This window comes from Chionomys nivalis, chromosome 1, assembly GCF_950005125.1.
Source record: "Chionomys nivalis chromosome 1, mChiNiv1.1, whole genome shotgun sequence".
NCBI classification, from domain to species: domain Eukaryota; kingdom Metazoa; phylum Chordata; class Mammalia; order Rodentia; family Cricetidae; genus Chionomys; species Chionomys nivalis.
In genome coordinates this window covers 19971427-20032374 of record NC_080086.1, presented here as the reverse complement: position 1 = coordinate 20032374, position 60948 = coordinate 19971427, and the positions used below count along the sequence as shown (strand labels likewise).

Genomic DNA, 60948 nt, shown 5'->3' with positions numbered 1-60948 from the left:
AAATGGTGATCCTGCCTCCAGAAATCCTCAGAATGAGACCTATCTCCTCCCATCTTATATTCCTCTCTGGTGCTGGAATTAAAGGAGTGCACCACTACTGCCCTGTTTGTATGGCAAATAATGTGGCTACAGTTATGTACAGATATGTGCCACCACTGCCTTATCAGTATGGCTGATCAGTGCAGCTGTTTTACTCACTGATTTTTGGGCAAGCTTTACTTATTTAATTACAAATAAAATATCACTACAAAACAGACTTTATTAAAATTAAAAATTCTGTTTTGTGATATCTATTTTAAAAACAACAAAAGACAGGCTGTAACTAAAATAACAAACAAACTGTGGTAGTTGAACATATTTGCCCCCATAAGCTCATAGTGAGTGGTACTACTAGGAGGTGTATCTTTGTTGGGGTAGGTTTGGCCTTGTTGGAGGAAGTGTGTCACTGTGGAAGCAGACTTTGTTTGAGGTCTCATATATGCTCACACCTTTTCCTGTTGTCTGCCAGTCAAGATGTAGCTCCTTCTCCACTCTCAGCTCCTTTCCCAGCACTATGTCTGCCTGTTTGCAGCCATGTCCTGCCACAATAATAACAAACTACACCTCTGAAGCTATAAGACACCTAATTAAATGCTTTCTTTATAAAAGTTACTGTGGTCATGATGCCTCTTCCCAGAAATAAAAACCCTAACTAAGAAATAAACAAAATCTTTTGTTTCATGATGGAGGAAGGTCATTGGTTAATTAATAAAGAAACTGCTTGGCCTGATAGGTTAGAACATAGGTGGGTGGAGTAAACAGAACAGAATGCTGGGAGGAAGAGGAAGTGAGGTCAGACACCAAGCCTCTCCTCTCCAGAGCAGATGCTTTGCTGCTCCTCTCCAGGGCAGAGGTGATGAAGCAAGCCGCCAGGTCAGACATGCTGAATCTTTCCCGGTAAGACTGGTGCTACACAGATTACTATATATGGGTTAAGGCAAGATGTGAGAATTAGCTATTAAGAGGCTAGAACTAATGGGCCAAACAGTGTTTAAAAGAATACAATTTGTGTGTTGTTATTTTGGGGCATAAGCTAGCCAGGGGGCCAGGAGCCGGGCTGCGGCAGGAATGCAGCCCGCAGCTCCCTTCTACAGTTTCATATCAGGCTGTTTTTATTCTCAAATATGTAAATCCTTCAGATTAAAAACCCAAGAAAACAATATTCTCAAAATATGTACCCAGTTATTTTATCATAGAAAGTGTATAGATAGTTAAATAATAACATGAAAATAAATACAAGATCATTTGCAATTTAAGAACTTTCAAATTAAAACCACAACTATACATGGTTGTATACCTATAAGAATAGCTAAAAGGCTGGAGACATGACTCAGGAGTTAAGAAAGCTGGCTGTGCTTCCAGAGGACCTGGACTCATTTCCCAGGATCATGAGGATGGCTCACAATCATCTGTAACTCCAATTCTAGAAGATACAGAGCCCCCTTTTGACCTCTTCTGGTGGCAGGCATGCATGTGGTACATAAACATACATGCAAGGAAAGAACTATTACAGATAAAATAAAATCTGAGAATTAAAATTTTCAAGAATTGGTTAAAGTGATGATATTGACCATACTGAGTTATGGTGTGGATGAAAAGGAACTGGTTCATTTCTACACTCCTGGTGGGAATGCAAAGTGCATTAACTTTGGAAAAACATTCAGCAGTTTCTCAAATCACTAACCATACATCTATGTACTGCAGGAACTGAACATCACACTTGTGGGTGCTTATGTGAGAAATCAGATCCTGGGTTTAGACAAAGACTTGCTCATGGACATTCGTAGCAGCTTTATTAGTAAATGAACCCAACCTTAAACAACCCAAATGACATCAACAAGTACAAAGATAAACAATGAACAATATGTACCCATAGTGTAATGCTCAACATTGAAAATGAATAAGAAACTGATGAAAACACTGAGATGGAAATGTATGCCTACCAAAATAATAGCATCAAGTGAAAAAAAAAAGTTGGACCAAAAACACATAACAGGTAATTCCATTCATATAAACTGTACGAGTTATGTGTGTCAGTGCACTCCTTTAATCTTAGCACTTGGGAGTCAGAGGCAGGAGAAACTCTGAGTCAGAGATCAGCCTGGTCTACATAGTGAGTTCCAGGCCAGCCACAGCTACATAGTGAGACCCTGTCATAAAAAATATATATATAAACTCTATGAAATGCAAGCTGAAAACAGATCAGTGTTTGCTTTAGGGAGGAGACATTGGGAAGGGACAAAAGTGACAGATATGTTCATCACCTTGGCTATGGTGATATGATCACCACAGTTTACATTATTTACAAATTCAGTTTAGTGTAAGTTTATTACACAGCAAAGCTGCCAGTAAAAAATTATCCCTGTCTCATCTTCCCAAGGATGCATCTATCACACACACACACACACACACACACACACACACAATTGCTGGCCTAAAACAATGGAACGCTTCCTTTGAAGTGGAAAGGTCTCTGAAGTATGTGGAAAATGGAAGCTTTGAAAATAGAAGCTTCTAAGTCCATCTGTTCCAAAAGAACACTATTTTTGTATCCAACTCATATTGCTCTAAGAACTTGTCCCAAAACTTAGTTTCTTCCATTTTGGTTATGTACGTTTTTGGATCATAGCATAGAGATCAAGGAGAGGTTGTCTACAAAGGATGTGTAATTTAAGAGAAAAAAAGTCTGGTTTTGCTTTGGGGCCACATATTATATCATTCTAAACAATACTATTTTAAAGGGTTAAATTCACAATACTGTTGTTTGATAGAGAAAAGACAAAGAAATAACTTATGCAAGAACTAATCACAGTGACTGGAGAGGTAGTTCAGGCTTAAGAGCACTGGCTGTTCTTCCAGAGGACATGAGTTCAATTCCTAGAACCTACATAATGTCTCACAACCATCTGTAAATGGACAGTATGCTCACTTCTGATCTCCAACGGTATCAGGCACTCATGTGGCACACAGAAATACATGTAGGCAACCCCCTACAAACATAAAATAAAATTTAAAAAATGCAAACATGTAAATGGTTCAGTCTGGAGATGGACCACAGTTACAAAGATCAAGTTGGGGCTTCAACAGGGACACAAGTCCCTGCTTGCAGGGTTGCTTTTCCTCTGTGCTGTTTCTTTGCATGCTGCTTCTCAGACACACTTTCCTCCTGAGCCTTCTGCCTGCACTTTAGCAGGGTCTCTATAATCTGCCTTCCATGCAGCTCCAAAAGTCACTCTGAGGTACAGGAGACTGATTTTTCAGGTCAAGCAGGAGTCATCATTTAAAAGAGGAAAGGAATGAAGGATTGCAGGTTGACTGGGAGGCTTGGAAAGAGCAAAACTGTGGATAAACAATTGGACTCACAACGTTGGAAACAAAGATGTCAAGCAACTGGATCCCCAGTCTCTGCTTCTGGTCCTTGCCTCAGCTGAGGTGAACTGAAGGTAGTAGTTTGCTGACAGCTGTCAGGGGAAATCATGTTTTACATTCAAGTAAGCAAGAATAGCTTAAATTTCATAACAACAGTCCAAGGTCTTCTCCTGTTCTTCCAGGATCTTTAAATTCAGTGCATCGGCAATAGCTTTGCCTGCTTCTGGCAAATGCTGAATGCAGTTAAAATGCAGTTGTCAGCAAAAACAGCTCCCTCTTGAATGTACACACAGGTACCTGATGGATGCGTCTGGGAAGGAATCCCCCTGATCTTAAATCTGCAGGTGGAGAGAAAAGGAAAAAAAAAATGACATTTAGCATCATTGTTTTAGAAACGAATTCTGTCTCAGAGTTTGAAATCAGCAATAATGTGAGAGGAAATGCCAGCAAAGGTCTGAAGAGGAAAATAGCAAATCCTCTTGGGACTTTCATTGATTCCCTACTCTTCATTCTGACAGGAAGAGGATTTATGTGGCATGTAACAGTGGCTTCAATAAAGGACCAGTCAGGAATAGAACACTCACAATGTGCACCAAGAGGAGAAATGGACTTACAGGTGAGGACGCAAAGAAGAGCCATTCTCCCACAGCCAGGGTTCGTTTTGTTTCTTCCGGTGCAATCCCATCCAAAATGGCGATGTGGAATGGGAAGTTGCTTGCGAGATGAAGTTCTGTGGAAAGATACAACTCTGACCTTAGATTCATCAACTAATTATCAAAAAGATCTTCTGCATCCCTTGGTGGTTTAACGACAATGTTTACAGAAGCCTACTGAGATCACACATCCTATATGCCCAAGGCCAAGTATGCAATCAGACAGAAAAACAGCTATTTTCCCTCTCAAACAAGTGTTCCTCCCTGTGGTGGTTAGAATGAAAATGTCCCCAGAGACTCATAGAGAGTGGAAGTGGTGTTTTGTGGGAGTAGGTGTGGCTCTGTTGGAAGAAGTATGTCACAAAGGGTGGACTTTGAGGTTTCAAAAGCTCAAGTCAGGCCCAGTGTTACTCTCTACTTGCTGTCTGTGGATCCAGATGTAGAACTCTCAGCTCCTCTCCAGCACCATATCTGCCTGTGTGTCACCATGCTTCCTGCATGCTGATAATGAATCAAACCTCTGAATGTGAGCCAGCTCCAATTAAATATTTGTCCTTCTAAAAGTTGTCATTTGTTGGGGTCCAGTGCTACAGCCATGATCATGGCATTCATTAAGGGCAATAAAACTCTAAGACACTCTCTCAGGAACCTAAGCCTGATTATCATCGCCACAAATGACTCACCAGATCATCTATGCTATTAATGTGTAGCATCTGAGCATCCAAAGACAGGCAAGTTTCTTGGCTCTTTGTCCAGTAAGATGACTCTGAAGAGAACAGGTAACAGTTTTCTTTATGCCATAACCAGTCTTCTGGGCAAGGACCTAGGAAGTATTAGTAGAACAGATGATTTCTGAGTAAAAGCATTTCTTAAGTTCTTCCTTAGAATGATACCCACATTCTACAAATACCAGAATGGTCAGAATCTTTGTTTCCATCTTGTTAAATCGTTTTTTTCATTTTATTTTTCTTTTATGTGTATGGGTATTTTGCCTGCATACATGTATGTGCAACACATGCATGTAATACTCTCAGAGGCCAGAAAAGGGCATCAAATCCACTAGAACTGGAATAGCAAACATTGATGAGATGCTATTTGGATGCAGAAAAACCAACCTAAGTCCTCTGGAAGACCAGTCAGTGCTCTTAAAAATTGAGCCAACTTTGCAATCCTTATTTCCCTTTATACATTTTTCTTTTATTGAATATATTTTTTCATACAAGGTATTTTGATTATGATTTTCCCTCCTCAAACTTCTCCCACTTCCTCTTTCTGTCTTTTATGTTTATAAAAGAAGAAGAAGGTGCTTCAGAAGAAGAAGTGCTAAAACATGCTGATTTTAGCAAACTGGGTTGACTTCCCATTTAGCATTTCATTTCATTTTGTTGTTGTTGTTGTTGTTTTGCTTTATTCTGTTTTTATTTTTTCAAGGCAGGATTTCTCTGTAGCTTTGGAGCATGTCTTGGAAACTAGCTCTCATAGAACAGGTTGGCCTTGAACTCACAGAAATCTACCTGCCTCTGCCTCCTAAGGCATGCACCACCATCACCCAGCTTTATTTCCTTCCCTTCTTAAGGAATAAATTGGTATGCAAGTTTGGAATTTGATATTTTTTTAAATTTTGTTTGAAATTATGAAAATAAGAGTTGAAGAACTGGATGTTTCTTCAGCCACTCTGTTATTACAAAACTAGACATGCATTTAAAAAACTGTATTTCTCTGAATAACAGAATTAGTTTTGGTTACTTTGTCTTCTTCTTTTATTTGTGTGTTGTCCAATACAGTCACCAATGTGGTTTCTGAAATGAGGTAAGTTTGCAGTCACCTGTTTTTGCATTTAAAGTACACATGTGATTTTGAGAGCTTCATCAGATTCATGCATCAGAACAGACTAGCCTGTTGAGAACCTTATAGCATCATGTTAAATTAATATTTCACATGCTTGGGCTAAGTAAAATATTTCACTACAATAAATTCTGTTTCTTTTTCTTTCTTTAAACATGTTCATGCTAAAAAATTTACTGTCGCATAGAAACTCACATTCTTTTGGACAAGTTTGATTCAGGTAGAATGTTGTATTGATATAAAATGAGCATTCTCAATGTCAGTAAATAAGATGTTCTCAGCAGCAAATCTGATAGGGAGTCCAGCAAACCCACCTCTGGGAAAAGGCAGTAGGCAAAGACGTTATCAACATCTGTGTATTGACAGCTTTTGGGTCATCAGCATGGTCATCACCAGCCTACTGTGGTGGTAACACATAAGAAACTGCCTTTTGCTCTATAGTGTGACAAAAACAGGGAAAAGTTCTTGATGTAGGTGGGTCATCTGTCTATCTGTTGCTTTCATTGGTTAATTAATAAAGAAACTGCTTGGCCTTTGATAGGACAGCAAGTTAGATAGGCGGAGTAGACAGAACAGAATGCTGGAAAGAAGGGAAGTGAGGCAGATGCTATAGCTCTCCTCTCCAAGATGGACGCAGGTTAAGATCCTTCCCGGTAAGCCACCGTCTCGTGGTGCTACACTCATTAATAGAAATGGGTTAATCAAGAGTGAGAGTTAGGCAGTAAGAGGCTAGAGTTAATGGGCCATGCCATGTTTCAAAGAATACAGTTTTCGTGTAATTATTTTGGTAAAGCTAGCTGTCCAGGAGCCGGGCGGTAGGAAGCAGCCCGCCACTCCACACAAGTCCTTACAAAAGTTAAATTATAATTGCAATTTTCATTGTAACACAAATACACCTGATAAATTTATACAAGAAAGTTTTACCAGAAAGGCAAATGTAGACCTAATATAGTATGTCTTGCCTGCAACTCCAGCACACAGGAGACTAAGGCAGGAGGAATTCCTAGAGTTCAAGGCCAATCTGGTCTAAATAATAAGTATTAGGCCAATCTGGGCTACAGAGTGAGAACCTATATAGCACAACAAAAAAGGTGTACATAAGGGATAGAATAGAATGTTTCTGGAAAAATGAAAGCAGAAAATAAAATAGAAAAGGCATGTTTGAGTGTAAAGCAGAATGTGAAACTTCCTTCATAGTTTGTCTAACCCCATCACAGTATGTAAATGTAAGTAAATCAGGTTTTTGTGGATTAAAGAAAAGGTCTAGACAACTTGCCTATATTATAACAAAATGAGAAAGTCATGCCTCTCTATGTGGTATTAAAATCAACTATATTTCTTTGTGTGTGTGTGTGTGTGTGTAACATCATATTGCATCTACCATTACATATAAAGTTTAATAAACACAGATATTATTTATCAAGTGCACAAACTGCTGGAAGTCCTTCAAATATGTAAACTTATTTAAGCTTTGCAAAACTCAGAGACTGACTCCACTAATGTCTTCATTTGAAGGTCAAGAAATCAGGGATTTGAAACTGATGTTGACTATGTATTTAGTATTTGTGATAGAGCTCTTCATTACCCTTGGTTGTCAAATTGTCTGGATCTGAAATGAACTAAAAGCCAACCTGCCTGTGAGGGATTTTCTTGATCAGATTACCTGAAGTGGGACCTCCCCTAAATATGGGTGACCCTTTCCTGTGTCAGCACAGAGAAGGAGAAAGAAGAACATTATCCTTTGTGCCCATGTGCATTTATTCTGCAGGCAAGTTCATTGATTACATGGTGGCATTCATTCCCTGGTATTATAACAAGATGTTTCTAGCCTCAAAAATGGAGTAAAGCTCAGTCACTTGTAGAAAGAATTCTAATCAATCTTAGTAATAAAAACCCAGAGTCAGATATTAGGGGGTGATAATTGAAAAATCAGAGAAACAGAGCAGGCAGACACTAGTTCTTACCTCTATGAAATCCTTAGACTAAATGGATACCTCCTGTATCTACAAGTCCTCAGACTGAACACCTTGAGCTCCTGTCTCCTCTGCCTTATATTTCTTTCTGCCCGCCATATGACTCCTGTCTCCACCTTGAAGTGGGATTCCCTTCTGTATGTTATGAATATATTTTAATGCCAATGGTTAATAAAGAAACTGTTTTGGCCTGTAGTAGGGCAGAATATATGTAGGTGAGAAATCTCAACTGAATGCAGGGAGAAAGAAGGTGGAGTCAGAAAGATACCTTGTACCTATTGAAGGAGAAAGACACCAGAATCTTACCAGTAAGCCACAACATTGTGACAATACACAGATGAATAGAAATGGGTTAATTTAAGGTACAAAAGCTATTTAGGAATATGACTGAGCTGTTGACCAAACAGTGTTGCAATTAATATCATTTCTATATGATTATTCAGGTCTGGGCAGCCAGGAAACATAAGAGCAGTTTCCATTCACATAATCACACCCCAACATCTGGCTAGAATATCCACATAAAGGCAAAAAAAAATTTTTTTAAAGTGGGGGAGCTTCTAGATCCACAAAAATTGGAGTCAATTGGAGCTTCTTGGTAGCTGAAGGTTTTAAACAGACTCAGTTTGTTCTTGGGGAGCAGAGGAACAGCTCCTTTAAGAGAAGGCTTCCTGGCAGCTTTAGCAGCAAGAACTGTGTGGCTCCTTTAAGAAACAGCTTCCTGGATCCTGTTTGTGACACAAATGGCTCTGGATCTTTCTGGAGGTTTTGTTAAGGAGCACTTGAATGGGGATTGTGGGAAGCATGCTGCAAGTTATTTGGTGGATGCATGAGCCAACTACTTCCCAGAGTTGGGGTGGTAAACATGGCTCCCAGGGTTGGTGGCAAATGGATCTCTGCCATACTGGAAAGCTGAGCAGAGTAGAACCAACAGCCAAAGCAGCTGCTCTTGTCCTAGACATGCTTTCTTTACAGTTTACAACAACGATCAAAAAAGGATTACAGATATGCAATGAAGATAGATTCAGACAGAAATAAAGCTCTGGAAGGGTCATAGCGTCCTCAGAAAATGTACGTAGGCTTAAGAAAAATAAAAAGGAAATGGGTATAGGCACCTATAGAAAGAAACAGTTTTGAATAATGAAACAAAGCTTTTAAAGAGACAGTAAAAATAATATAAAACAAGCCACATGAAAATGGAATCACACAGAAAGTCTTGACTACATACATTATCGTGCCTTCTTTGAATTTTTTGACTGTTAGCTAACTGCTGAGAGATACTTGGTTATGGTGGCTGCAAATCTAAACCAACACAAAGGTATCTTGACTTCAAAAATTGAGTCTAAGGATATGTTACTTTGGAAAAGTGGTTCTACTTTTGTTTCCACAGAAGATGAGAACCTATGGAATCCTTCCAGGCTAATGTGGTTTGTATAGTTTTCTTCAGTTATGATAAAAGATAAATTAGATATAAAACATTAGACTCACAAAAATACTGTATCTGTAATTCTTGCTTGATACCTGATTTGTTATACATAATTTTATTATGTTAAAATTAAAACCTTCCTTTGTATTTAGGCAGTAAAGGGGAGTTGGTGTGGGAGTCCTCTTTGTATGCTTTGAATATATTTTATTAGCATTGGTTAATAAACAAGCTGCTTTGGACTATAGCAGGGCAGAATATAGGTAGGTGGGAAGCCTAAACTGAATGCAGGGAGAAAGAAGGCAGAGTCAGGCAGATGCTGAAGAAGAAAGATGCCAGAACCTTACTCGTAAGCCAAAGTCTTGTCAATACACAGATTAACAGAAATTGGTTAATTTAAGATATAAGAACTAGCTAGGAATATTACTGTTGGTCAAACAGTGTAATTAATATAGTTTCGGTGTGATTATTTTGATCTGTACAGCTAGAAAACATAAGCAAGGTCTCCATTTACACTACCTCCCTTGTGGTGTTGGGATTAAAGTTATGTGGCTCCCAAATACTGATATTAAAGGTATAAGCCACCACTGTCTGGCTCTGTTTCTCTTTGGCACTCAAACAATTTAATGCAGCCCAGGGTGGCCTTGAAGTCACAGAGATCCATCTGCCTGTTCTCTATGGGTAACTAGTGGCTCACCCTGCACCGTGATCTTCAGGCAAGCTTTATTTATTTTGCACGAACAAAATATCACCACGATGAATACTCCAGACCTTCACTGCCAGACAGTGACAGTTAAAACATCCAGCCTCACAGACCAAACAGCTGCCACATTCTCCACCTACCCAGTGAGCGATAACCATTATTCGTTCCCCAGACATATTATGCAAACCATTCTAAAAAAAATCCGTTCTTAGTAAATACTCATCCTGATGGTCCTGTTCCTCTTGAGAACCTATTACAACAGCAGTAGCCCACACCCTTTCAAACTTCTCTGAGGATGAACTAATTGAGGAAATAGTCTGCTGTGAGCCCAGAGTTTGGGGACCTAAGTGGAATCTGCCATTTTATCAATCTATTTGCATTTGCATAGTTGCTAAAAAAAAAAAAAGCACCAATTCTGCTGCTAAATGTGGAGATCTATCTTTTTGAAGACTCTGCTTCTCCTTATCTTCTAAGCAAATCATTCTATTGATCTGTTTGTAAGACAGAAAGAAGCTGCCTCAAATGTGAGAAAAGTAACATCGCTTTTTTCACTTGGGATTTCAGCCCTACAGTATTTTCTTTCTTTTTTTTCTGAGACTGAGAAAGTTTATTGCAAGGAATTAGACACTTTCAAGAGACTCTCCTTAAAGTAACATGATTAATTAGACATTCTTCTGGAATCTTTACTAATTGGTCATATCTAACATTTCAAAAAATGGAACAAAAGGCCTAAAATAAATGCCAGAAAAAGGCATGTGAGTTCTGTGTCTGATTCATTGTTCATGACTGGCATCTCTAGGAAAAGATTCTTCGTTGTCCATATACAGATTGAATTCCATACAGTTTAAAGTTGATAAATGCAAAACTGTTTCATGGCAGAGTCTGTTGTTTGGGATTTTGACTGTCTGAATATGTATACACTCCCTTCTTTGATATTTAAGCCTCCTTCCCTTAAACCTGGTTTGAAGAGTTGCATCTCTTATTTTATTGAAAGGTCCTTCCCTAGAAAGTTTAAATATATATTTGACACTTGTCAATGGCCAGCTTGTTTAAAACTTTCTGCTTATTTTTGCCAAGTTAAATAATTCCTTTCATACTAAAAGGACAGAAAGGATTCATTGGTTTGTTTGATATCTTCACATAGTCCTGGTGGGAACTCATGATGTACATAGTGCTGGTCTTGAACTCAGAAATCTGCTGCCTCTCTCTCCCCAATGTTAGGATTAAAGGCATGTTCCACCATGCTTGACCTGAAAATGAACAGGTGGCTATCATTTATATTATTATATAATCTTTACTTAACAAAACTGCACAATTGAGGTTTTAGTCACATAAGCAAAAAAGTGGGGAAATGTGTTTTTGAATGGCACTTAAGTTCTAATCCTGAAAAGAGCATCCTCATTCATGCACTTCCCAAGAAAGGGTGTCTAACTCTGCACACCTAACTCTGTATTTAGAAACACATACCTTGCTTGATTACAGAGTGCAAACAACTCAATAATGTAGAAAGCTCCTGTACTAGTACAAAACTTGTCAGCATAATCTGTTCATTGTCTGCTTCCTAGATTCTGAATCCTTTTAGACAGATGGAGCCATCTCCCTTCCTGTATAAACTCACTTTCCAGACCTCTTAATTTTGCTCAACCTGAAGTACCTACCTAAACCTTCCAAGTCAACTGACCTCCATGGGTTGTACTTAAACAGATGTAGTGCTCATTTAAGAAATGGTGTACCAGAATGAAGGTAACATGAGAGCTGGTATAAAGAATTGCAATGACAGGAAGACTCTCAAGGACAGGGAAGCCAATGATAAGATGCACTTGGATGGAAATAATAACATATCTGTGGCAAAGGCAATGACAGGGCAGGATGGCACACAAATCTCAAAGCTAAAATTGAAAAGAAAAAAGGAAGAAAAGGAGGGCTCCGTCAAATTAGATGTTTACAAGACTTAACACAGACTAGAGTAGAAATGGCAGTGGCAGAGAGCTTGTGTAGGGCATTCTGAAGGCATGGCCTATGCGTAGGGCACTAGCTTGTGAAACCCATTTAGGACTGAGCAGAACATCCACCACCACCTCTCCTCACTGCCTCTTTCCTGTACCTGAAAAGTTTTCAGCTCTCTGCAGGGCTTCTTGGAGGTTCACGTTCTGTCGCAGAAGTTCTTCCTGCTCTTTGGATTTCTCCTGCAGCTCCCAGGTAAGGGTGTCTATAGTTTCCTTGAGTTTCTTCTCTGAAGCATTTGCTGCTTGCTGCTGGGCTAAGATCTGTCCCTTCAGGATATGTTCTTGGTGAGTAAGGTTTGCTTGGTATTGCTTTAAGAGGTCAGATACCTGGAGTACTAAACCACAGAGAATTAAAACTCAGCCTCTCCTCTCTAGTACAAATGCTGCTACTGAATTCCCAGAACATTAAAACACAGACTTAAATAACATATCTTGACAGCATGTGAGTGTTGACAGAAATGCTTCATGAATTTGAGCAGCAATGGCGAAATAAATGTACTTAAAAGGCTGCTGCAGCATAGGGCTCAAAAGAAAATCCACAGTGTCATCACATACTAGATATTTTTATCTGAGGGATTAGAGAAAAAGGCAGTCACAAGGCTCTTGATGGTTGCTTTCAGACCTTTCCTTTATTCTTCTTTTGCACCTCTATTATTTGTTTTCTTGGTGATTTCCTTCTCTCCCTCTTGAAACTTTCCTTCTAACTCTTTTTTCTTGATGTTTCCTTTCTAGTTCCTTTTAACTCTACCATTCTTGATGTTGCATTTCTAACTCTCAATCTTGATATCTTCCTTCTAGCCCATTTTAGCTCTATCTTTATTCTTTTTCTTATAACTTAAATATCACAACAAAATCTTACAAACTGTAATATAAATATAAATTTTATATTATATATAAAAATTATCATGTGCTTGCATTATTTTTTCAAGTAAATGAATACAAGTAAAAATAACATGTTTTCAGAATCCCTTACAAGAGTAAACATTTTATATATAACAGATGGAAAGCAAATTATCCAAGAATCCACTTACAATCATATTCAGTCAACTTCCCATAGATTACCATTTAGGCAAGCAAGATATTCTCAGTCAGGTCCTTACTGGCAGGCTGCAGTTTTGCAGTTAAAAAGAAAGGACCAGTTACTTTATTACTTATCTTGAAAGGTAATCTTACAAGGTAACTTAAAGGAATCGCAAACCTAAACTTTTATATATGAAAAAGAATCAGGTAGTTCTACTTTAAGTCTTTGGGGGATATACACGAACTCATCTTTAGTTTCTTATATCAGGAGATTGAGGGCAAAAATGAGCACAAAGAAATAATCATATCCTTTGGTTACCAAGCAAACCCAGCAAAGAAAATGCAACAACTAGCAACAATTGAAAGTTGCTTTGTGTTGTTGAACCTATTATTCAGCTATGTGTCCTTGTGAACTTCAGATTGTCTTCTGGTTTGTTAGTTTGTTTTCATCTCAAAGCTACTACCAAAACCTTTGATCTATTCTGAAGTTATTTTAAGGTTTTGTTTCAACTCATGATACACACCAAAACCTGTAAATACATCATTCAGTATTAAGAGACTTAGAGACAGTCTGGCTCCTGAAGACTCAACTGTTTTCCTTAATCATTAACCTGAGCTGCAATCTATCAGCTCCATAGGTGAATTTCATAGTCTCTAGCTGTGTGACAATTCCTTGTATCTATTTTTAATCACCAGAACTCTGTATAAACGAATACTACTATTATCAATTAGACAGTATAATTTAGGAAGGAATTATCTTCATAATGATCCACAGGTTAAAAAACAGCAATAGAATAGGGTGTTTCCATGAGATAAACATACTACATTATAGGCAGTGGACATCTCGCCACACCCATTAGCACATACCAGATAACAGAGGAAGATGGCAGGGGCAAATATGTAAAATAACAGCAAAAGAAAAGACACTCTGTGGTCTATGATCTCAGGACCTTGCCTATCCAAGCTTCACCATCAAGGATGCTCCTCCTGGTGCGTTAACATCCTGAAGTCAATTGCCACCCACTGCTTCTCTGACATGGCCACCAGCATGACACCAGTCAAAAGTCAGTTTTTCTAAAACTTTCTGATGATTTTTGCAAAGTTAAATTTCCCCTTTAATACTGAAAGGATTTATTTGTCTATTTATTTGTTTAATCTCTCTATGTATTCCTGGCTGGAACTCATTATGTAGACAATGCTGGTCTTGATCTACCTAACTCCGTCTCCCCAATGTTAGGATTAAAGGCATGTTCCACCATGCTGGGCCTGAAAAGACTTACAAACTGAGTAACTTTACATCAAACCACACATTATCTTTATTGTTAAAATCTATCCTCCTCTCAATATTTTTGTCTATACAAAATAAAGTGGCTATCCATATATTACTATATAAACTGCACAACTGAACTGTTAGGCAGAGAAGCAAAAAGGTGGGGAAATGTGCTTTTGAATAGTGTTTAAGTTCTAATCCTGAAAAGAGCATCCTCATTTGTGCGCTCCCCAAGAAAGGGTTATATGACTCTGCACACCTAACTCCGTAGTTAGAAGCACATACCTTGCTTGATTACAGAGTGCAAACAACTCAATAATGTAGAAAGTTTCTGTACTAGCACAAAACTTGACAGCATAATCTGTTCATTGTCTGCCTACATGGTCTGTTCCTTAGATTCCAAATCCCTTTAGACAGATGGAGTCATCTCAATTCCTATACAAACTCACTTTCTAGACCTTTTATTTTTCTCAACCTGAAGTACCTACCTAAACCTTCCAAGTCAACTGACCTCCATGGGTTGCACTTTGACAGATGTAGTGCCCTTTTAAGAAACAGTGTCTCAGAAGGGAGCAAACACAGGAGCTGTGATAAGGAATTGCAATGACAGGAAGACTCTCAAGGACAGGGAAGCAAGCGGTTAAGATGCATTTGGATGGAAGTAATAACACATCTGTGGCAAAGGCAATGACAGGGCAGGGTGGCACACAAATCTCAAAGCTAAAATTGAAAAGAAAAAAGGAAGAAAAGGAGGGCTCCGTCAAATTAGATGTTTACAAGACTTAACACAGACTAGAGTAGAAATGGCAGTGGCAGAGAGCTTGTGTAGGGCATTTGAAGGCATGGCCTATACGTGGGGTGCTAGCTGTGTGAAACCTATTTAAGACTGAGCAGAACATCCACCACCACCTCTCCTCACTGCCTCTTTCCTGTACCTGAAAAGTTTTCAGCTCTCTGCAGGGCTTCTTGGAGGTTCACGTTCTGTCGCAGAAGTTCTTCCTGCTCTTTGGATTTCTCCTGCAGCTCCCAGGTAAGGGTGTCTATAGTTTCCTTGAGTTTCTTCTCTGAAGCATTTGCTGCTTGCTGCTGGGCTAAGATCTGTCCCTCCAGGGTATGTTCTTGGTGGGTAAGGTTTGCTTGGTATTGCTTTAAGAGGTCAGATACCTGGAGTACTAAACCACAGAGAATTAAAACTCAGCCTCTCCTCTCTTGTACAAATGCTGTCAACACAGACTCAAATAATCTCTCTTCTCAACATGTGAGTGTTGACAGAAATGCTTTATAAATCAGAACAGCAATGGAAGAACAACTGTACTTGAAAGGCTGTGGGGCAATTACCGAAATTTATTCGGAATTTATGAACCTAGAAGTTATTCAATTATGTTTTTGTAATTGCATATCTATTGCAATTTTCATTATAACCATGCAGATATTTTTTTATAAAAAATTCAACAGCTTTATTTTTGTTGAGATTTATACACAAAATAAATGTAATGGTGGGAGTGGTAATAAGGTGCAGGTGGTGGCAAAGGGATGTGGCAAAGGGGTGACAGGTAGGGTTATAACTCAATGGGGGAGGGCTTAGTCAGCATGCTAAAGCCCCTGGGTTCTATGTTTAGTTTGGAGGAAAAAATAAAGGCAAAGGATGAGGATGGGCTCTGCAGATCCCACCCCTACTTGAGGAGCTATTGGCAATTGGTTGCTGCTGGAAAAGGAGTCAGTTTTCTTCATGAATGTTGATCCTGTGAGACTCCCTATGCTCCAGCAGATGGCCCTATACCCATGCCCAGACAGGCAGCAGTAAGTGGTTCAAAAATTAAAAGCAGAACACATGAAATTCAGAGGAAAAGGAGGGTTGTGGGAGAAGAATGGGGATGTGCGTGATCAAAATGGATTATATATATGAGTACGAAATTATCAAACAATAAGGAAGTAAAATAAAAATTTTTAAAGTAATGACAAGGAAAGAAATAAAAAGGAAGACCCTAAAAGGTATGCTCATGGAAGGCCCCAGGAAGGGGAAATAGTTAAGATCTCCTGGGTAAACTGGGAGGGGGAGGGGGATAGAAACATGAGGGATCGAGATGGCTGAGTTGGGGGAGAGATGGAGATGGGGAACAACGAAAGAGATAACTTGATAGTTGGAGGCATTATGGGGCTTGGGAGAAACCTGATGCTAGGGAAATCTCAAGAATCCACAAGGGTGACCCCAGCTAAGACTCCTAGCAACAGTGGAGAAGGTGCCTGGACTGGCTTTCCCCTATACTTAGATTGGTGACTACCCTAAGTGTCATTATAGAAGCTACATCCAGTAACTTATGGAAGCAGATGCAGTATCCACAGCCGAGCACTGGACTGAGCTTCTGGAGTTCAGCTGAAGAGAGGGAGGAGGGATCACATGAGCAATGGGAGTCAAGATCTTGATGGAGAACCACAGAGACAGCTGCCTACCTGAGATGCTGGGAGTTCACAGATGCTGGACTCACATCTGGGAAATTGCATGGGTCTGAACTAGGCCTTCTGAATGTGGATGGCAGTTATTTGTTTGATCTGTTTGGGGGTGGGGTTTGTGCTGGCAATAGGACCAGGACTTATCCTGGATGCCTAAACTGGATTTTTGAATCCTATTTCCTATGGTGGGATACCTTGCTCAGCTTTGATGCAGGAGGGAGGAGCATGGTCCTGCCTCAATTTGGTATGCCAAACTTCATTGACTCCCCAAGGGAGGCCTTACCCCCTCTGAGGAGTGGATGCTGTGTGGGATGGGGGATGTGGAAAGTCATAGAAGAGGAGGAAAGGGGAAATGGGGTTGGCGTGTAAAATGAAAAAAAAAATACTTTAAAAGAAAGTAAGTTAAAAAAAGTAGTATAATGAAACAGATATAATATTGGCAATCTATAGTAGTCACCTCCCCCCAGACTCTAATGCACAGGAGGAAATGTCATTAGCAATTTATTCGCTTATTTCCTCTTTAGCTCCTCCCACTCTGTATACCACATACTTCCTAATTTTATTTAGGAACTCTGACATTTGCTTTCATTTTTAAGGCAACAACCCATGAAATATTTGTGAATTTCTGTACGGTATCATTGAGAGTAAATTTCATTTGAGCCATAGGACAGTTTGGGGTTGTGGAGACGAAATGAATGTTGTGTAACCAGGCAGAAATGAACTCTGTTTTGGGAACTCAGCTCAGTTCTAGTGCAACTTGCTGTTGACCCTCTGCTTCAAGGCGTAATCTGAGTCTGCTGGGTAGTGATGGACACCTCACTTCAGATTGCTGCCATCGAGTGGGATCCCCTGCACCTCATTAGGAGAGGCCTCAGGCGCCCCCAGACAATTTAAAACAAACAAGCAAACAGAAACAAAACAAAAAATTGCCCAGACTTAGACACATAGGAAACAAGTGGTGGTTCTGGGACCTTATATTCTGAATCTGACTGGCAGAGTGACTCAGTCCTGAAACCTTCAGGCTAATGCAGAGAAGACCTTATCTTTCCTTCTTGGCCACTCTGGTCTTTTTTCTCGTGCCTTCTTTTTCCCTCTCAGTATCTCCAATTTCCTACACGTTATAAATTCAAAATACTTTTTGCTGTTAGTGTTTTACTTACTTTAAGGGGGCAATAACAATTTTTAACATTTAATCAGATAGGTCCAAACAAAGCTAAATGGGTTTTCTTTTCCTCTTGGCTTGCTCAGATAACAATATGTATCATAACCTTCAAGTTATTATCAAATTATTCTAGAATGCAAATAAGCTCATCCAAGAAATTATGAAGCAAAACAAAAACACTCTACTGTGAATAATCTCCATTCCATGCTCCTCTCTGGTGGAGGGAAGAACACAATATATACATTAAACTCTTGGCTTCTTCTCAAAGCATTTTGCCCAAAATAAGTCTAAATCTAGACACACTTATAGTTATTACCAGATGTGTTCATCAACCCCATCCCCCACCTCCAGTTCCTTATTTTAACACTTACATTGCATCCACTGTATAATAAGGGTCACTGATAACCCCAGGCAAACGATGATGAGAACCATAGCAGCAGGGCACCACCATGGGGACAAAAGAAAAAGCAAACCTGCAGGGAAGGAGAACCAGAAAATTGAAAACAGCAATGGCAGAGAGATCATCAAGCTGGGCTCTGGATCTTGTCTTGCTCTGTGCTCTGCACGTCTTAGCCCCCTCCCTACCCTCACAGGGCCTACATATGTGCAGGTGAAACAATGGATGGTTAGGGAACTGAAGCAAATGACTCATGGACTGACATGGGAAAAAAATAACAGCTGGAGTTCAGTGGGACATCCAACACCAAATACTTGATTCTAAAGCTTTAACTTCATCTGTTCTATGCACAGTGCCCTTGGAAGAACTCTCAGTGCAGCCTAACTCCATCTACGGTGCAGAAAGCCTGACTTTTGCATACACATGGACACAGGTATTCCTAAGTAACATCTGACCTTTACACACACGTGTGTATGGGTACTCTTAAGTAATATAGTGCAAACTGCTGTCAGACGTCAAGCAAAATATTTTAATCAGTCCCCTGAGATTTCCTCAAGAAATTTTATGCCTGATATCACACCATTCAATTTTCATTCTAACAAAACTGCCTCTTGAAGCTAGAGTTATTTACCAAAGGAAACTAGGGACAAAGCCTTGGTATGCACTTGACTGATAGCAATAGCTTGCCTTGTGCTTAGGTTAAATGTGCCAAACCCCCTACATTAAGTAGAAAAATAAAACCGAGTGCTCAGTATGGCAGGGGATCATTGGATGTTTCCTCCATGAAGTGTAGGAGTCAGCTAAAAACGTTATTCCAGCTGGGATTCTGATAATGGTGGTGGCTGACGTGAAGTAAGCTCAGGTATCTAGGCCTATTATCTCCAGAGAAAAAGTCACCTTATTTATGAAAACAAGCCATGCAGCTCTGACGTAAGACATAACTCTGACATGAGAATGTACAGTTATGTATCCCAGTATTGCATAACCACAGGAATTACAGACACAAGAAAAAAACATCACACACAGTGTATTAGGCTTCCTCCCCTGTAAGACAAACAGAACACTGATAATGTTCTCCTTTCTATGTAAAGAAGAAACCAGAAGCTTCAATCACTAGATTGAGAGCACACATGCAATAAAACTTAGAAGGTAGATTTTTGGGTTTTATGTTGTTCTTGCTTGAGACAATGTTTACTTTGTAGTCCACATTGTCTTGGAACTCACTAAGTAGACCAGGATAGTCTCAGGCTGGTGAATTTTCTTGCCTCAGCCTCCCTAGTGCAGTACCAGATCTGACTCCAAACACAGGCCTTTAATCTAATACTGATAAGCCACAGGCTTGGTATATTGCATTACCAAGATTTCAGTATAAACGTGGTAAATGTTCAAGTCAATCAAGGGTGAAATATATTCACAGAGTTATCATGTTTTAATAATCTCTGTTAGACTCTATAGATGCTTTTTTTTTTTAAAGATAGAAATTGTTACTGGAGGAAACACAGTTTATTCTCTGCCTCAACAATTTCTGTCTCTGTACTTGTGGTGAGCTGGGAGACAATAGAAGAGAGTAATAGCTTTTACAAATGGTTACCTAATCCTGGCATCTGGCACAATGTAGCTGTGTGTAACAACTCCTTTATCTTTCACACACTCCAGTACTCATTCAACATTGTATACTCACGGCTCAAATGAAAACACTAATCCCGTGAGCCACCCATGTGAAAAGAAGACACATGTTTCTTTTATCTACAAGATACCTTCACCCCATCTCAGCAGCAGAAATTTTCGTGGTCTAATTCATCTGACTTATGGATTTTAGTCAGAAAACAACCCTTAGTCAATCAATAAAGAAACAAACAAATACTTCCTCATTGAATTCAGTGCCTAATGCATACAGTTCAAGTAGGTCACTAATCTAACCAGGGACCTTAAAGAATTAGTCATATTTATCGCAATAGTCAGTTATTGCACAAATAATGAATGAATGGTTGAACAAATCACTGACTGACATTATCTCCTGAATCTACTATTAAACACTTGCAATTCTTCACAAGAAGCTAGTTTAACTGTTGTTCAGTCTACCACTAACCTCCAGTACTGTCTTCACTCTGAGCTAGTTCAGCCACTCGTATATTAAATCACACCATACTCACCCTTATTCTATCCATGGAAAGATTCCAGTCTTGTTTACAGACACAGTCTATCTTTCTTCCACTTCTTATGTTTTGTACCCACACCAACCCCCACGTACACACGCACACACACACACATGCTTTCTCTGTGTAGTCTTGGCTGTCCTGGAACTCACTCTGTAGACCAGGCTGGCCTGCTCCTGTCTCCAGCCTCCAGACTGCTGGGATTAAAGGTGTGCACCACCACTTCCCAGCCTCTTTTCTCTTCACTTTATAAAATAATAGGCATTTTTCTGTAGTTGTCTATGTAATTGAGCTTATCAATTAAACCTAAGTGGTTCAATTTACTATTTTGGCCAAACATAAACTACAAGTTTTCAAAGCAATGATAGACAACCAAGTCTAATGTGTACTCAGCCATACTGAATATACTGAATCGCTTTAGATAATTCATAAAGCACTTCAGATTTTTACAGTACTTTAACAACACATATAAAAATACTGTGTGCTCTGAATGAAAGCATTCCCTATAGTTTTTCTTTATATGGTTCCACAAAAAATAAGTGACTTCATTAATCCTGATTCTGGGTTCGCTCTCTGTAGAGGGAGATAAAATCGGCAGCACTCTTGAAGCCTTCAGGATAATGAGAAGTCACTAAAGTAAAGAGATAACAGCTTACAATGAAGATGTAGCAAAGGCAAGTTATTAGCTTGAGTTCTACTTGTTGTTCTTCTAAATAAGTGGTATTAGCCTCTTGTATTTCCTGATATTCTAATGTTTTTGCTTTTTAAAGTCATTATCCTGTACATTTAATTTGAATTTCTAAGCTGAGCTGGCATTCTGTCTCTGTAAGCACCCACCCACCCCTGGTACCTTTACCCTTCTTATGACATGACTTCTGGTCAGGCTGCTCGTTCACAGACTTCATCTTGCCATCAAAAGTCATTTCCAAATTCATGCCAAAAATGAGAAGCTGAAGCAGTCAAGAACCTCAACCAACTGCCAGTGAGTGAGCTTCTGTTGCAGTTTAAGTAGCTGTTCTTATCTAGCAGGGGATGACTCAACCGTCGCAGGAGGAAGGGGAGACTTTGCTTCATATTGGAAAGTTGGCTAACACGAATTCTTAGGTTGTGTCTGTTGTGGGTGGGGAGAATGGTAATTCCAGTCCTGTTTCGTGACCTTTCCCTAAGAAACAGACAGCAGGCAAAAATGCAGTGTCCACGACAATTATAGGAAAGACAGTGTAGACTTATCAGATAAGCTTCTTTGAAGCTGAAAGAAGCACATGCTTCAAGCCAGGTTTGTAGAAAGAAATGTGACTTAATTTTCCACATTTATCTGTTTGCTGATTCACTCAAGCAGATTGTCGCTGTATGCTACCTTTTTATAAGTAGTACATTTTACTTTTCGTTGGTTTGATTGGCAATTAGAAATGTTATATAAATCATGGAAGATTCCCATGTCTAGCCATAGTACCATGGGTATAAGGCTCAGTAGGGGCAGTCTTGACCACGGTGACTCTCAACAATAGCATGAGCTCTTTGGTACTAAATAGAGTAAGGTTTTATATCTTCTCCTGAATCTGTCATCTTGGAAAAATATTTATATTGAATTTATGTATTTGTCTGTGATTTGAGGATAATGTATATTTTGATAGTGTTTCAATAGCCAGCTGTAGTGGCATAAGCCTTTAATTCCAGCACTTAGTATGGGAGGTATAGAACCAAGTGGATTTACACAAGTTTAAGGCCAACCTGGTTTAAAATACTGAGTTCTAGGATAGCAAAGTCATTATAGTGAGTCTTGTCTCAAAAAAAAAAAAAGGAATTATAATGTTTCAATAGGAACTCAAAAGACATTGTGAGAAATGTAGGTGGGACATAAAACTCAGAAATAATAGGTAAAACTACTATTAATCCTTATATCCAGGATAGTTACATTGACCATAATAAAATATGTTTTAGTCTGACTAATACTTCCTGGGATTTTAACCCCTATACCTGTCTATAGAGGGAATCTTCACTTGTTTTCTCATCATGAAATGATATATCTCTTTGAAATAATTTATATTTTTAACATGTGTGTGTGTGTGTGCACATTTGCTTGTATGCATGCACAACACAGGTATACAGGTATATATGGAGGTCAGAGGACAACACAGGTATTGATAGGCCCTGCTCGCCCACTGATTAAGCAAAGGTCTCTTATTTGCTGATGCATGCTCTAGGCTAGCTGATCTGAAAGATTCCATGATCCTCTCCTATCTCTGCCCTCCATCTCACAGTAGGAGTATTGAGATTACAGACAGGGGAGTCTGTAATGGGCATTAACTGAGTTCTGGAGATCCTATCTTAAGTCCAGTCCTTGTGTGAGCCTTTGTAAAAAGGAATCTCTTACCTGCTAAACACGTTTTCTGGAGTTTGTGTGTATACAATTCTACAGTAGCTAAATTTTTGTTTTAAACCACTTAGAGAAAAAGTGGAGTGGGGAAAGGGATAAAAGGAGAATGGGTAAGGTGTCTAGGAAGTTACACAGGAAAAACCATCAATCCTGAGAGTGTATATGATTCTGTAGCCTTCCTCCATGCCAAGCGTTTTGTTTTCCCTCTTCCTGTGTAGGATATCCAGCACAAGCTGAGGATAGCTTTTCTGCCCTTTAAAGTTTTCTTCTGTCACACAGTTCACAAAGCAGTCGACAGAGCCAACACAACCTTATCCAAGATCTGCATTTGAAAAACAAAAAACAATGCCTCCCTTACCTACTCCCTACCCCTGTTTCCTAGCTGAGGAGTGAATGCCAGGAATTGACTGTATTCCTCAATTTCCAAAGTGGCCTTTTCAGTTTCACTTTCACTAAGATTCAGTAGAATCTCGGGAAATTTCTTATAGTGATGAATTAATAATCCCTGAAATGGCAGTACGATTAGAAGGACGCTTTGTTATTCCCACAGTGACTCATTTATCTCAGACGCTATCAATACCGAAGAATATAAACTACACAATGACTGATATTTTAGCTACTGAAGATGTAGTGCTTAAGGTCGCGCTAAGTCCAGTCACATTGTCGTATAGCTGTCGTCACCACCCACTGCACAATGTTCCCTTCTTTTCTCGCTGAAAGTGTTCTCACAGTTCTCACAGTGATGGTTCATTCTACTTCCTGCCTTGTCTGGATCACTTGATACCTAGATAAAATGTTTGGGAATAGAGGTTTATACTGTATACCTATTTCCTCTAAATTGAAACATTTCTTTGTGGATGAGGGAATGGTGGGATGGATTCTTTGGTCCGTCCTTGTTTCCCTATCTGTGGTCAACAGATTTTGTTCACATCTTGCCATAAAAAAAAAAAAAAAATCACACAACAGATCAATCAATCAATCAGTAGAGATAGATGGCCTATTTATATTTTGAAAGAGATTCATTCAAAATATGAAGGCCAAAAGAACAGAAGCAACTATCCTCCTCCGTGTAATGAAACATTTTTTTTTATATGACCTTTGGACTTCGGTTTCAGCACCTGCTCTTTCTGGTCTTTGAACTGGAATTAGACCCTCCCTTGATTCTTCTGTCTCCTCATTTTTTTAGGCAGCTCTGCAGGTTTTGACTAGACAACCCCTACAGTCACATGAAACAATCTCATCTTAGAAACTTCTGTCTTCATATCCACACATTCCATCAATTCTTCTTCTCTGAAACATTCTATTGACCACTCACTCCCCCCTCCTCCTTGAAATCAACCCTGTATTTTCTGTCCCTTGAATTTTTTTTTTTTTTTTTTTTTTTTTTTTTTTTTGGTTTTTCGAGACAGGGTTTCTCTGTGGTTTTGGAGCCTGTCCTGGAACTAGCTCGTGTAGACCAGGCTGGTCTTGAACTCACAGACATCCGCCTGCCTCTGCCTCCCAACTGCTGGGATTAAAGGCATGCGCCACCACTGCCAGGCTGTCCCTTGAATTTTGATACTGTACTTTGTGCCAGATTTCTAATTCCTGAACAAACTATCTGAGGTAATGAATACACAAAGAGGAAGGCTTTATATTGGCTTTTGGTTTTAGAAACATCATCAATCAATAGTCAGTTACCTACAATGGTTTTGAACCTGTGGTGAGACAGAAAATCAGCATGAAAAGATGCTCAGCTTGTGGAGCTAGGAAAGTAGGCAGTTTCATTCAAGGACCTGTTCTAGAACCTCTTTTTGGTCCCACAATTTCCTAACAGTGGGCACAGACTGGCAACCAGTCCTTCAACACTTGAGCCTTTGGAGGACATTCAATCCCTATTACCTCATGTTAGTAAAAGAATCTGCTGGTTTTCTTTTCATGTTTGAGTTAGTTTGCTGAAAATTGTGTCTTCAATTTTCATCCATATTACAGCACAGCTTAGAATCCCCTTTCTTTATGTAGAATACTGTATTTTATGTTTTCACTTGTTAATGTGTTTATCTTGTTTTCTCTCTCTCTCTCTCTCTCTCTCTCTCTGTGTGTGTGTGTTTGTGTGTGTGTGTGTGTGTCTTGCTCTTGATACAGGGTCTCACTATGTAGTCCTGGTTCAAACTCACAGAGACCCTCTTGTCTCTGCCTCCCAAGTCCTAGAATTAAGGTGATGCCACACCACCATACTCGGCCTTTTCTCTTGTTCCCAAACATCTGCAGAGATAAGTTTCCAAGAAACTGTAAAGACTTAAACGAATACAGGATGCTGCATGACCCCTACCTCCTGGTGTCACAGCTTCTCTTTAAGGATGTATTCTCAGTGCTATAACTTAAAATGTAGCAAAGGTCAAAGAATGCAGGTGGTCATGCAGAAGGAATTACTTCAGGCACATGATGAGTGTGCTGAAACCTCTCTTCTCCTGTGTCTGTCTCCACACTCATCATTAGAATGTAAAGAAATGTTTCTTAGTTGTCTAAAGTTCTTTGTCCATAAGTGGGGTCCTGTAAGACTTCCCACTTTCATGTCTTCCCACTTTCCTTGTTGAGGTCTAGTTTAGGCACTGTGTTTTCAAGGTTCCATGAGTGATACTAATGTTGAGAGAGGGAGAAATAAACTTCTCTATGGATGAGCTCCCTCACTGATTATCCAACACCAAGTGGTCAGTCCTGAAATCAGTCAACCATGTTCACACAAGTAATACTAAATGGAATGAGCAGGAAATTATGTAATTATATTTCAACTAAATTTTTTTAAAGTATGATTACATTAATCCCATAGCCACTAAGAAATACATTCTGCCTAAGAGAGCTTGCAAGTGGGCCCTCTGCTATGACAGCCTTCTGACAAGAATGCTGTTAACCAGACACTTTGATGTCAGCCTTCTAGAATTCCAAGCAATAGACTCAGCTAAACTGTATACAGACTTCTTGCCCTGTTGGGAATGCAACTCATAGTGTGTGTGTGTGTGTGTGTGTGTGTGTGTGTATTGTCTTATACTGTTGCTCACACGATTTTTAGTAATGAGCTTCACGACATCTTAACCAGACATCCTAATTTTTCTGTCTTGTTTAACTTCTCTAAGTTTAGCACAAATCTCTGAGTTGGATCACCAAAACTACGCTAAGAGGGAGTGGTGGCACATGCTTGTAATCCCAGCACTGGGAAGATAAAGACAAGATCAGAAGCCAAGGTCACTCTTAGCTACATAAAAAGTTTGAGGTCAGACATGAATCTCTGTCTCAAGGGTAGAAACACTTTCAGTTTAATCCTGTCACTAATTTTCAGTGCCTCTGAGGTTGGAATTCAGTATCTATGCTGTGATCTTGGCTCCTAAAGCAGAGACATTTCCTAGTGAAACAGCCAGGAGTTTTAGAATGAAACTGACTTCTGTCTCCTCTATTCTTGAAATCATGTTTGTGGGCCAAACCACTGCTCAGCCGTATGCATCTTGATGTTAGTGTCTCTAAGTACCCATAGTCCTGGCCTCTGTTTAACTGAGACATAGAAAGAAAGGAGAGCATGGAGGGTGCACCTAACAGCCAAGGTCAAAGGAGAATAATCAAAGGAACCACAGGTTAGTAATTATTTGGCTACACTTGTTAGAGTGGTTGTATAACAATTCCCTGAAGCACAGGTGAAGAGGTCTGTGTATGGGTACCTCCCACTGGCCCTGGTCCCAGCTCTTTATAACATGAGTATAAGGTAATGATTCACAAGCTTAATGGGATGGGGAAATGTAGGTTGGTAATAAGAATATTTCCATCTTCCCTAGCTCCATGCCCACCCCCATCCTTATGCCATGGAGACCTTCAGTTTTCTTCTCTGACTGGTCTTTCCTTTACCATTGTTTCCCACTTAAAGGATGTGATTTTAATGTGTCACAGGGCATGACACATTAAAATAAATGAATTAGGTTTTATCTCCTTGGGGGATAGGAAAAAAATGGTACCAGTAATTCTGAAAAAGAAAAACAAGGCAGTCATTAACAGAAGCCTGTTTTGTTCAGGCCTGTTAAGAAGCTTGGGGGCAAGAAAGATGATTACAATCATGTGGTCAGAAATTGCCATGGGGAGAAAGTCAAAGTAATTGGGAAACCTGTTTATTCAGGTGAAGGCTGGTATGGGTAGACATAATGGTAGGGTTAACCATGGGAACTGTTCAAGGAAAGGAATAGTGCAATCTAGAGAGGGCTGGTAGAAAAATGGGATAGGAATGGTGGACATTAATGATCCAGCATACTGGAAAGAACCATCGCATATAAAATAGAGCTAAATTAAAAACAACTTAACTAATACCAAATGCTTGCTACCAGAGCTGTAGTATGCATCATAAACATTCATTTTTTTTTTTTAGTTTATCTTTATGAGTATTTTGCCTTTGTGTATATATACTCACTGCATACTTGCCTGGTCCCCAAGAAGGAAAGAAAGTGTCAGAGCCTTCTGGAACTGGAGCCACTCCAGTTCATGAGCTACTATGTGGGTGCTGAGAACTAAATTACTTTTTGTATCAAATCAAACTGAGTTGACAGAGAATGGAAGGCCTTGTCCATAATCCAACAGCTAACAAGGGGTTAAAGAAGCAGCTGCCTCAACCCCCTGAGCTATGCTTTTAGCCATGGTTGTTTATGCATTTTCCCAGAAGAAGAGGAAAAGGGAGGGATCCGTGGGGTTTTTCCACTACATGGTGTCTGAACAGAAATATTCTACGCAAGAGGCTTCCTTGTCCCGGATTGTCCTTTCTCTATTAAACAAAAGCAAATGCAAGTCTAATGAACAGCCATCGTGCTCCCTACTGTATGACTAGGAGCGGTAGGGCCAGGCCTAGTAAAAGGTTGTAACTAATGCCTCACTCTCCGGTCCCTACAAAAGTCCTTCCATCTCACAGAAACTTCCGTGGAAATCTGGAACACACTTTTCACTCAATAGCCTATGTTTTAAAAATAGACAAATAGACTTGGGAAGACCAACGTTGTACCAGGGAGTTCCCTTGCTGTTTGCTTTCCTTAGCTGTGAAAAGGAAACTGTTTAAATTCTACATTCCTGTATCACATAGTCACAGCTTGATCATAGGGTTTGTGAGGCTCAGAGTGTGAAGGAGCCCACCCCCGCAGCCTCTCCTCATCAGGATGCCACCCTGCAGCCCCCCCTCATTAATTAGAAAACAGTTGAGATGTGGTTTTGTTCAGTCTTTTGAAATGGACATATCACTGTAAATTAATCCTGAATATTCTTACCTAGCACTTTGCACTACCTAAGAATTCCTGCTTAAACGTCAGGCATTCATGTGATATTCACTGTTTCTATACAAGAATTTTCTTTATAACCATTTTCTATCTTTTCCATCGTGGTGCACTAATTTTTAAATATGACTTTAAGTTTTATTTTATTGTGGATAATATGTTTTTGAGATAGAGGTCTTACTGTTTCCTAGGAAAGCCTCATGTTACTGAACTAGACTCAAATGATCCCCTTGCCTCAGCCTCCTGAGTAGATGAAACCACAGATTTTACATACTGTGCCTGGTTTTCAAGTGGCAATATCACAGTACTGCTTTGAGAGGGGTGGGTATCATGAAAAACAGAAACAGAGGGGGGTTTTCTTGGAAATCACTTTTATAAACAATGCCTGTGTGTCCAGTTTGTTTAAATGGGATTGAAACTGATGTAGAGTGGGGACTGGGAAGATTGATAGCACCGGAGAGTCTAGTTTTAAAACCCATTTCCTACTCTAACGATGGGACGGCTTTCTGGCTCATTTGGAATCCCTCAGTCCTGCTGAGTGGTTGCAATAAATGACCCAGAACTAGCAGGGTTGATGATCAACATAGTGAGGGAGTTTTCAAGGATCAAGAAGGGAAATGCCAATCACACGGAGAGGGAGATTGGCAGCATGACTTTCAGACTTTAGCGGTCATCCAGGAGCCAAGTTTGTAACCAGTTCCCTGATGAACACAAGAACGCATCTGGTCACTCGCAATCTGCCTTTGACCTATTTCAAACCTAAGTTTCTCATTATGGACTGGAAAAAAGTCTAATTCAGAGGACAAATGTATCCTTCGATGCCTTTCTGTTAGGGGCAAAAGGGGAAAGATTAAATACATAGAAAGGCTTGATAACCAAAAGGAAAGGAAGAAGAAACAAATGGGGACACCATGTGAAGAAAAATAGAGAAAGCAGAGGAAACTAAAAGGGAAAAGGAGGGCGAAATCCTGGAATTTGAAGGCAAGAGGAATAGAGGGAGAGGGGTATTGATTTATTGCTGAGAAAAGTTCTCTCTTTAGGAATTCCGAACCACGAAGATCCACATGGCACTGAGCATGGATAGGATACAGCAGATGCACCCAGCATGATGCTTCTGGACCAGGTGTTCAGCCTAATGGCAGTCCGCACCCGCGTGGTGATGACCTCTGTCCTGGTTTACTTCATCCAGGTGAGTTCAGCTGTGAAAAGGTGAGAAGAACCTTTCTTTTGCTTATTTATTATTATTATTATTATGATGATGATGATGATGATGATGATGATGATGATGTATACTGACTCTGGGAGGAGATGGATGGGATAATAAACAGATGTAGTGAGGAAAGAGTATCACACATTGGTCCCTTAGTACTGAGGAGTCTTGTTTGTGTGTGTGTGTGTGTGTGTGTGTGTGTGTGTGTGAGAGAGAGAGAGAGAGAGAGAGAGAGAGAGAGAGAGAGAATGAGCAATGTCCATGGAAAGAGCAACAGAAGTTAGGACGGTCAGAGACAGTACATGCTGTTAGATCCTGCCTTAACAAAGCTGGTGAGATTCAAACTCAGGTCCTCTTGCTTAAACATCAAGCTCTTACCCATTGAACCATCTCATTAGCCCCAGAGGACTCTTTAATACTATTTTAATATTTTAAACACTTTATTTTATCCCAATGGTGAAAGCGAAGCCCGTGAGTCATCCATTCGCTGAGAAAAGGCTAGATAGATGGAGTTTCTGGACAAACACCAGAGCCATGTTCACACAGTCTAGTAGGGACAGAAACAGCGCAGAAACTAAGCTAGATCACATTCCTATGCAGGAAGCAGCCTGTCTACTTGACTTCCCACACAACTTAACTGATATATGAAAGTACATTTTTTTTCTTGTATGTTCTCTTGGCTTCCTCTTTTTCTTCTCATCGTTCCCCTTCTTTCTTTGTAACATCTTGTCCCTCTGTTGCTCTTCTTGTGTGATGAGTTACTGATATATTAAAGACTGTTTCCAAGTTTCAACTGGGCAAGGACAAGAAAGACAATCACAATGACCCAGGGGATATGTCAGGAGATTTCTAGGGTGACAAACTGAAATAGAGGGCTGTCCATCATTCCCAAAGGTGGTGATGCTCAGCCACTATCCAAACCACATATAAGATCCCTGCCCTCGCAAGGAGCTTGTGACTTGTGAGAAGTAGCCATAGGCAAATGAATGAACAATGTCACAAACTATTGCAGACCAACCCTATGGCAATGTCCTTGTCTTTACAACTAGGTCTGAGAGAGCACAGGCCTAAGAGATGATTGTCAGGCTGCTGAAGGCTGCAGACGTGACCATTTTCCTGTCTGTGATTATTTCCTTCCCACAGCTTTCTGGAGCCAGATGTGCGGAGAATTGTGTCAACGCTGAACAGTAAGTGTCTGAGAGTTCAAGCTGGAAGCAAGGAAAGACAGACAAAGCACTACCACCCAAACATAGGCTAAAACGTCAGTACATAGCTCTGACTTCCCCTTCTACTTAAGTGGGCACCACCCACCCGCACAGACGTGTATGTCATCCAAAGTGCTCAGAATAACCCAGCCAATAGCACTTTTTTGTGAGACTGTCTTCCCATCAGCGTAGCACAAGTAGTTTAGATACACGTAGTCAAGGAGACCTGCAAATGGCTTCCTTAGCTGTGCTTTCCAGTGATTCATCAGGGCAGACTGGGTTCAACAGCCAGTCACTGCCTTATCTCAGGGTGATTCCCATAGTAGCAGATCCACTTCAAATCCTTAGCTTCAAATGAGGCCAGATGTAACAATTCTTTTCATCTAAGGAAAAACACACATTTGCTGTAGAACCGTTTCCCTGAAGCCAACTCTCCCAGATGTGAAGCATAAGGATCACTGTGATGACTTGACGTGTGTATATTTGTTATTGGCTATGAGACATTTGAGGATTTGGACGTCTGCCACTATGTGGAGTCTAACACAGAAGTGAAAGGTTTGAACAAATAATGAGTGTGAGGAGCAAGATGATACACTATTCCAGGGGAAACACAAGCTGCATTTTCTATGGAACTGTGGCCAAAAATGGAATGCAAGAATAGATCTCAATACACATTTAGTAGACAGTGTTTCTTTAAATTATTATTTTAATGACAAAACTGCTCCATCTTTAAAGATACACATGGTCCTCTGACTCTCGATTTTAGTCTCTCCCACGCTGTCCTCCTTGTCATCCCTGCAGAGAAAGTTTACAACCGCCCAAGCTAGTTAGCTCTCTTTGTGTGAATCTGGCCTGTGCCTTGTCTCCCTTCCTGTTTCATCTCAGTGCATGTGCCCATCTGACCTTAGATGTGAAAGGGTAGGCCCTTCATAGGGGTAGGATGTTGCAAGAACTTGTGAAATATAAATTACAAATATGACTTCTTTCATGCCTTCAACTGACATTTTCCTGGTGTGTACATTTCATTGGCCGCACGTTTATATGAATTTAATGTTCCTGTCTGTTTTCCAAGTTACTTCTTAAAAATGTGTATGCCAAATTCTTTCTTGACAATTTCTAACAGAGCTGCTCACGGTAGCCATGTGGACATTTTCTATTCCCTTTCCTTTATGTAAGTTTAGAAAGAATTAGGTTTCATCATGCCATTTTTCAAACAAAATTTGTTATAATTTTTTCTCTTCTTTTCCTTTCTCAGCCTCCTTAATTCTTTTCATAGCCACTCTTTTTAATGCAGTATTTAGGAACCAGAAAATGATTTGCACAGCAATGCCACTTTTTTTTTTTTTTTTTTTTACAAAACTCTATTCAACTAGTTACATTGAACTTTTTAAAAAGTTTGTCTTAGCTGAGCATGGTGGCACATACTTTTAATCCCAGCAATGGGGAGGGAAAGGCAGGAGGATCTCTATGAATTCCAGGTCAGTCTGATCTACAAAGTGAGTTTCAGATCACCCAAAGCTACAAAGTGAATCATTCCGAAGAAGAAGAAGAAGAAGAAGAAGAAGAAGAAGAAGAAGAAGGAGGAGGAGGAGGAGGAGGAGGAGGAGGAGGAGGAGGAGGAGGAGGAGGAGGAGGAGGAGGAGGAAGAGGAGGAGGAGGAGGAAGAAGAAGAAGAAGAAGAAGAAGAAGAAGAAGAAGAAGAAGAAGAAGAAGAAGAAGAAGAAGAAGAAAATTGTCTTGATGTTTTTGATTATAACATAGTATTAAATGTAACAACATGATTATTTCAGATCACATTATTGGTTTTTAATATAATAAACTTCTTTCTCCACAGTTGTTTGTCCACTGACTGGGTGCATCTCTGGTATATATGGTAAGTATGAGCTATATAATACCCTCAAAGAGACTTCCTTTTTTGGGTGCATTATTTTTTTCAGTTTTTTATATGCTAACTATTAGTACAAATAAAAGTGTAGCTGTATTTCACAGTATAGTTTTCTTAGTTCATCTCTAACCTATGTCAGAATACACCATGGTTTCCTATTTCAATATACTCTCTTCATCAACATTGAGGGGTTATAGTGTCTTTCCCCCAGCATGCACTTAATAAATACTTTTGCACAGTGAAGTGAGAAGCAGCTACTTCAAACTATCTTCAGTTCTGTTTGCCCTCATGACTGCCAGTCTTGCTGAAAATTAATGACTGATATATGCAAAATGAAATCAGAAGATTAAAGCCATATAAAAGATGAATAGCAATCAAGATCATACATTAAGGGGTAGTTATGTCAGAGCCAGGAAAGAAGCCCATCACAGCTTGGACTTAACAGGTGGACTCTTGCAGGTTGCTGGTGGTAGTTGGTATATTGCTTCTCCTGTGCGGCCTGACCTCGGTATGCTTCCGCTGCTGTCTAAGCCGTCCGGAAAATGGGGAAGATGGGGCTCCACCACCCTATGAAGTGACCGTCATTGCTTTTGACCATGACAGCACTCTCCAGAGTACCATCACATGTGAGTGCACTCAACTTAGATAACCAAGAAAGGGGACTCAGGTTCAAAGAAGTACTAAAGGTATGGAGGTGTAGGGAGAACTGCCAGCTAGCATTGTGTGTTTGGGAATTCAGAGTAATTTTAATTGCCAGAAACACATTGTGTGACCTGGGCTATCACTGATGTCTGTATTCTCAAGTTTTTTGTCTGATAATAAATTGATGAACAAAGTAAAATGTTAGAGTCAAGGTTCACCTTCCTTCATTTATTGTTCCCTCCCTTCCTCCCTCTCTTGTCCTCTGCTTGCCTTCCTTCCTTCCTTCCTTCCTTCCTTCCTTCCTTCCTTCCTTCCTTCCTTCCTTCCTTCCTTCCTTCTTTCCTTCCTTCCTCTCTCTCTCCTTCTCTTCTCTTCCCTCCCTCCCTCCCTCCCTCCCTCCCTCCCTTCTCTCCCTCCCTCTGTCTCTGTCTCTCTCTCTCTCCTCTTCCTCTCTTTCTTTCCAAGTAGAGTCTCATATAACCAAGACTGACTTCTGATTCTCCTACTTTTCCCCCTCTCCTCAGGAATGTTGACATTCAAGTGTGTACCATCACCTAGCTGCATTCTCTTTCTTTGCTTTTCTTATATTTCTTTGTGAAGCTGGGAGTAGAAGCCAGGACACACAGACTGGAAAAGTATGTTACTTATGTGAACTCCCAGACTCTTAGATTGTTTTTATTTCAAGAAATACAACTGGTAAATTGACCAGGTTACCCTTGAATTCAACTGTAGGTCAGGCAGGTCTTAAGATATAATCTTCCTGACTCAGCCTCTCAAACGGTTGTGATTACAGACCACATTACTTGGTCTGTTCTTTATGAAATTATTCTTCCTTAAAAGTGAAGAGCTAAGTCAAGATAGAACGACAGAGGATAAAACACTGTGGCACTTATCGTAAAAGCAACATAACCTGTAACTCAAAATTGACAAATATGACAGGAATAAGTATTTGAAAGAGGTTTTTGTGCCCTGTGGTGGTGACTCACACCTTTAATTACAGCACTTGGGAGACCTCTGAGTTCTAGACCAACCTGGTCTACAGAACTAGTTCCAGAACAGCCAAGACTTCACAAAGAAGCCCTGTCTCAAAAAAAAAAAAAAGAAAAGAAAAAAAAAAAAAAGAAAAGGAAAGGAAAAAGAAAAAATAAACAAATTAAAAATTGAGATTGTAATATTGGGAGGCTAGTACAAAGGGATCTAAATCTGAAGGTGGAGCTGGGTGGAACTCAAGAGAATAGTGCTGCCTAGCTTGTGTGAGGGTGAGGCCTTGTTTCCTAGCATAACAAAACAGCCAAAACCTGTAAAAAGGAATGAATAATAAAAATGCAACTCAGATTATTCAGATAGTGGGAAAGCAGGCTCTCCTGCAGGGTATAAAGTTAGTCATAAAGAATCTTTCAAGGATTTTTGTAATCTTTGTCCAATGTTGTGACAATGAGTTTGGAAATAGGTTAAAGACAAAGAAAAGCTAGGTCTGATGTAAATCCCCCGTGTCTAAGGACATTACCTTTGTACGTCATCATCTCTATATAGATTGTTTTCTTCCCTCACAGCACTTCAGTCTGTGTTTGGCCCTGCAGCTCGGAGAATACTGACAGTGACTCATGCACACAGCTCCCTGGGCCAGCTGCCCCCCTCCCTTGACACACTCCCAGGCTACGAGGAAGCTCTTGGCATGAGCCGCTTCACAGTGGCAAGGTGCGGGCCGAAAGCTCCTGACTTACCCTCAGTGCCAGAGGAAAAGCAGCTGCCTCCCCCAGGGAAGAACTCTCCTCAGCTGGAACTCCCATCATACTGATGGGCACATTGATGCTATTCCTAATATCTAAGACATCCTGGAGTTGAGAAAGATCCCCAGATATATAGAATGCCTTCTTTTGTACCACCCAGAAAGGTTCAGGATACCATCTAGACATTGTTCTGTCCACAAGATAGGTTCCCACTCTTTATTTACAACAATATGTTTTTTTGAGACACAATTTTCTAATTGGAATTCTAACTCCTTATCTAGCTATGTAGATTACTACCAAAGCAGGGGAACATTAAGGTATCTTGAAATCTTTCAACTATGGCATTCATGTACAGTTCCTTTAACCAAATGATACTGCAAATTGCTCTTGTCTCTGCTTGACTGCAGTAATGCTGAAGAAAAACACAATGCAGGCACAGTCATTGATATCAGTGCACCAAACACACGCATCTTTCCTTCTAGGGAATGACCACCATTATACTGAACAACAATGGTCACCTGGACTTTGTAGATTGCAAGGCTGGGGGTGCTAATAAGAGGAGAGACTATAGAATAGCCTGTGCCACATGTCAAAACCTTTCTATCACTTTGGTCCTATACACAAGTGTGACACATGATATAGAGAACAGAAATGGTCCTAGAAACTCTTCAGAGCCTTGTCCTGCAAACATATGCATGCACACGCACATGCGCGTGTACACACACACACAGAGAGAGAGAGAGAGGCTTGCACTTCCTTTTAGACTAAGAAAAAAGCCTTGCTTTGCTTCTTTACTTCCTGTTTTAAGATTTATGTCTAGAGCGACTCCTACTGGGCATTACTGCCATCTAGTGGAGCTATAGCCAAGAATGCATTTCCTCCATTGAGTTCCTCTGCACCTCTCCAATGCTCAAAACACTTAAATGCTACCCTAAGCCTCGAACCTTCCACGGTACCACCCTGATGAGTGAATAGTGCCAAGCAATGTTGGCCACATTCTACCTTTTAAAATACTGTCATCACAATCAAAAAAGTGAGATGTACCCTGGAAAAAACTACCTAGGAAAGTTCCTGAAATCTTGGAAGATGGATTTTTCTCATCTATAAATTCGACAACATTGTGCACAACCAAGAACACAAATACCCAAGGCATGATTTGTAAAGTATGTGTGCATTAGTTACTTCTTACTATTCTTTCTGCTGTCATTTGCTCTTCAGCAGCCTGCAGTGACTCCATTGAGTTTTACGTTCTGGTTTGTCCTTTTGCTTATCTGCTATGTTATTGTAAAGTCATACCTAAAGTGATTTTATTTTATCAATAAACATGCATTATTGAGATAAACAGCCAAAAATCTAAGTTATTCTTTGTAACATGCTCTGCAGAGGGGTATTTGAAAAACCTGCCTGTTTTGTAGTGATGAGCTGGGGTTCTCTGGAGGAGAAGATCAGACCCAGGGAAGCATTGATTAGTGCTGCACCTCATTAAATACATTCTTGCAATGGTCACTGAAGCCTGGAGGGGCATCGTATATGAGTGTAACCTGTTAGTGATCGGAACTCCTCAATCACTAATCAGAGTGCCTGGGGAAGCTGTTGACATGTGTAACTTGTGAGTAGCACCAAAGGGGACCTTCTTTTACCAAAACCACCACCAAGCCACCCAGTCATCATACATTCCACAAAATATTCACTTTCTTTCCTTTTTTTTCATCTTTTCTTTTGAGATGGTACTTTCTTGTGTAATCTAGGGTAGTCTCAAAGTTCCTATGCAGGCCAATTTCCTGCTGAACTCTGCCTCTTAAGAGCCAGGATTAAGTGCTAGGATTACAGAAGTATACCACTATGTTCCACTCAATATCCTTGGTTTTTCATTTTTCAATATGATACAGATTTAAACACATTAAGAGGCTGACTGACGTTAAAATTTCTTCAGTTCATTTTTCTGTTCAACGTAAGGCATATGCCAATCACCTCAGTCATTTTCATCAGTGTTTCAAGTTCTTAATTTCTTTTAATTGGTTTCATGCCAATTTTAAAAATTTAAGTCTTGGTTCAATGAAATTACATGATTTCTTCCCAACGCTTACATTGCTGAACAATGCTGGAAAAAGATCTTACAGCCCCACTCATCAAAACAAAGTTCACAGTCTTAAATACCTCCTGGGCCATCTAGCATTAATGCCATTTTTTATGGTAACTTCTGTATTTCTCTTGATACATATTCAAATATCATTGTCTCTCGTATTTCCCATGCTCCACAATCAATCTACTAATTCTAGGCAGGCTCTTGGCTTGGTTCAGAAGGAAATAAAAACCTTTGGGTAACTTTCTATCCTGCAGCCCCATCAACATCTTTTTTTTTCATTCCCATTGATAATGTTGTGCTTTCTCCTCCATAGAAAGACTACTACTATGGTGTTTTGCATTGCAAAACAAGCAAAATACAGCAGGATCTTTCAAAACAAGAAGTGTTATTTAAGGAATACCATGCCAAGAATAGCAAAAAGCCTGCCAGGGAAGAAGAATGTGTACAACAAAAACTTTGATTCTCATCTCTCAAATTTTTTTTTAATTTTATTTTGAGAAATGGTCTCATAAAGTTGACCAGAATAACCTTGAATTTATTCTGTAGGTCAGGCAGGCTTTATACATAAGATCCTCTGGCTTCAACCTCTCAAACATCTGGGCTTACAGATCTGAGCAACCACACCCAGTTTACACTATATTATTTTATATCCTTAAATAAATTGATGATTCGTAGTTTCCTTCAGGTCTTTGGTGACTGTGATGAGACTTTCTTGAAGGCCTGAACACAAGAACCTGAGTTAAAAGGCTGAAGCTGGAGTTAATGTCAGCAGGTGATGAGAGCCTCATGAAGACATCAGAAAAGGAAGAGGCTTGTTCACTAGCCCACACTGGAAGGTGTTGCCCACATTCAAAGTGGGTCTTCCTCAGCCATACAGTCACTGTCCCACTCATTAGGCCTGTTTGAATCACCCCCCACCACAGACACAGCTCTACCCATGTCTCAATCCAGTCAAACTGGTAACTAAGACGAACCATAATAGTCTGTAAAATAGTTTGTTTTGTTTGAAACTAAAATCACCAAATCTTCAAGAGGAATAGAGTGAATTAAAACTGCTTTGTTGTGACAAAGGTGGGAATGCAGAGAAATGCAGGATTTGAGTTGTACTGGGAACAGGATCATCACATCACAGCAAGCCGATTAGTTGGAACCATGTGCAAGGTGACAATTCCCCAGCCTCACTGTCTTCCTTCATTTTGCTCTTGCTTTCTTTTTTTTTAACATAGTATTTTTATTATTATTTGGGAATTTCTCATAAAGCACTCTGATCACTCTTTCTTTCTTTCTTTCTTTCTTTTTTTTCTTTTTTTTTTTTTACTTATTTATTTATTTTTATTCTTTTTTAATTAAAATTTCCACCTGCTCCCCATTTCCCATTTCCCTCCCCTCCTCCCAAATATTGCCCTCCCCCCACTTCCCTCCCCCTATCCCCACTCCTCTTCTCCTCCCCCCACTCCATTCCCCCTCCCTCTCCATACTGAAGAGCAGTCCAAATTCCCTGCCCTGCGGGAAGACCAAGGTCCTTCTATCTACGTCCAGAAAGGTGAGCGTCCAAACAGGCTAAGCTCCCACAAAGCCAGTTCATGTATTAGGATCGAAACCTAGTGCCATTGTCCTTGGCTTCTCATCAGTCTTCATTGACCGCCATGCTCAGAGAGTCCGGAATCGACCCATGCTTATTCAGTCCCAGACCAGCTGGCCTTGGTGGGCTCCCAATAAATCAGTTCCACTGTCACAGTGGGTGGGTGCATCCCTCGTGGTCCTGATTTTTTGCTCATGTTCTCCCTCCTTCTGCTCCTCATTTGGACCTTAAGAGCTCAGACCGTTGCTCCAAATTGAGACTCTGTCTCTACCTCGATCCATCGCCAGATGAAGGTTCTAAGGTGATATGCAAGATATTCATCAGTATAGGATAGGGTCATTTCAGGTTCCCTCTCCTTAGTTGCCCAAGGTACCAGCTGGGGACATATTCCTGGACACCTGCGAACCCCTCAAGAGTCAAGTCTCTTGCCAACCCTAAGATGGCTCCCTTAGATAGGATATATACTTCGCTGCTCCCGTATCCATCCTTCCTATATCCCAACCATCCCAATCCTCCGAGCTCCTCCCATCCTCCCCTTCTCATATTTCTCATCCCATTTCCCCTTTGCCCCATGCCACCTCACCCGCAAGTTCCCAGTTTTTGCCCTGGAATCTTGTCTACTTCCCCCTCTCCATGCGGATGACTATATGATTTTCTTTGGGTTCACTTTCTTATTTAGCTTCTATAGGATCACACATTATATGCTTAATGTCTTTTATTTTATGGCTAGAAACCGATTATGAGTGAGTACATCCCATGTTCCTCTTTTTGAGTCTGGGATACCTCACTCAGGATAGTGTTTTCTATTTCCATCCATTTGCACGCTTTCTTTCTTTCTTTCTTTCTTTCTTTCTTTCTTTCTTTCTTTCTTTCTTTGTTTTTTGTTTGTTTTTGCTTTTCAAGACAGGGTTTCTCTGTAGCTTTGGAGCCTCTCCTGGAACTAGCTATTTTTTTTTTTTGATTTTTCGAGACAGGGTTTCTCCGTAGCTTTTGGTTCCTGTCCTGGAACTAGCTCTTGTAGACCAGGCTGGCCTCAAACTCACAGAGATCCGCCTGCCTCTGCCTCCCGAGTGCTGGGATTAAAGGCGTGTGCCACCACCACCCAGCCACATTTGCTTTCTTTGCAGCTTCTTCCATGTAGGGTATTTATGTCATAGTGAAAGGGAGGCAGGAAGCATTGAATTGTAGAAGAGAAAGGGCATATTTTGTGGATTAGTGCTAAGCAATTTGAACATTGAAATTTTTCTTTTCTTTTTAATTTGTTTTTTGTTTGTTTTTTGTTTTTCGAAGCAGGGTTTCTCTCTATAGTTTTGGAGCAAGTCCTAGAACTCACTCTGTAGAGTGGGCTGGCCTTGAACTCACAGAGATTTGCCTGGCTCTGCCTCACGAGTGCTGGGATTAAAGGCGTGTGCCACTATTGACCTGCTGGACTTGAACTTGATGTTAATGAGGAACTAGTTAATATCTTTTTGTCAGGGGAGCTCCATGACATGATCACCGTTTTACAAAGAAACTGTAATGCACCTTTGAATCCTTGCGTGAAGTTTGAGGAAAGAGGATTTTCATTCTATCAGGCAGCATAAAATCCAAGATAAAAATGATGAGAGGGTGAAAAAGAATATGGGGTGTGTGTAAAATGATGGTAATTATCTCTCTTTTTTAACTACATTCTTAGCCATGCTCAAGATGTAATCCATCAGGAAACAAAGACATTGGCTGATTGTTCTCAGACTGCCCTCTAATTTGAATCAGTGAAGATTCACTGGCTTTGCTTTCCCAACCCACACAAACACATCCCAGATTTACTCTGCATCCTCTACTGCTCACTCTGGAGTTTCTTGAGGTGACCACAGTGATTTTTCTTCCTTTCACATTGATCCAAATTACAGCTCCTCCAAACGGTCTGAACTGAATCTAGTGTGATGCTTGATTGTGAAAGAGAGTCCCTATCTACACAGTCGGACAAAGTGACCTGACAGTGCAAGGCTCCTCTTGTTACTAGAGTCATCAGTAGGTGAGAACCCAGGCTCTGAAGGCTATAATATTTGCCATTCATAAGCCAATTCCCACCCCAAGTCCACCTTCCAGGTACTAACATGTGGTTTAGGTTTAAATAAAGGGCCAGAGGTATTCAATTTGGAACCTAAGTAATCAGGGCCTACTTTAGTTGTTGTTGTTTTTTCTTTGTTTGTTTGTTTTTGTTTTTTTGTTTGTTTGTTTTTTCGAGACAGGGTTTCTCTGTAGTTTTGGTGCCCGTCCCGGAACTAGCTCTTGTAGACCAGGCTGGCCTAGAACTCCCAGAGATCCGCCTGCCTCCGCCTCCCGAGTGCTGGGATTAAAGGCGTGCGCCACCACCACCAGGCAATTGCCTACCTTTAATAACCAGATTCCTGTCTTTCCTATGTGGTGGTCTGGTATGTTTTCAGAAGACCAGTTCCCCTTCTGGCTGGAGCTAGGCTTCTTTAACCTTTTCCTCTCCCATAATGAGGTTCCAGGAAACTGTCCAATTTTGGGGGGTACATGGTCAATAGTTTGGCTATCAAAGAGGAGTACACAGTGCTTGCTTAGAATAGCTTAATTCCTACAAGGAGGTTTGCATTTATGTATCGGGATTCCTAAAACAAGTATATAATCTTTCCCATGAGGACAACAGACTATGCTTTGTGAAGAGTGAGAGTAGGAGAGGTGAATTGGGCTGTAGGGAGTAGCTCTCTATGGAGAGGGAGCAAACAGAACCACAAGTTACTCTGCTGTGGCCTGCTGCTGGCCCAGATCTAGGCTAGGAACTGTACTGTTGATTTTTACTTAGTTTATCATATGCGTGTGGCTGGCTCTATGGTCTTTATTAGAGGATCAACTTCATTGATACAACAGTTGTAGATCAGACTTTGAAAAGAGAGCAAACAATGCATTGTTTAGCAAAGTCTGGAGATCATGAGTTTTGCTTTACCATTCTTTGGTTAAAATACAATCAGTTAGAAGGTAATAAAAAAGCCAGAATAGGGAATCTGTCCTTGAGCAAACAGAATGGGAAAATAGCTTCATTGACTTATGGGTTGTTCCTGAAGTATCAAGTGTTAACTCTGAAAAATATTTGACTTGCTCTGTCTGAGTAATGTTGGCCACCATCCTTCCATTGGCATACACACCTTAGACAACCCAGAATTACACCACTTCCTACCCCAGAATTCCTCACAATTTTAAAGTTTGGAAAGAGTACCAGGAAATGAGTATCTGAATTTCAAAATGAGAAGTAATAAAAATTTAAATACCAAATGGGCAATAGAAGGACAGTTTCTGTGACAAGTAAAGGCTAAAAGAAAATTAATAATAATAAATAGATAACAGAAAGAAAATCTGAATTACAGAAAATAATAAAAATTCTGAGAATGATGTAAGTAGAATGAATCCTGGAAGAGAAGCTGGAAATGTTTTAAGATATTAAATATAGCCATAAATTAATGGCCTTTCTCTACATTTTAGTTTCTGGGTGTTAACCTTTGAATGTGAATACTGTCCCTATTCCTTCCTGCTTAATGGCTCTGGCATTCCAGGAATCCAGACTTCTCAGGATTTTCACTTTACACACAAAGTATCTCAACCAGAGTCTTCCTTACACTTGACTGCTGGTCCTCTCTCCATAATGACTGTGTAAGTAGTAAAGCTGAATTATCCTTTCCTCCAGACAGCAATAAATAATACAGGTCCAATTTGAAGGACACAAATTTTATATCAAGACAAATAATTTCAGCCGGGCGGTGGTGGCGCACGCCTTTAACCCCAGCACTTGGGAGGCAGAGGCAGGCGGATCTCTGGGAGTTCGAGACCAGCCTGGTCTACATGAGCTAGTTCCAGGACAGGCTCCAAAACCACAGAGAAATCCTGTCTTGAAAAAAACCAAAAAGAAAAAAAAAAGACAAATAATTTCTATCAGAACAGTCTAGTGGAGAGCAGAGAAATATCGTCAGTGGTTAAAATTCTGAAACCAGGTTCTGAGTGTTAAAATTCAGACTCTATCCTTTAATCTCAGTCCCAGTGTTGGGATAGACACTTGATCATTCGAGGCTCTCATTACTTCATTGATGATTAAATAGTGACACAAGGCGTATGCCTGCATCTCGTTACCACAGGAACATAAATCAAATCAAATTTACAGTAGTGCATGAGTATTAACATATCCATAATTAGTCACTGTGTTATCTTATAGACACCTCCTCCATTGGCTTACATTTTATTTCCTTTATCTGATGACTTCTTCTTTCTTGATTGGTTTCTGTACACTGGCACCATTTCCTGAAAATGTGTACATGAGAAATAAATGCTTGTATTGTCCCCCACATCACCAGTGTCCTGACCTACATCCACCCTTAAAGACTAGTTTGGCTTGATGCAAAATTCTAGGAATAAAATGGTTTCCTTTAGATTTTAAAGGTACAGTAAGATTTAGATGAATTATGGACTCTACCATTTGCTTTGCTCTGTCTAAGACACTTTCTGTTTTTTTGTTTTGTTTTGTTTTTGTTTTTGTTTTTTTTTTTTTTTTTTTGCTTTTCGAGACAGGGTTTCTCTGTGGTTTTGGAACCTGTCCTGGAACTAGCTCTTGTAGACCAGGCTGGTCTTGAACTCACAGAGATCTGCCTGCCTCTGCCTCCCAAGTGCTGGGATTAAAGGCGTGCGCCACCACCGCCCGGCACTAAGACACTTTCTATGTGATATGAGAGTTGGTGCTAATAGCTTTCTGTGGCTTGGAAGTTTCATAGCATAAACCCTTGACCAAACTCTCTGATTCCCAGACATGTGTAGCACCCATTCTTTGTGTTACCCTTATAGCTTATAGCTTTCTGTGCTTATAGCTTTCTGTGGCTTGGAAGTTTCATAGCATAAACCCTTGACCAAACTCTCTGATTCCCAGACATGTGTAATACCCATTCTTTGTGTTACCCTCTTGGTATAGTTCGTGCGCCACTGTACAGTACGCAAGCCAGGCAAGGGCCTGGTGATTGAAAGAATACACAAGAGACCTGGGTCATTCAAAAGGAGATCAGGTGAACACAGTTTATTCAACCTTGGGGAAATCCTTAAATACCTAGCTGCAGCACAAGGAATCCCCTCCCCCCCCCAGGCAGGTGGAAAATTGCCACATCCAAGATGGAGTAAACAATGCCCTACAGCTAATCACCAGGCGGGGCAGAGGGAGCACAAGAACAAACAGGATGTTTTAGCTGGCTGAGCAGAAATTGTCCTCAAGATGAACCCCAGGAGCAGGGGTAGACCCAGACCCTACAGACTTGAGGCAAGGAAGGGGTGGTGGAGCAGGAAGGGAGATCTTGTCATCTTGATGGTGGAGAGGGACTCTCAGTAGAATACTTGTCTTTTTCCTTGGACGGGGGAAGGCTGCTGCCTCAGCCACAACTGTGTTTCTCTTTTCTTGTACCCCAGCACTTTTCAACAGAAGAGCACCAAATGGCAACTCCCCAAATAGTTTAAAAGAACCCCCAAAATACTCAAAAGGATCGAAAGGGAAGCAGGGAAGCAAAGCCTGGAGTGCTCCTTGAAGTGCCTGAAGTGATCAAGGTGGGACTACCAAGGATCACACTTGGCTGAAAATCCTAAACACAGTCCCAAGTTGCTTTTTAGTTTCACCAAATGGAGATAAAAAGTAGTGGAAGCTGACTTGGAAGATGAAAATGGTTCTGGAGGGAATTACTCCAACAACTGCTGAGAACGAACGAGTCCATCTTTCTTCTCTACCTGGAGTCAGCTCATTTTGAGTGACAGTTAACCCAAAATTGTGTCTTGTTCCTTCAAACATGGAGTCATAGCCTCTGTCCCAATTTTGGTCTGGCCACCCATCCTCAAAATTCAATAAAGAGAGTCAAATTAGTACTGGAAATCAGAGAAAGGAGACATTGGGAAGAGGGACAAAGAGCTCCAATGAATCCCTCAAGTTCGCATTCAGGATCAAAGTACAAACAGAGGGCCAAGATATGTATATCTAATGGACCCCAGTTGAAGTGTGGTCCCTCACACCACCACCGTTATCTGGTTTCAGTCTCATCCTGGAAGGTCACGCGACAAGTTGCTAGAACTGTTTGAAATCTCTCTGCCTTACAAATTCCTCTTCTAGTTGGTGGCTTTTCTTGCACTCAGCATGAGTTTCCTGGGCAAACCTCCATTTTGAGAATTCATTATTTCAATAGTCTCATAGATTGAGAAGCATGTCTCTCTTCATTTCTGCCAGGAGCTTTCCAGTGTGTTCTCAGGTGATCTCTGGTTGCTCTGAGGAGATGAAGGCAGAGGGGTGCTGCCTCCTGGGGTATTCAAACCATTAAAGGAAGAGAATGAAAAAAAAAAAAAAAGCCGGGCGGTGGTGGCGCATGCCTTTAATCCCAGCACTTGGGAGGCAGAGGCAGGTGGATCTCTGTGAGTTCGAGACCAGCCTGGTCTACAGAGCTAGTTCCAGGACAGGCTCCAAAACCACAGAGAAACCCTGTCTCGAAAAACCAAAAAAAAAAAAAAAAAAAAAAAAAAAAAAGGAAGAGAATGTTGGTTTGGTTAGTCAGGGTACCAGTCTGGTCTGACTGAGACTTTTACTATGACTGGAGATTGTCTAAACCTGTGAGGGACAGCTTTTCCAAAAGGGGTGCTACCTGAAACCAGGACCCTGAATGCTGTTAAGACTCTCTCAAACTATCTGTCTACCTTATCTGAGTGTCAAGTTTGTCTTTCTTATCTAGTGTCTACCTGAGACTACCTGAATGTTGGCCATTTGGTATCATCCCTCCAAATCCATTTACTGATTAATTCCCCGACCTGACCCCATTCCTGCCATTCACCAAAATAATGGTACTGAGAGGTGAGGCCTTCGGGAGATGATCGAGTCATGAGGGCAAAGACCTTATAATAGGGATTGGTGCCCTTGTGAAAGAGGCCTCACAGAAACCTCAGCCTTTCTTTGCGCCCCACCTCCTAAATTTCAGGATGTTCTTCAGCTTTTGAAGACAACATTACCAGTGTGAACTAAGTACACAGGGACCTGTGAGGATAGGCAATCTTGGAGAAAATTCTGAAGTTTGTTGTGGAAGAGCAGAGAATTGAACTTCTAAGGACTTAGACTTTCTTCATAAGACTGCAGGCTGATAGCTGGATAAGGCAAAACGTGTAACACAGGGAAAACTCATCTTTAACACACGTATTTTGGCATTTGAGTCTGTCTTTGCACCACCCACAAGTGATGAAAACAAGATTGAAAGCCATTAGGAGTGAGTGTGGGTGACAATCATGACTTTAAAGCAGGTCCGTGAGTTGTTAATATCTCCGCTCTACTGGGATACTTTCCTGAATCTAAGCAGAACCCTGTGTAAAACGAGAAAGCCATTACCTCATGGTGCTAAACACATCAGGGAGATAACAGAAAGCTCACTGTGCCTAGGAAGGAGACATTAGGGGCAAGAAAGGTTCCTGGCATGGAAATCAACAAGTCTCAGCCATATGATCTTCAGCATTTGATTTGTAGGTAACCATTTGCTTAAAACTTAAAGAAATAAAGCTTCTTTTTAAAAGTCTTTGACAAGTACATTTTCTGATGATTGGCATTAACTTATGTCTAGTTACATCTAGGTTCTACTTTTTTTTTTTTTTTTTTTTTGATTTTTTGAGACAGGGTTTCTCTGTGGTTTTGGAGCCTGTCCTGGAACTAGCTCTTATAGACCAGGCTGGTCTTGAACTCACAGAGATCCGCCTGCCTCTGCCTCCCGAGTGCTGGGATTAAAGGCATGCACCACCACCACCCGGCTACATCTAGGTTCTAATTTTGTTTTTTATTCGTAGGCATATATGATAATAGAAATGATCATAAATGAAGAAATAAAGCTTAACTTTATATTCAGCTTCAAGTTGCAATGTGTGACTGAGAAGGATTATGAAATGCATTCGATGAGAGGCATACAACTCTGGGTATGAACTCTGTGCACTGTCAACTAATTGTGGAGGTACCAGCAATGTTTAAGATGTAGCATGATGAACCACATGTTCACATTCAGCGGTGAAATCCAATTTACTTTTAAATAGAAAGAAAACAATTGGAGCAGTGGGCACGATGGTATTGCTTGTCTGAAATCCTCTACATGACTGAATATGCATAAAAAAGTTAAAAAAGTTTCAATCTCATAAATATAAAAGCCAGAACAGTACAAGAAGCCTTTGGAGTGGCTACCTGAGAAAAATGTGGTCTTTTTAACCCCATGTTTTGTCTGGCTGAAGAAAGGATTTTTAAACAATTTTTATCTGTTTAATTGTTAATTTTTTAATGTATGTCTATACAACATTTTAAAGAGTCTTCTGAGAATAAATAGTAAAATTGTAGAAATAGATACATTTTGTTTTTCTCAAGTGATTTTTGTTGTATTTGTGTGGGTGCTCTGCCTACTTGAATGTATATGCACCATGAGCATGCAGTGCACAGCAGATGCCAGAAAAGGGCATAAGATCCCTGGAACTAGAGTTACAGAGAGTCTTGAGCTGTCTTGGGGTTGCTGGAAATCAAACCCTGGTCCTGTACAAGACCAGCCAGTGATCTTAACCACTGAGCCATCTCTCCTGCTCCCAATGTATTTTGTATTCTAATGTAAACTACTAACATTCAGAAAACCCTTAGATGATTAACCAATACTTAGCCTTTTATTTTTCATACACTGCAGACATTGTCACTAGACCGAAGAAACTGCCCTTCAATTAATTGAGATTGTACATCTATTAAAAAACAGTGAAGGTCACTCAGAAAATGACAATATTACTATTTTAATCCCTAGGCTCATCTCAACTGGTTGGAAAGTTTTCTTCTGAAAGACTTAATTGTATTTGAGTCAAACATAAAATGATTAACTGGGTATTAAACTATTTTCAATTGGAAAAACACCTGAAAATTATTAATATAAACATAACAATGTGGTGCATTAACTCATCGGTCTTTATATGTAGTGACAATTCAAAAGATTCCTGGGAGAAAAACCAGAAGTGGGCTATGCATTTCATTTTCTTGATTGGGTAGTTAAATTTAGCTCAATTTATTTTGTGGGCTTTTGAAGGCCAAGTCACTGAGAGTAATTTGAAAGGGGGAAAAAAGTCAGGCCACCAGTGCTGCTTGCCTGGTACCATTTAGAAGTCATTTTATTTGAACAACACAAAGCATCCCTGACCTCTTTCTTTACCATTTCTAATGCTCCCCAAATATACGTTTGGAGAGTCACTACCAGTAGGATCAGAAGGCTGACCCAGCATCCAAAGATTCCTGGTGTGCCAGAGGGGCCTGGGCAGTCTGATCCTCTCTGTAAGCCTCAGGGTCTTCCACTAGAGATTTTGGTTCCCATGAGCTCTTTCCATTAGGACAACTGTCCTGCAGTTTATACTCCCTCCCCCCAGGAAACTACTGTTGGGGAGACCACAGTCACCTAAACTGCTTGACCTCTGTATTTTCAAGAACCCAGGACCAGACTTATGGGTGAACAGGATAAAGTGAATGGATTCAGCTCTCCTTTGAACGTGCATGAAGCCCGGTGCTCGTCGCGGCGTAGCTTGTAACCTTGATGACATCATGCGCTTCACCCTGATGGGTTCTTCAAATCCCTGAGTCACGCTCTGTTTATGTTGTCTCAGTACCAGTTCCAGCACAGATACAAACGAAAGGACGCCAGAGTGAAGAGGAGGAGCTGGGGTGGTGAACCCAGGCCAGCCACGGGTGCCAGGCAAAGGTCAAAATGCAAGCACAGGACGTTTCTTTCTGGGCTACAGATCTCGTGACGCCTGGCGCTTTTGCTCCACCAGACTACTGATACCTCATTGCTCTGGAAACAGCTGGATTTTCTTCCTGTGTGTTTGTTTTGGGCACCAAGCAAGAAACATGAAGGGGAGGGATGAAGACATTTGTTAGAGAATTCTTTGGGTTAAAAAATATTTTCTATATAAAATAAGAAAAATAAAAACAGGAAATGTATTTTTGATTTTTGTTAGAGTGATTTAGAAAAATTTAGGCGTGAAAGACACACATACAAATAATCAAGGTTTCTGTCCACCCCTATCGAGCAAATCCTTTGCGCCGGGGGCGGGATAGAGGCGGGGCTCCGTGATGTCACAACACCGCCCTGGTGTTTTTGTGTTCCCAGATCTTGGAAAAGCCTCTCAATTTCTTTACCTGGTGGTCCTTTACCTTCCTCCCGGGAGATATCCAGACGTTTAGTCACGTAGTGCGGCGACGGGCGCGTGGTTGCTGACGCGTGTGGAGCGATTGTGATAAGGTTGACATTGACCAGGGGTGGCCAGACGCGAGACACAGTCACCGGCGCGCGGAGCAGGCCCCGTCCGGGGAGCCCCCAAACCTGCGTTCCATCATGAAGTTCCAGTATAAGGAAGACCATCCCTTCGAGTATCGGAAAAAGGAAGGTGAAAAGATTAGGAAGAAATACCCGGATCGGGTGCCGGTGAGTGGGGGCGGGTAGGGGCGGGCGAGCTGGGGAATTGGGGAGCTGGTTGCTTGGGAGCTGTAGGTTAGCCGGGCGCTGGCCTGTGACAGAAGGGTAGCCTGGTACTAGCGGGTGGCCCTGGCACAGGAGGGTCCCCGGAATTACATAATCAATCCTAAGAGGCCTATGCACACCTTTGGCATCTCAAAAGCGCAACCTGCGAGTGGGTGACTCAGCAGAATTCAGCTCTCTTGGAGGTGGGGAATGTGCAGGTGGCGCGGCCTCTGTGTGCGGGAGTCACTGCTTGGGGGCCTCAGATTGGATGGGTTTGTAGAGAACATGCGCAACCCTGGAGTGTCAGGTGCGGTGAACCTTGTGCCCATCCATGTCTGCCTTTCGTGGTTCTCCATGAATCCGAGTTTCATCCTCATTTCCTTGAGCGTAGGAGGTAAAACTTGAGAAGTCAGTAGATTCTGCCCTGCCTTTTCCTAGAATTAGGAGGCGGGGAGCTCCCACCAGGCGGGCCTTGCAAACAAGGTCACGCTCTCTGCGCCACAGTCAGCTTGCCTCATCATCATTGCTGTCTTCCTGGCCACGCGATGCTAAAGAAGGTCTTGCCTTGGACTGCTGATGGGTTGGGTCCTTGGGCCTCAAGAGCAAGGACTGAGAACCATTTCCGCCACGACTTATACCTCGATTTAAACAGCCAAAACCTAGTTCACGCAGTAAGGAGAAAAATATTAAGGGAGCCCTCAGCATCCGGGTGTTTTTCCCTTTACTCCCTCCCCCGCCCACTTGCCTGCTTTTGAAGGCTGCGCAGCAGAATTGGAAGCCGAGGGCGACATTACTGTTAGATATGGTGGATGGAGGAGCAGGGGACTTTAAAATCGTTCTCTATTTTTGCAAAGGCAATGATGTTAGAATTGCATCGCTCATAACTTTATTTTTTTATTTTTTTGGATTTTTGAGACAGGGTTTCTCTGTGGCTTTGGAACCTGTCCTGGAACTAGTTCTGTAGACCAGGCTGGTCTCGAACTCACAGAGATCTGCCTGCCTCTGCCTCCCGAGTGCTGGGATTAAAGGCGTGCACCACCATCGCCCGGCCTCTCGTAACTTTAAAGGGTAAAAGAGCTGGATTTGCCTATTAATTTTTCTTGATGCATAAGTACTTTTGGGGCGTTTCTTGCTCAGTCCGACTCAGCTATGGCGACTAGAAGAAACGTAGGCCCAACTGGAAAAAAGCCCTCAACCCCATTTCCTGTTAGGAAGGGGGGAAGTTAAATATTTCACCATTCTCCAGGAATTGCACACAACGGTCTTAAGGGAAAAGCTGGAAACACACTAGCCCTGTCTCCGTAGTACGCAGCCCTTCACATCTTATTTCTGTGGAAGACTGCTTTCCAATTTTCTCTGAATTCGTCAGCCCCACCCCCTTTGAATTTTAAAATGACACGTGGACCACATAGCAGGCAGCACTCTGAATGCCTTGTCTGCATATTCACTGGCTCACCTCACACAACTAAAATCCCTGTTCTACAGATGTAGCCTGAAGCACAGGGAAGTGAAGTCACCACCCAGAGGTGTGACATTCCTGGTCCTTGACCTTCAGGTTGCCGCCTTTTCTTCCCAGTTCGAGTTACCAGAATTGAGTGTCTTCTACCTCACGTGGTTGACCCCTGGAAGTAGGTTAAGTCTTGCTGCCATCTGGAGTTCAGCTGGTAGACCAGTGAATGTCTTAAGCGAATGTCTACGCCCCATTATTCAGAACTTTAACAGAAATACAGGCTGTGAAGTGTACCCGTCTCCAAATTCATTTGAAGCTCCTCTATTTCCTCTAACCAGGAGCCTTTCTCATTCGGTTGGTTACAGCACTCACCCAGAATATTTTAGTTCCTTATTCTCCTGCTTATGACTTGATGTTGAATGTTTTATTTCAGTGATAATTTATAAGCCAAGAAAAGGTCAATCAGATCTCATGGATCCTCAACCTGAGAGATTCTCAACCTATGGCTCTGAAATTGGTTGTGACAGAAGAACTCTGCTAAATGCCAGAGATTTGGTTTAGGGTGGAGGAGGCGCAGCACTGGGGATGGAGCCCTTTGCTTGGTGGCCTATCACTGGGTATACCCTTCGCCTCAGAGATGTGGGTTTTAGTTTTGTTTTTTTGTTTTGGTTTTTTGAGACAGGGTTTCTCTGTGGCTTTGGAGCCTGTCGTGGAACTAGCTCTGTAGACCAGGCTGGTCTCGAACTCACAGAGATCCGCCTGCCTCCCGAGTGCTGGGATTAAAGGCATGCGCCACCATCGCCCGGCTAAGAGATGTGGTTTTGTTTCAGGGTTGTAACCAGAGTTCCTGTACCTTGGGCACAGAACTCAATCTTACTATGTTCAGGTGTTTACGAAAAGCCATTAAGTTTCTAAGGCAGTCTGACTCACAACTTAAGCTTGGCCTCAGAAGACGTGGGCCTTGGGAGAGGGGGTCATGGGATCTCAAAATAACAGAGTGCTAGGGACCTGCAATAGCAGGAACTGCTGGACACAGTATTTTTAAACATTTGTAAACAACCTGTGGTAGAGCACCTGCCACAGATGAAAAAAACAGTTTTCCTCTCTTGGTGGGAGCTGCCAGGTTTCAGAGTCCCTGTGGTAAATACCAGGGCTCCCCCTGCTTTCTGTGCTCTGTCTTATGTAGCCTGCCTTCTTTCCTTCCTTGTGTTTGGTCCATTTCTAGTCTCCTTGCCAAGCTCTTTTCTATTTAATTTGAAGCTTGAAGCTTTGGATTCACCTGTCTACCCAGGCATTTACATGTACTTACTTGTCTCGTCTTTTCTGGGGTGGGGGTACAGCTTGTGCAGAAGCCTAGAGGGGTCACAGATATCCTGAAGGTCACACAGCATTTAGGGATACTCGTCCAATGTCTATTTCTGCTTCTTGGCTTTTTGGTATTTCCTATTTCTCACATTTAAGATGAGTTTTTCAAAATAAAAAAATCCAGTGTTAATATTCTTGCAATATATTTTCTGTTTTCTAAGTAAATACATAACCATCTAAGATTTTATGTGTCTTTTTCTTCATTACAAAATGCATAATCTTTAAAAATGTTATAAAAATATTTAATGTAGATATTGAAAAATCCCTTAAACTCCTAACATAGTTAATAACGCTGAATTGTACAGTGCAATGCCCTCATAAAGTGTCCCACATTATTAAAAAAATTCATAGTACTTTTCACTTAGCAGTGAACATTTTTTTGCAAAGATTAAAACCTGAGACAAGTTGCCTGTGTGTGTTAGCTATCACTGTAGCAATGTCGGAGACAGTCAACTTCTAGAAGGTAAGAAGGCAACTGGTTTCAGAGTCTGTCTGTGCTCACTTGGCCCCGTTCTTTGGGCCGGTGGTGAGTCAGCCTATCATGGTGGAAGCACAGAGGACTCAATAACCTAAACCTCCCATGAGGTCCCACCCCTCAAAATTTCCACTACTTGTGCACAGCCAAGGAAGGAGCACTTCTTTAACACGGGGCCTTTGGCAGGCAGTGAAGATCGAAGCTGTAATCTTGTGTGTCTATAAAATGCGTTTCCCCCCTCTGTGTGCGTGTGTGTAAGGGTGTGCACACGTGAGGGGGCATGTGCATGATTGTATGCAGATATGCGTGCGTGTGGAGGAGGCCAGAGGTTGATGTCTCATACAGTTCTTGGTTGCTCTTCACTTTACTCACTCTGAACCCAAGCCTCCCACTTCAGCCAGACAGGTTGGCCCAGGATCTCCATCTCTGCCTTCCCAGCACTGGGATTGGCAGTGGCCCCTGCAGATCCTCCTGGCATTCACAGGGACTTGAGGGATCTGAAATCAGTCATCAGATATACTGCTTTTATCACCATGTCATCTCCCCAGTCCATAAGTGGTATTTTAGGGGGAAAAAAGCAAAACCAAAAAGCAAATAGATCATTAGACTATCCTAGAAACAGAGAACAACTGTTTGATTCTTTAATAAAATGCCATAAGGTAAATGTCTTTTACTGTTCTTTATAAATAATTTGTAGTTGTGTAAGGTCAAGGAACATTGGAAGCAAGGACTGAAAAAATTACACTGAGCCTAGATAGTGTGGACAAATTTAAGGTGTGGAAAGAAAAAGACAATAACTAGGTTCTGCAGTTCTAATCCCTTCTCCTGTTCTCCTTTTAGGTCATCGTGGAAAAGGCTCCCAAAGCCAGGGTCCCTGATCTGGATAAGAGGAAGTACCTTGTGCCCTCTGACCTCACCGGTAATAGTTTTTCCCTTTTCTGACCTTCCATTCCAGGCAAAGCTTTCTTGATCTTTATTTCAAGTCCAAGTTAGTTTATTTTAAGTCCAAGTTATTGACCAAAAGAGTTGGGACCATTCTTCAGGGAGCGGACCTGTGCAGACAAGCACACTCTGTTCTTCTGTTTCTAGCTGTTTGGCATTTCCCAATGCCTTACTCACGTGTCTTATTCCTGAAGACACAGCAAAGGAATACTGTGGAGTAAAGGAGCAAGTCTGTAATTTACATAACATTAAACATCAGCGTGATCCTGAGGTCGATTTGTTCCAAAGCCAGCCCAGTGTCTTGGATGGGTCACATTTTAGAGATTCCTATCTAAATGCTTTATCTCTTAAATGTAGGTCTGTTTGTGAGATAAAAAACTGCAGACCCTAGCATATCTTCTATTTTGAATTACAGGTATTTAGACTTTACCTTGTTCTTAATGAAATACCTGGTGCTTTCAGGATTCTTTTGCCCTGGACTTCATGCATTTGTCCAATAGCCTTCCGGAAACTTTACATTGTTTTCAGGAAAAGGCTAACCATTGGATACACTCATCACCCTGACACTTGCCTCATCGTGCTGGGATATCCAGAGTCCAGGGACCTCTTTGTATTGTTAGCTCTCAGGGTGGGAATGGAACTAGAAAGGCATCAGGGGTCCATGTTAGACAGGAATGCTTCAGTCTGCATTATACTCCCTCACAGCCGTCATTAGGCTGGGCTGGTATGCTGACTGTGTCTGAGGCTGAATGAGGGGGAAGGGAAGCCGTCCCACTGGTGTTTCAGGGGGTGTACAAGCCTCAGTTTCTATTTCGCCACTAAGGATCTTAGATAGTATTTGGGTCTGAAAAGCTTGTATTTAGCCTAAAGGGGGATAGATACAGTAGATTTTGGTTTTCATGATTTTCTCTTTGCTTAGTCCTTTTTCTTTTTTTGCCCTGCTCTCTGTTTCCTTCATGTAGTTGGCCAGTTCTACTTCTTAATCCGGAAGAGGATCCACCTGAGACCTGAGGACGCCTTATTCTTCTTTGTCAACAACACTATCCCTCCCACGAGTGCTACCATGGGCCAGCTGTATGAGGTAATGGTTTTGGTCACAATACCGAGCAGCCCGGCCTCCCCTAGCTCTGGTTCCAGGGTTTGTTAACACACCTGGGAAGTAGGACAAGAGGTGTTTTTAATGGGGATCCTCTTACACACAGCAGTGTGAAGCTGAGAGATTAGATACCCCTTCCTTGTCCTTTCAGGATGGAGCACCTTCTCGGTTTAATCTTTTGAAATCTCCTTTCAATCTGGTCTGACTAGAGTGCTTTATTGCTGGCTTGAGCAGTTCCTGGTAGCAAGGGCTTCCTGGGAGGTCCCCGTTCTATATGTGGAAGCACAATTTGTTAGTGAACTGTGCACTCCACCTGTTTGTCGGTCATCCCCATCTAGCGGTAGACTTGAGAAAGGAAACACCAGCTACATTTGACCCCTTTTCAGTCTGAACCGGGAGCTCTGCCATCACAGTTCACACGTAAACTCTGCAGATCTGGTTTATGTCAACCACATCCAGATGCTCTTCTTTGTAGAACAAACTTAAGACCACAAAGAGTTCCCATTGTCTGAGTACATACAGTGAATAAGTTAAAGTATAAAGTTAAGGGAGAATTTGAGTGGGGAGAAGCTGTAGTTAGGACTTCATATATAAATGATGTGATCTAAGATTGCAACTGTACTTCTTGAACACTGTCACACAAGGTGCTGCCTTTCCATTGTGCCCCATTCGTTAGTCAACGTGCACATCCAGGAGCCTCTGGTCTAGCCTGTATTCCACAACATTTATTCCCCATGACTGTGCATGTCAGTTTGTATTTTGTGATATCTATGCTCTCCTTGCTAGAGTGAAGGGGTTTTATTTATTTGCTTCTTTTTTTTTTTTTTTGTCATTTTTTTTCTTGCATGTGTGCACAAAGGTGGAAGTTGGAGGATAATTTAGGGTGTCATCCTCAAGAACACTCTGTGTCCCATTTGAGACAAGGTCTCATGGGCTTATAGCACACCAAGTATGCTGGCCTGTCTAGCCAATGAGCCCCAGGGATCCTCCTTTTTCTCTCCCAAGAGCTGGGGTTACAAACACACAACACTGCTCATGCCATTTTCATCCAGGTTCTTGGCACTGAGCTCAGGTCCTCCGGGCTTGCAAAGCAAGTGCTTTATTGACTTACTAGCCTCACTCCTACTCCAGCCATAAGATAATATTTCTTTCCAAGTTAAGAATTATTTCCCAATGTTTTGTTTGTTAAAGCTTTGAAAACATCAAACAAAAAAAACAAGTTGAAAGAATTTTACTGAAAGTGTAGACCGGCTTTCAGGGTTGTGTTGCTCACAATGAACTTGTACATACTTTTGGACTTTTCATACTTTTACATATCGTATTTCAATCACATTCGTCCCTGCCCCTTACCCTCTCTCTTCCCTCCTACTGCTGCTTCTCTTGTCAGCTAGACCTCTAATGGCCAGGGTCATTTCCAGGCCAATGGGAAGAGTGTTTACAGAAATATGGTCACCTTACCAGTGACTTCCTGCCCCCATTAAATTCTTTCTTCCTCTTCTTCCATAGTATTCCCTAAACTTGGGGGGGGGGGGCGTTTAGATAAACCATATGTGGCCAAACATTAATCACTTATTATTGCACTTTGACCAGTAAGTATTAGGCTCAGTAGCCACACTGTGAAAGGAAATGTTGCCTAGCTGTGGTGGCGCACGCCTTTAATTCCAGCCTTCAGGAAGCAGAGGCAGGCAGGTTTCTGTGAGTTCAAGACCAGCCTGGTCTACTAGAGCTAGTTCCAGGACAGCCTTCAAAGCTACAGAGAAATCCTGTCTTGGGGGGGGGGGGGCGATGGAGGAAATGTCCATGGCTACAGAATGAATGTTTTTTATGACTATGGCTTAATATGGTTATTTTTCTGCTGCTACTGATATAATATGTTCTCTATAAATCTTGCTTTTGTGAAGCCAGAGCTCAGCATGTAGTTGACACCTCTTATTCTTTGTTCCTTTTTCTTTTTTTATTTTTCCTTTTCCCTGACCTACATCTTGAACCCAGAGCCTCACACTTACTAGGAGAGTGTTCTACCCCTGCGCTGTACTTCCATTCTTTTAATGGGAACTAATGATGACCACATGTCTTCTCCACAAGGTTGTGCAAGACTCAGAATCGTAGAGACAATGAACATGAATGTTTAGTATTTTCTACTGTCTTCTTGTCTCCTTTTAGGACAACCACGAGGAAGACTATTTTCTGTATGTGGCCTACAGTGATGAAAGTGTCTATGGAAAATGAGGCAGAAGCCCAGCAGATGGGAGCGCCTGGACTTGGGGGTAGGGGTGGGGTGCGTGTGGGACTTGGGGAACCAGAGGGAGGGCTCCCAACCATGGAAGAGACGCAAGGTGAAGACATCGGAAAACATCATCCCGCACACACTGTCGTCTTTTTTTCACAAGCTCCATTGTTAGTTTTCTCTGCTTCCTCAGCCCAGGAAGAACTTGGATTGGATGGCTGTGAGAGCCAGATGGGGACGACATCGTTCACAGCCTTGCTGTGAGTTTTCGTGCAGTTTCATCAGAGGGTTGGGAGGAGGGAAGGTGGCCACTAGAGAAGAATACAGTTCAGCAGCAACTCCTGTCTCTTTGGGCAGAGGTTTGATTTTTGGCATTTGCACAAACCACATAGGGAAAGGGGGAAAATGCTTTAGGAGCTGTAGGGGACCATACTAAGGGACCAAAAAATACTCACTGTCATTGAAGCATTGTGACCCTTGACCTCTGTCTCCAATTCCTCCCTCTCCTGGTTCCTTTTATTCCTTCCACACAGGTGTCATAGCACCACCCCAGTTGTGGCAGTGGACATTCGCACAAATGTTTAGATGGAGTTTTTGGGGGGAAATAGAGTTGTGCGGAAACGTGGTTACAATTGCCAGTAGATTGAATGGCATTAAACTGGAGTTCGGGGTTGGGCATCTCTGCTCCTCATCCCATAAGAACTTTAGAATTTCAGGAGCCTCAGGATCGGTCCTCTAGCATTTCCTTTAGCTTTCTCATGTGCCAGGTCAGTGTGTCTTTGTGTGGAAGGTTCAGGGCACAAGGTAAGCAAGATTACCCACCTGCCACTTATCTTCCCCCTGCTGTGGGCTCTTCAGTCTTACATGCACTGGAATGCTAAGTGATTGGCCAGCCGTTTGCCTCCATGCCATCTGCTCTTCAGGAAAGATGGAGTGAGGACTCCAGGGTTTCATGGGGAGTTTTACTCATTCATTTTCATTTAGGGGCTATGTGGGGAGGGGGTGGGAGCAGGAATTGCACTCACACATGACATTTCAATTCATCTCAACACATGAAGAGCGTCCTCCCTGTTGGGAGCAATGTGTATGTCTGCTCTGTCAGCTGCAGGTTCCGATTCTTTGAAGTCAATGATGTCAGGCCAGGAAAATAAAATAATTGCTTACCTTAAAAATCCCCCTGAGTTCCGGATTGTCACTTCCTTTTTTCTTTTGGTTTGCATGTAAATGAGGGTTGCGTGGAGATGGAAGTGGGTGTGGGGTTGGTGTAGTGCACACTTAACATAGAGTCAGATGTATATGTGTTCATTTAGTTGTTGCCCAGGGGTAAATGTTAGTGTAGTCTGCCTGGTGTGTCTCAAGTAAGTGCACAGCCGCTGCTTCATGTGTTTCTCAAAGCTAAAGTCTGCCTACCTCACGGTGGAGGACTGCTGTGTGCTGTGCTAATTAGGAATGCAACTGTCTAGGCCTCGTCCCAGATTTGGCTGGCAGCTGCTGCGTGTGCTGCTAATTATGAACAAGTGCCTCAGAAGATTGTGCTGAGCCTTCAAGTCTGCTCCAGGCGTCACTTCTGGTCCCAAACACAACTTACTCCCTCCTTTATACTTCACAAGAAGCTAACACCTTTCAGAGCAGGAAGTAATCTGGTTTGTGGGGTCAAGAATAAGTTCAGTGTCTTCTGGCTAGGAGTGGGTCTTTCAGCGAGTCAGGAAGCTCGTGTGGCTAGGCTGTGGGTGTGAAAATCAGAACAATCAGCCAGGACGTGAGTGAAGAACCCTCAGTCCCATTTCTCTCCCTCTGATTTCTTGGCAGTTCCACACCTAGGTGGTGGCTTCCTCTTTAAGAACTATGAATGAGTCACTAGAAAGGAATTAGGGAGTCATAGGTCTACACCATGATATTACCAACCTGCCCACCAGAATGATGGAGAAAATTCAGTTAGCATTGAGAGGAGAGAGGGAAGCCTGGACCAGGAAACAAAACAAAACAAAATTTAGAAGTTGGAAGTGGTTTTAAGTTTTCCATCAGGACCTTGAAAATAGATGCCTGTGGTTACAGAAATGGCAGTGTGCTATTACTGAGCAAGCCACGGGAGTCTGATGCTTGGGCTGTTGAAATGAATTCTATTTTTGAAACTATTACTACCTGGGAATAAGACTTGAGTGTTTTGAAGGACACACACACAGCAGAGCCTGCGCCCTCCAGGTTCATCTGAAACACAGCAGGCCTTTGCTGAACTGGACCTTCGAATTCAGGGACTGACTCCCAGAAGGCTCTAGCTTTTTCTAGCTCCACTTTTTTGCTAGATTTTTTTCATATGAAAAATAAAATTATTGGATGTGTCATTGCTATTTTAGACCAGTGCCATTTTACATATGCATAATTTTAATTAACTTACCTAAGTTTGGCTCCAGTGTCCTGTTTAGGTCCTGTTTCCTGAACATAGGTTCTTGACACCTCATACTTTCCCCAGTCTTGTCTGCTTAATGCCTTTAAGGCCTTGCTGGCTTTCTGTGAGCTGAAAGCAGCATGGGAAATGTCCTGGTAACCTGGACTCTGTTCCATGTCACATTAATTGGCTGACTCCAGATCTGCTTTGTCAGGATGGGAGTTTAGATGATACATCCAACAAATCATTCTTTTCCTTAGACGCCATGTGACGTCATCATCAGAGACAAGTCTAGTTCTGTGTTTCCTGGAAATGTCTGTATGCAAGGGTAAGCTTTGACATTTGCCAAGGGCAATCCTTTCTTATGACTGGTTCCTTCACTGCTGCAAGATTCCCTAGTGGATAAAATAGTTGGTCGGTCTCCTTATCCTTAGAAGTCTCCACTGTGAGATGCTCAGTGGTGATACATTTAGGTTGTGTATCCCAGTGGGGACCACAGCCCCACATGACTGGATGTTAGACAGGGGATCTCATTTCTGAATACCAGGATGTAGTTTACTTTTCTTCCAGTGCTGAGTTGCTTGCTTCCCTCCAAGCATCCTGTACCAATTTAAAGGTATAGACTGTATTGCCTATTCAGAGGTTAAGATTACAAAATAACAAAACACGATGTTAAGTAATGTAAGTGATGAGGCTGATGAGTGTACTTCCTGGCATGCTAACAGCACCTCCAGGTGACTCTCCAGGGTCGTGCTGTTTCCTGGGTGCTGCTCTGACCCTTGAGACACTACCCTTTGAGAATATTAGCATGAAGATTATAATTCCATATAAAGTAGCCATGTTATGTGGTACAGGAGTATGGATGTACATGTCTGGGGAGATAACATCTAGTCAACTTCAACAGTGAAAATAGCCAGGCATTCTGGAAAATAACCCGATTGATTGATAATTCTTTTTTATCTAGCTTTCCCTTTGTGATGTGTTTCTCAGTGCTGGGCATGAATTATTACCTCACATGTGCCAGGTAAGTGTTCTATCACTTGGTTGTATCCCCAGCCCTCTGGGTAAACCATTAACCGTTTTATTTTTTTACTCTACAGACTTAAATAAGTAACAAGGGCTAGTTTTCATTATTTTTTTAGATGTGTGAACCCACTCATTATTTTCAGAAGCTGGTATGTTTCTCCCTTAACTGGTTCTGAGTGAGTTGTTTCCTCAGTGCATCCTGAGTAATTATTTTCTTCCTAGGTGGTACTTGTTGCCTGCCTGTTACACCCCCTCTTTGCCTCAATATTTTTTTCAATGCAAGTTATACGACCAGTTCCAGCCTGTGGCTTGTTCTCTTGGGAACATCTGGAAAACAGCTTGTTTTTCTCAGCCTAATAAGATGGCCAGCTAGCTAACTAATGAAAGAATGATACAAACACAATAGTCTCTACCCCAAAACTAGAAGACATTGTGTGTGTGTGTGTGTGTGTGTGTGTGTGAACTTGATTGCTCCATTGTGTTATATTCCCTACCTCTAATAGTTTTTTGGTTCTGGGTGCTTCGGACCTTGGTAAACACCCCACATGACCAAAGCAGTTCCCATGTAGCAGGAAGTAGCAGGAAGTCGTCACCCTGAGAAGTAATCTCATGATGCATTTTACCCTGCCCTTGGCAGGCATGCAGTTTTCATCAGTGACCGATGTCCTATGGTATTGTGCATGATGAGCATCACAGGGCCATCTGCACTATAGTCTTGTTTGTAACCATAGTGCATTTATGGTACTGAAGACATTTCTTTAAAGTTACTTACTCCATGACCAGCAGTATGGCTCAGTGAGTAGAAGTGCACCCTGCCAGACTTTGTAATCTGAGTTCCATCTCCAGGTCTCACACAGTGGAAGGAGAGAATTGACAGTGTGTGCCTGCTCTCACACACACTTAGCTCCTAAAATCATAAAATGATTCTGAGAATCCATGGATAGGTAATTTCTGGATGGAAACACATTTGTTTTCCTTCTTGGAATACATTACTTTTAACAGCTTTCTCTGTGACA

General features: G+C 41.4%; 3 protein-coding genes across 5 annotated transcripts; 2 read left to right on the top strand and 1 right to left on the bottom strand.

The window, feature by feature from the left end:
- Positions 1-2450: 2450 nt before the first annotated feature.
- Olr1 (oxidized low density lipoprotein receptor 1) lies at positions 2451-21424 on the bottom strand. Of its 2 annotated transcripts, XM_057793066.1 has the most exons (7): positions 21315-21424; positions 18283-18384; positions 15234-15470; positions 12107-12343; positions 4745-4884; positions 4023-4138; positions 2451-3746 (listed from the first exon to the last, which is right to left on the bottom strand). In XM_057793066.1, exons 1-7 carry the CDS (start codon positions 21397-21399, stop codon positions 3602-3604), a joined length of 1062 nt encoding a protein of 353 aa, XP_057649049.1. In that variant the 5' UTR covers positions 21400-21424; the 3' UTR covers positions 2451-3601. The 2 variants fall into 2 exon arrangements, with proteins under 2 accessions (XP_057649049.1, XP_057649059.1); XM_057793076.1 differs by lacking the exons at positions 12107-12343; positions 15234-15470.
- Tmem52b (transmembrane protein 52B) lies at positions 14986-34854 on the top strand. 2 transcript variants are annotated; one of them, XM_057793089.1, is made up of 7 exons: positions 14986-15328; positions 18662-18741; positions 29155-29303; positions 30468-30511; positions 32364-32402; positions 32874-33040; positions 34610-34854. In XM_057793089.1, the coding sequence occupies exons 3-7, from the start codon at positions 29220-29222 to the stop codon at positions 34852-34854; spliced, it is 579 nt and encodes a 192-aa protein (XP_057649072.1). In that variant the 5' UTR covers positions 14986-15328; positions 18662-18741; positions 29155-29219. The 2 variants fall into 2 exon arrangements, with proteins under 2 accessions (XP_057649072.1, XP_057649081.1); XM_057793098.1 differs by lacking the exon at positions 18662-18741.
- Positions 34855-48576: 13722 nt separating this feature from the next.
- Positions 48577-57689, top strand: Gabarapl1 (GABA type A receptor associated protein like 1). Its single transcript, XM_057793166.1, has 4 exons — positions 48577-48929; positions 53096-53174; positions 54160-54278; positions 56457-57689. Exons 1-4 carry the CDS (start codon positions 48840-48842, stop codon positions 56520-56522), a joined length of 354 nt encoding a protein of 117 aa, XP_057649149.1. The 5' UTR covers positions 48577-48839; the 3' UTR covers positions 56523-57689.
- Positions 57690-60948: the final 3259 nt, after the last annotated feature.

Excerpts from the sequence above, each read along its gene's own strand:
- Olr1 (XM_057793066.1), bottom strand. The coding sequence starts at position 21,399 with ATGAATTTGGAAATGACTTTTGATGGCAAGATGAAGTCTGTGAACGAG. Across the intron at positions 18,385-21,314 it reads ATGTCATAAGAAGGGTAAAG|GTTTGCTTTTTCTTTTGTCC; the intron begins GTACCAGGGGTG and ends CCTTCCCTGCAG. Across the intron at positions 4,139-4,744 it reads TTAATAGCATAGATGATCTG|AACTTCATCTCGCAAGCAAC; the intron begins GTGAGTCATTTG and ends ATCTTTCCACAG.
- Tmem52b (XM_057793098.1), top strand. The coding sequence starts at position 29,220 with ATGATGCTTCTGGACCAGGTGTTCAGCCTAATGGCAGTCCGCACCCGC. Across the intron at positions 29,304-30,467 it reads TCCTGGTTTACTTCATCCAG|CTTTCTGGAGCCAGATGTGC; the intron begins GTGAGTTCAGCT and ends TCCTTCCCACAG. Across the intron at positions 33,041-34,609 it reads TCTCCAGAGTACCATCACAT|CACTTCAGTCTGTGTTTGGC; the intron begins GTGAGTGCACTC and ends CTTCCCTCACAG.
- Gabarapl1 (XM_057793166.1), top strand. The coding sequence starts at position 48,840 with ATGAAGTTCCAGTATAAGGAAGACCATCCCTTCGAGTATCGGAAAAAG. Across the intron at positions 53,175-54,159 it reads TGTGCCCTCTGACCTCACCG|TTGGCCAGTTCTACTTCTTA; the intron begins GTAATAGTTTTT and ends TCCTTCATGTAG. Across the intron at positions 54,279-56,456 it reads CCATGGGCCAGCTGTATGAG|GACAACCACGAGGAAGACTA; the intron begins GTAATGGTTTTG and ends GTCTCCTTTTAG.